Source organism: Dendropsophus ebraccatus, chromosome 1 (genome assembly GCF_027789765.1).
Source record: "Dendropsophus ebraccatus isolate aDenEbr1 chromosome 1, aDenEbr1.pat, whole genome shotgun sequence".
NCBI classification, from domain to species: Eukaryota; Metazoa; Chordata; class Amphibia; order Anura; family Hylidae; genus Dendropsophus; species Dendropsophus ebraccatus.
The window spans coordinates 109386278-109445309 of NC_091454.1; the positions used below are offsets into that span (position 1 = coordinate 109386278).

Below are 59032 nucleotides of genomic sequence, written 5' to 3' on the forward strand. Positions count from 1 at the left end.
TAATGTGTGTTAATTATATGTTCCCTTCCCATTGGCTGATGATCCCTTATATACTACATGTTGTTCCTAACCCATTATGTGACACATTTAGCGATTTTTGTTCCATCAGTATAAAAAGCGTTATAAAAAATATTCCAGTCAAGTGAGGACATTGTGTATCTAGACTTTTCAAAGGCATTTGATACTGAAGGTTGGTCTATAAAATGAGGGTGTTGGGCCTAGAAGAAAATATATGTAAATGGATAAGTAACTGGCTGAGTGTTACTGGCTGAGGCTAATAAAATTATCGGATGCATCAAAAGAGGCATAGATGCTAAGGATGAGAACATAGTTTTACCTGTTTACAGTGTACTGTGTACAGTCGTGGGCACCTCTATATAAGAAGGACACAGCTGAACTGGAACGGGTGCAGAAGACCATGGTAATTAAAGGCGGACTATCAGCAGGTTAGACAAATCTGGGGGGATGGGGCTATAGGATCACTGCCCGCCCCCATAGATGCACTGCTTCTTCACCAGCCTAAGTAATGTAATAATTCAATCTAGCACACTAGAACACTCTATTATACTTTTTGCCCCTAATCTTTAAATGTCTCTGTTTTAGTTCACAGTAATGTTTTCCTGGAAGCTGTGTACATTTTTTTTCTTTAGTGACTTGCCATTAGAGTTCTACATGACTGAGGGAAGCTTTCCTACAGTTCGTGTCACCATATGATCAGTTGCCTGACCACAAGGGGCTGGATTACTTAGTGAGTGCCAGACTTTGGCATTCGCATGAGTGGTCTTGTGTCTCTCTAGGCGTATGCAGTGTAATGTATAAAAGCAGTGCATGCCTCATAACAAGAAAATAGTAGGTCTGTTGTAATATCAAAGTTCTGTGACTAAGAAGAAAAGCAAGAAGTATTTTGTGTACTAATTGGGGCACTGTATTTTGTGGATTTCTTTTTTATCTGTGGCTGTCAGAAAACCTCTTTAAGTGTTAATTATTATTTTTATTGAAATGAACTGAAATAAATAGCCTATAGCACAAATACCAGAGCAGTGCTTTTATGTGTAATATTTTATGTGAATCCTTTTATTCAAGGAATAGAAACTCTCCACAGGCATGTGCTCCCTGTGGCATTTGTCTGTAAAGTGTTGCTCTGCATTGTAAGTCTCCAGTCTTCCACTTCATCACTTTCAATTAAGCCGCATTTTGAGCAGTGGGTTAGCTGCTTTTAGCTAGATACAAGGTTGGGAAAATACAGAATTCAACCCCTGGTAAATATTCAAGACAGCAGGGCATATTTACTAACTGCATTAAGGGGTGGAATTTTTCTACATCATAGCAACAAAATAAAAAGATATTGTGAATGAAATCTGCACATAACAATAGCTAATCCCTACAATACATTTATTTGTGTACAGTATCATTTAAGGCTACACTTCAGCAATCCAGATTGGTTAGCAATAACACTGAATGTGCATCTCTTGTATAACAATATACATAGTATTTCTGATTTTCACTATATTGTAATATTTTATCTAAATACCCCAGCAACAGCTTAAAATGTCACTGTCGTTTATTTTTTATTTTTTGCCGAAATCAATAGTACAGGTGATTTTAAGAAACTTTGTGGTTGGGTTTATTAGCCAAAAAATGCATTTTTATCTTGAAAAAGCAGTTTGAAGCTCTCCCCCTATCTTCATGGTTGTCTATAGAGAGGGGAGGGGTTAAGGGAGATGAGGCACCAAAACAGGACAACAAAGAGTTAATTTACAGCTACATCACCTGGATATCTCCTCTGATGTCAGCACTAACCTCTGTGACCTTTGAATACCGGCTTTCACACAGGTCTCGCTGTGTAATCCTTTGTTCTCTGCTGCCGACTGATCTCCCTCCTCCTTCCTCCCCCCCTTCCCTCTCCATAGGTTACACAGGGTCTGTCTGATGTATTTTAGAAAATTTGCAAAAAATAACACCCCAACCAGCCCTGTGGCTGGAAAAACAAAATCACTAGGGTTCTTAGAAGGCAGGGGAGGAAAAAACAAAAAAACAAAAATAAAAGTTATCGTGGTCCTTTACCCCTTAAGGACTCATGCTGTACTTGTACGTCATGGGAGCCTGTCACTTTAGGACCCATAATGTACCAGTATGCCAATAGGTCCGGCAGCTCTGTGAAGTGAGCCTCCTGTGTTTCTGTCACTGTCTGACCGGGACCCCCGTAGTGTGACTGTGGGAGTTCCAATCATTCTGACTGACTGACGGAGGTCTCTTACCTTCCTCTTTGCAGTCAGCTGGGCAACCAATGCATTGAGTCTTTCACAGGCCATTGCCAATGATTGCAGATTACACTGATCAATGCCATGCTAAGGCATAGCATTGACCAGTGTATGTAATGTAGTAAATAAATGTAATAGTCCCCTATTTAAAAAAAAAACGTTTAAAAAAAACATGACATGGCTCCTCCCCTATAAAAAGTTGAAATCACCCCACTTTCCAATTTCATAAATAAAACACATAAAATCAGCAATCACCTATTTGCTGCCATGACAGCCCGGACGCCAACTAAGGGCATCGGACAGAGGCAGTCCTGTACAACAATAGAAAATAAAAAAACATACTGCACGTATATTTAGCACAACTTCTGTGGGTCTGAAAAATATGTACTGTCCATAGCTTTTGTAATTACCATTGCACATGCTCCCGATCTTTTTTTTTTTTTTTTACAATTTTTTTTAGGATCACATATCCAGTTAAAAAATAACCTACACCAACCATATAATACACAGCTTGAGAAACACCGTCTATGTCAAAACGTTGCTGTTATTATATGCCTTGATGGAACAAAGCCCATTTTTTTTGCTTTGCAATTTATACCACCTGGATGCTATTACATTTTTTATGATTAAGCAATCATTAGATACACTGGTAAATGCTATGCCATTGCATAGTATTGATTTGTGTTATCTATTTTCCCCAATCTGACAGAATAGAGGTAAGTATTATACCTCAGGCAGCCAGGGAAATCGATTTGGACCCCCACAGTCACACTGAGGGGGTCCTAATTGGACAGTGACAGGAGCCACTCCTGTCACTGACACATAAATGCTACAATCGGCTGCTGACTATCATTGATGGTGAGGATCAGCAGCTGGCTCTCATCCTCTATGAAGTGAGCTCCGCTCTTGAGTCGATGGGCTTAAAGGGTTATCCAGCATTAGAAAAACATGGCTACTTTCTTCCTAAGACATCACCACTCTTCTCTTCAGTTTAGGTGGGCTTTTGCATCTCAGTTCCATTAAAGTAAATGAAGCTTAATTGCAAACCACAACTTAATTGGAGACAAGAGTTGTGTTGTCTCTGGAAGAAAGTGGCCATGTTTTTCTAATGCTGGATAACTCCTTTAATGGCGTATTGGTAAATCATGGATCCTTAAGTCCTAGGCTCCCATGATATATTAGTATGTCATGGGTCCTTTTGGCATTAAGGAACAATAAGCTGTGTTTACAGTTTGCTGCCTTGTGCTGAACAATGCGTATAGCAGACAGAGAATATACCAGCACAGGGAATATAGCCCAAGCAGACAAAGAATATAGCAGCTTTGGAAGACTGACGGTGTGGAGGGATAGTCTGTTTTGGAGAGCAATGTTCTGCAGGAGCTCTGGGTGAGGAACTGACAGGAGTGCTGTGGGAGGGGAGTGGGCAGGCTGTGAGTAATACACCAGGAAAGGAAAAGAAGTATCAGCTCACCGAATGATGGCAATCCTCAGTGTCACGGATCCACACCTGGCTGGTGTGCACTTGAGCATCCAAAAGTGACCAGTGATCCAGCACGTTGCGAGGACAAGTGAAACACCATAGTGCAGGGACCCTACAGAGATCAGACGCGTTTCGAGCACATCTTGTTCACTGATAGGTGTAAGGGGGTGTTTAAATGACTGCATACTATGTGGCTGGTTCTGCCACCGAACCTCCACACATGTATGAAATGTACACTGAAAGTAAATCAAAACAATATAATAAAAAGAAAAAGAAAATAGCATACAAATGGCGAAGGGGTAAAATAACAAGAAACAAAGATGTATATATAAATTACAAATTATATGAATAACATAAATATCTGTGCTAAATGATGTTTCCACTTGTTATAAATACGCAGAGGAATCGGTTATAAATGTCAGCATGATAGGGATTCAAAATATTTATAGGTAAATCATCACATGATAAACAAATAAATAAATGGTAAGACATATATCAGCTGATAGATGATGAAAGCCGCTGATAAAAACCGCAGGTAAACAAATAACGAAACTCCAAAGGATAAATATATTAGTGAATAAGAGTGCGCATGCGCTTGAAACGTTTTAGGGGGTTTCAGACCTGGGGCAACCATATAAGCAATTCTACATGCTTCTGCAGTATTTTACCTCATGTTGGATTAACCCCTTAAAGGGGTATTCCCAGGTGGGGTACCTTTGCTATGTCTTAGTGACACTGACTGTAACTGATGGGCCAATAACAGCACATAAGATAACCGGGGTGACAGTAAAACTTTAAATATTGTGGCTGAATGCATTCCTGGGTGTTCTCTGGTTCTATTAGCACTAACCAGCAATGTATGGCACTTATACCTTGTGTTCCTACCTGCACTTGATAAGCCATATCTTAGTGCTGTTCAGGTTTTCCATTAGATACCTTTCACCAGTGGGGTATAAGTCTTATGATAATTTTAACAAGTTGGTGTCTTAGGTTCAGAGCTGGCTATGTAAAGTAACATAACACTAAGCTTTCACAATGGTGCGCCTTATCTTTGCTAGAGAAAAATCTGTCAGACCATAAATGCGTTATTATCTCTGAGCTCCTTCTAATTACCAGAGTACCATAGCAACCTTGTCGTGTGTATTGTTTGAATCCAGCACAGAACAAGAGACCAAGCTCTAATTGATCTTTGCGTGAATTAAATCTCAAAAAGGTCATTTTTTTCTTGTTCCCACTTGATTCCCTCGAGGCATAAAATCTTGGATGAAGATTCAACACATTATTAATGTTTTTGTGTGGTTTTATGAAAGAACTTGACAGTAATTGTACAATAACGTTCTCTGGGATTGCTGAGTGTTCTTGACATATTTAGATCATTGCTTGCTCACTTAAAATTAATTGGGTTGAAATCCTGTGTGATAAAATTTTGCCATGTATGAATATTTCATTTTTTCTTAAAGGAGTTGTCCCAAAAAGGGAAGAAATGCCAAAAAACCCCAGGGTGCTTTAAAAACAAACAACAAAAAACATACTCACCTGTCCAATTTTCTGTCACTCCCCTTCCAATTCTGCTTGGTCTCTGCTGCAAATGGCTTCCCGTGACATTGCCACTACACAGGAAATACCCACTCAGCCAATCACGAGGTGTAAGTTCTTTTCCATATAGCTTGTATGTGATCTAAAAACAGTGAATAGATTAAAATATACACATACTGTGAAGCATTGGGATTGTTATGAAAGGTACATTGCAAATTACATTGGCATCTTTCCATAGGTCAGTCTGGGCTTCTGTCTCTACTTAAATTGTGTTTGGGACACTGAAGTGCTCTTGGCTTTAATGTCTTTCCCCGTTCCCTTACACCACCTAAAGTACCCAGATGAAACCAAATAAACATGGGGAGAGCATCAAAGCAACTTGCAGGTGTTGTTCTTAATGAATTTAAACTGCAGAGCTACAAGTCAATCGTGTAAACCACTGTACCACCATGCTGTGCTATGTAGAGGTACAGTGTCTAGAATGTGAAGTTATCCTCCTCCACACACTAGGAAGGGTTTACTCTAATGGGGCGACATATTATAGTATTCTATACTTCTATTCAATATGTGGTTTCTATGGTGAAGTGTCAGGGATATTTTTTTTCTGCCAATCCACATCTACACCTGTTAGTAGAAAATCAGTGGTATAAATAAGCACATGGCTAGACAGGGCTAGTTTGAATCCTAGGCATACTCTTTTTTTTTATCTCCTTTTTGTTAATATGTAACTGTGGATCAATAGCACAAGGACATTGCCAACAGTCCCCAAGTACAGTCCATGTTCTCTTTATCACTTGGTCTTGTTTACCATTTGCTTCCACCTACCCCATTTGGCTGTCTATACCTAAATAAAAAGGACATGGGGTGGACTTACCTGGGCTCTTGCTGTGGTGGAGAATGCCTCCTTGGCTCTTTTTTATCCTCATTTACATATTAACAAAAAGGGCTGGAAAGGGCTATAGAGATTAAAATCTGAACCTTTTCCATGGCAGACATCGGGGTGCTCATTGATAAATCTCCCGCTCTTTTTTTCACAAAAAGAAAACTTGTTTAGGTATTTATTTGATGTTATGGTTCATCTTTATCCATATCACTACAGTCTTTATAAAGTTGTTCACCATTCCTCTGCTGAAACTGTAAGGCCAGGTTCCACAAATGCAAATTTGGAATAACATAATCCTGGCAACATCATGTGGCTCTTTGAATGCATATGTGGAAACATGGCCTAATGCAGTGATTTACTAACAGCAATATTCCAGTGCCCTGTTATTTTGTGTTTCTCAAACTGATTTAAGCCAATAGGACTTTACTTTAGGCAGGGCAAATAGGGATGGATATGGTAAAGTGTGAGGACTATTAGCCTAGTGGGATAGCTGTAAATGGTTATTTTAACTTGGATGTGCAGAATTATTCTAGAAGTCTTTGTTTCAGTTTAGTGGATTCATACAAGTTTTGTCCTGTATTTAATTAAAGTTGTGTTTTGTGCCCAGTCAGAAGCCTCACCAGGCTTAATATGACCTCTCGATCATGACTAAAGCTCATAAAATAAGGTAGACCGAAAAGTTAGTCTAATTTCCTGTCTCATATGTTTTGAAATGGTATTTTACAGGTTTGTGAAATAAAAATGAATAGAGTACTTTATAAGCCAAAGAAGAAGACACAGTAACAATCCAGTTAAACAGTTCAGCATCTGTCACTGCTGTATATTAACTTCTCACTGCTCATAGATAAGTTTACTCTCATGTGTCATGTTAAATATTAAATGTTGATGCAAAAAGTGAAAAGATAAAGGAGAAAAACAAGGTAATGTGTGATACCGTAGCCAAGTAAAGTACAGTAGAATGTATAACCAGATATACAGCTCACCTTTTAGCCACTTGGACTTGTAGCATATCACCCCACTTGGGGTTAAAATGATGTCATGTTTAGAGGTCAACTGGCTGTTGAAATTGATAGGATCACAATGAGACTGTCAAAGCTAGACGTACCAAAAACAGGATTCTCCCACAAGGGGCCTGTGACAAGGATCAGACAAAAAGCTGCAAAAGGAGGTACTACAATTACCACTGCTGTCTTGGAGTTCCAACTCACAAAGAACTTTATTCATTGTAAGCACAGGCTTAACACATTTCAGGAGAAAATCTCCCTTCCTCAGAACATAGTGCATAATCATCATTGGGTTTATGAGGGGTCGGTCCTGTCAGGCTAATCCGATCGGCTTTTATGAGGAGGTCAGTTATAGACCGGACCTAGGGGAGGCCGTGGACGTTGTGTATCTGGACTTTTCAAAGACATTTGATACTGTGCCGCATGAAAGGTTGGTCTATAAAATGAGGATGCTTAAACTAGGGGAAAATATATGTAAATGGGTAAGTGGGTGAGTTATAGGAAACAGATGGTGGTCATTGATGGAACATATTCAGATTGGGTCACAGTTACCAGTGGGGTACCGCAGGGGTCAGTGTTGGGTCCACTTCTTTTTAATATGTTTATTAATGACCTTGAATAGGGGCTACAGAGTAGAATCTCCAGTTTTGCAGATGATACTAAACTGAATAAAGTAATCACCACAGAGGAGGATAATATTATATTACAGAGAGATTTGGAGAAGCTGGAGGATTGGGCAGATAAATGGCAAATGAAGTTTAATGTGGATAAATGTAAGGTTTTGCACTTGGGCCATAGAAATAAGTACAGTTATGGGCTAAATAATAAAACACTGGGTAAAACTGCTTCTTAAAAGGGCCTGGGGGTGTTGGTGGACAAAAAACTTTAATTTAATGGTTTGTGCCAGGCAGTGGCTGACAAGGCTAATAAAATCATGGGATGCATCAAAAGAGGCATAGATGCTAATGATGATAACATAGTTTTGTCTCTTCATAAATGACTGGTCACACCACACATGGAATACTGTGTACAGCTTTGGGCAACAGTATATAAGAAGGACACAGCTGAACTGGAGTGGGTGCAGAGGAGGGTGACAAAGGTCATTAAGGGAATGGAAGGGTTACAGTACCAAGACATTTTTTGGCAAACAAATATATAAACTTTGTATATGTGGATCTTCTTAGAGGATAACTGCCATTTGTTTTATAAAATATAGATTAGATTGATATTAATTAGATTGATATTATATGCGCTGTACTTGGCTACACGGCCATCTCTTTCTCCTAAATCGTGTTAACCCTGTGCTTACACTGAATAAAGTACATCTTTTGTTTTACACCTTTTGTGAGTTGGATCTCCTTTGGGACAGGGCTAGTAATTGCAGTACCTCCTTTTGCAATTTTTGCAAAAAAGTGGGAAACCACAAATAAAAAAGATGTTCTTACTACCAAATTTTCCTTTGGTAGTATCCCATTTAAAGGGGTAATTTAGGATTAAGGAAAAACAGCTATATTGTTTCAAAAACAGCACATATCCTGCCTACATGTTGTGTTGGGCATTTCATTTAAAGTAGAAGTCTGGCCACAGAAAGGGAAACATTTTTAAAACAGCAGGGGTGGGGGACATAAAAAACTATACCAACTCACCTCTTCCCGTGCGTAGTGTTCTGTTCTGACGTCAAAACACAACTCGGGGGGGCTTTGGAGATGCCTTCCAGCGGGGGGTTTCGGGGCCGGTCAGGGGAGTCATCGCGTCACATTTTTAAAAAGACTGGACTTCTCCTTTAGGCTCTATTCACTTCTACGGAACTGAGCTGCAAAACTACAGGACTGCAAACTGGAGACAAGAGTCATAATGTTTCTGGAAGAAAACAGCCATGTTTATTCAAGCCTAGATAACCCATCGATGCTATTAAAGTGATACTGTCATCCCTCTAACTCTACATGCAGTTCTCTGCACCATCCACAAGCATAAAAGCTGCACATTCAATAATACCTGTATAAAATGTGTCTGTGTCTTCTTTTTGCTCTAAACGTGCTTTATTTTATCAGTGGATAGTAGGAAGTAGGCTGGGCTTCATGACAGTTGGGACCTCTCCCCAGCCAGGAGATTGGGCCGAACTGCCCTGAAGTCCAGCCTAGGCAAGATTCTTAACCAATGAAATTAAGCGACAGTAAAGGGGGTTACAGTATCACTTAAGGAGTCAAGGTGTCAGTCAGTGATAGCAACAACAATATGAGGCCGGAAGAAGCGCACCCATTCAAAACAATAGTTGCCTCCCACTATACATTGGTGTTTGCAGACCTGAGCATACTCAAGTTACACTCATCTCTATTGTATACCAATCTACTAGATGAAGCTGCCTCTGTCAATGTGGTAGGGAAGAAACATCAATTAATCCTTGGTAGTAATGTTCTGCTGATGCTAAATTCATCTATATATAATCTTATATACTCTATCACACATTTCACTTCCCATTGATTTAGTTGATGTACTGCTTAATGGACCTCCATGTTTTATAGCAAAACACTCTACCTTTTATTTCTCGCAACTAAACCTGCCAGATCATAAAGAACAGCTTTGATTTCAATATGAGGTTGATAAATGGTTCAGTGTTATTTGAAATGGGTTCCCTCTATTTGATGCCTATTAGATTAGGGTGGCTAACATATTTGTAAATCAATTTACCAAAAATTTACCAAATTTACCAATTTACCAAAAACAGCCCCAGAAAAAAAGCTACAAACTTTCTCAATGGGTTGGATTATTGTTTCTTATTCATTGAAAACTAGTGTCTGCCCATATATAGTAAACATATATTGATATGATATGTAAATGTGTGTCATTTATAATAAGACACTGCACCTGAGCTTCTATTTCATTTGTTTATTGTTCCATGTCTGTCATTTTTTTTGTTTGTTTTGTTGACACTGGGAAATTACAGTAAATACCAAGTGAAATATAGCATAGAGGTTTTAAGAGATTATACTTTAAGAAAATGAGGTTATGCAGCAATGTGGGTAGACTTACAATATTGCATTTACATAATTATTACACTGAGCAGGTGGCAGAGCCAAGGAGTCATAATAATGGAGATATGAGGAGGCTAGGTTACAATATACAGAAATACCTCCTCTGATATATGTGCTATAAAAGTGAAAATGAACTCATTAACAACTGGTGAAAACACCTAAAATGATCTTGCCCATTCTTGTGTCTGTGTCTTGTTTGATTGTGTCTTGTTGTATTGATAGTATAATTGTTTATATCTACTTGACATACAACTAGCCATAGGGAGTCAACATGATTGTCCATAGCCTTTTAGGAACAGACCCAATGATGTTCAAATACAAACAAGTGTTAAAGGGGTTACCCATAAAAAATAAAAAAGGCCCCAAGCATGATAAAAAGAAAACTTGACTATCCATTCCTGCAGTGATCCACTGCACAAGCTCCAGTCAACACCCTGGTCTTTCTTCACAAGCAGCCGACATGTCACTGAGCTCTTTTATACATATTCCGTTCCATCTATATCATAAAAATGAAAGTCCGTCTGTCTGTCTGTCCCATATAGACTTCCAAACGCCTGAACTGTTTGACCCCAAATTTTGCCAGATGTACAGGAGAGGAGGGGGATGTGGAAGACCGTCCCATAGAAATGAATGGGAAAATCTCCACACTGCACACACAGGTGACATAATTAGCTGCAGCTCTGCCCAGCAGTAAATGGCAGTTGGAAGCCTTAGCAACCAATAGGATTACTACTTTCATTTTCACAGGGAGCTGTGGTTGCTAGGGTCAGCTGCCTCACAACATCCACAGAAATAACTGGTAGACCCCCTACTTCATCTATACAGTACATGTATACATACATGTATATATGCTGTATTACCAGCTGCTGCTGCCCTAAGCACTAAACCTGAGGACGCCCCATCTTTACTCACCAATTAGCATCATGATGATTGGTAGGTAATAGCTCCAGAGGTCACATTTAACACCATTATATCAGACCTGACCAATACCGCCACACTGTGACTGGATAACACTCCCATACCAGACCTGACCAATACCGCCACACTGTGACTGGATAACACTGCCATACGGGACCTGACCAATACCGCCATACTGTGAATGGATAACACTGCCATACCAGACCTGACCAATACCGCCATTTAACACCACCATATCAGACCTGACCAATACCGCTACACTGTGACTGGATAACACTGCCATACCAGACCTGACCAATACCGCTACACTGTGACTGGATAACACTGCCATACCAGACCTGACCAATACCGCCATACTGTGAATGAATAACACTGCCATACCAGACCTGACCAATACCGCCATACTGTGACTGGATAACACCGCCATACCAGACCTGACCAATACCGACACACTGTGACTGGATAACACCGCCATACCAGACCTGACCAATACCACCACACTGTGACTGGATGACACCGCCATACCAGACCTGACCAATACCGCCATACTGTGACTGGATAACACCGCCATACCAGACCTGACCAATACCGCCATACCAGACCTGACCAATACTACCATACCCCCCTTTGAAAAGAGACTAGATTTTCTGGCAAGTCTGAACAGGAGGTGGAAGACTAGAAAAACAAAAAAATTAAAAAGTTGTTTCCTTCCCCCTGCTCCCTGGTGCTGCCCCCATGCAAGGTGCTGCCCTAGGCAGACCACGAGTGCCTAATGGTAAATACGACCCTGCAGGTATACAGGACACTACAGGTATACAGGACCCCAAAACTATACACTACAGGTGCACGGGACCTCCACCAACTATATACTACAGGTATAGAGGAATCCAAAACTATATACTACAGGTATACAGCACCCCCAGCAACTCTATACTAAAGGTATACAGGACCCAAAACTATACACTACAGGTATACAGGAACTCCACCAACTATATACTACAGGTATACAGGACCCCAAAACTATATACTACAGGTATACAGGACCTCCACCAACTCTATACTACACTAACCCGCCGGGCCGTCCGATAGTGTCCGGTATAGATGGATTATGTGATCCAGTGTGTAGATTTATAGATTTCTATCTCAAACCATTAGTAAGTACTTTACCTTCCTATACCAAGGACACCTCGGACGCCCTGGCGAGGATTGACGGGATCTTTGTGGACCCTGACATGCTTTTAGTTGCCGCAGATGTTGAGTCTTTATATACGTGTATCCGGCACGATGATGGTTTACGGGCTGTGAAATTCTTCCTGGATATGAGCCACTGGGACTCCGACACCTGCCATTTAATTTTGGAATTATTACGGTTTGTGTTAACACATAATTTTTTTGTGTTTAAAGATAATTTCTATTTACAAATGCGCGGCACGGCCATGGGGGCGGCCTGTGCGCCTTCATACGCCAACCTCTTCCTGGGATTTTGGGAGAGGGGGGTTTTTCAGTGTGGGGGCGCCCAGGCTACACCCCATGTCCAGTGCTGGTTACGCTATATAGATGATGTTCTTTTTGTTTGGCAGGGGTCGGAGTCCGAGTTAAAGGGCTTTATGGAAGAATTAAACACAAATGATGTCAACATAAAACTTACATACAAGAGTGATCGGAAAAAAATAGAATTTTTGGACATCCAAATTGAGTGTGGTGAGGATGGCATGCTGCAGACCGATGTCTTCCGGAAATCCACGGCGACTAACTCTCTGTTGCATGCCACATCTGCACACACTCCAGCCACCATCAGAGCTGTACCTACCGGTCAGTTTCTGCGTATGAGACGGATATGTTCCTCTGAAAACAAGTTTAAAGCCCAGGCAGAGGATCTTAAGGATCGGTTTAGAGAAAGGGGCTATAGTAACCGAATGATAGAGAGGGGCTTTAGACGAGCTAAAAACACTAAACGTGAGGACATACTACAGACGGGAAGAAAGATAATAAAAAATAAAAATGATGGTATGATTAGATTTGTCTCTACATTTAATTGTAAATGGGAAACAATGAGGGGAATTTTTAAAAAGCACTGGCCGGTCTTATGTACAGACCCAGTGCTAGCAGCAAAGTTGCCAAAGGTTCCAGCTATGACGGCGAGAAGGGGTAAGAACCTAAAAGACATTCTCGTAAAAAGCCACTATGTGGCAAAACCAGATAATCCGTTTGGACGGACACATGTGAGAACTGGATGTTACCCTTGTGGTAACTGCGTAGCCTGCCCCAATATACTGAGAACAAACTCCTTCTCCTCGGCTGATGGAGAACGGGAATTTAAAATTAGGGACTATGTGTCTTGCAGCAGTACACACGTGGTATATTATGCCACGTGTGGGTGTGGCAAGATATATGTGGATTCGTGGATATGTGGATATGTATATTCTCGAGAATTGAAGATCAGAGTGAGGGAGCATGTAAGGGGAATTATGGCGGCAAAAAATATTGATGAAATAGAAACCTTAAAAACAATACCTAAACACTTTAAACTTTATCATGACAGTGATCCAAAAAGTTTTCTGGTGAGAGGGATCGAGAAAGTCAAGGTTGGAATCAGAGGGGGCAATGTGCGAAAGATTTTAGCTCAAAAGGAATGTCGTTGGATTACTATTTTAGGTACCCTGGCCCCTATGGGCATGAATGAGAATTGTAGCTTTGTTTCATTTTTGTAAATCCATGTATTAATTTTCTGTTTTTTATTTCTTTTTCCTTTCTTCTGTCTCCTTTTCTTTTCTGTGCTTCTTTATCTGCAGAATTATATTCTTGCAGATTTTTCTCACTATTTTAGGTTTTTATTATTTTTTGTATACTACTGAGACTTTGGAGAAAATTTCGTCTGGTGGACATCTTTGGAGCTTCTAGTGTGTTGGGAGATTGGGGCTTATGATGTTTTGTGAGATATCTCTCTACATGGGAAATGTTACTATTCTCTTTTTTTGTATATAATGAATAATTTATTGCCTTTTATATATATTACATATGTATTCTATTTCTTATATATATTTACATATTTATAATATAATTATTACACTATTTATGCTTATTTTCACAAACTTTGGGATATAACTCCCTATCACTATTCACATTTGGTTTTTTGTGTTGCACTATGGAATTGAGCACTTTTAATCATGATTTTTTTGATATAATCATGTTTCACCATTACTTATTTTATCACTACATATTATTCATACTTATATTTTTTTATTTTATTATATAATATATTTTTTTACATGTATACATAATTATGTCTTACGATTTTCACTTTTTTATACACCTATATACATATCATATATATATATATACATAATTAATTCTTTTTGTTTTTTGTATTTTTTTTCTTTTTAAAGGCAATGATTTTCTTAGGTATTGTTATAATCATGTATTCATGATGTTATTGTAAAAGCGAGGAGATGGGCTCGCGTATGTAGAGAGTGTATTTTGCCAATGCTCCTCAGCATAATAGAAAAGCGAATCCATGATTGGTTAAATAGAGTCATGTGATCTTACATTTCCGGGCGTGCGCTCTGGAGCGGTTGCTGACGCCGCTGTCGCATCCTGTCGGCCTCAGTACCTGGTGTGCGCATGTCCGTGACGTTCATCGTTGCGGACATGCGCACTCAGGGTGAGCTGCCGGACCGGATGTGACGCGGCCTCCGCTTCCGGTCTAGCGCGCCGGAGTCCCGGAAGGAGTAGGGCTATCAATCAGTACTGAAGCATATTTAAGGGGGGTAAGACTAGAAGTAGGCAGTTCCCCGAGGAAGCGTGCAACAGCGAAACGTACGTAGGAACGGCTTGTGCGGTGTCAGACAAACATGGGTATGTGCAATATGTTTTGAACGCTATAGTGACCACTTGGTTTTCTTTGTTCACATACGTAATGGCAATACTAGAATAGTATATAACTTAATGCACCTTATATCTATATTCCCACATTAGGAAAGTGTTGTGGGTATAATACCATATTGCTGACACCTATTTTATATGTGTTTTTACTGGGGTAATATTTTTTAATACTTCATTTTATATTGGTAAAAATTATCTGTGTATTGGTACCTATTATATACAATAAAAATTCTTTACAATTTTTATGAATTAAGCCCATTGTGTTTTTCTATTTGTATACAACTCTATACTACAGGTATACAGGACCCCGAACTATATACTACAGAACACAACAGGTATACAGGACCTCCACCAACTATACACTACAGGTATACAGGACCCCAAAAGTATACACTACAGGTATACAGGACCTCCATCAACTATATACTACAGGTATACAGGAACCCCAAACTATACACTACAGGTATACAGCACCCCCAACTCTATACTAGATATACAGGACCCCAAAACTATACACTACAGGTATACAGGACCCCAAAACTATACACTACAGGTATACAGGAGCTCCACCAACTATATACTACAGGTATACAGGACCCTTAAGCTATACACTACAGGTATACAGGACCCCCGAACTATATACTTCAGGTATACAAGATCTTCACCAACTCTATAGTACAGGTATACAGCACCAACTTCACCAACTATATGTTACAGGTATACGGGACCCTCAACTATACACTACAGGTATACAGGATCTCTACCAGCTATACACTGCAGGTATACAGTACTTCCCAAACTATACAGTACAGGTATACAGCCCCCAATTACTCCCCCCAATTATACACTACTGGTATACAGGACCTCCCTCAACTATACACTACAGACATACAGCCCCCCAACTACACACTACAGGTATACAGGACCCCCTAAACTATACACTACAGGTATACAGCCCCCCCCCACCTATACACTACAGGTATACAGGACGGATGTTTGAAGTTTTTAGTTTATTTCTAATGTGCATAAGCTACAATTTACATAAACAGTGCAGAACTGTCGGGTATATAGGGGCTTATAGGGCTAATGGCGATTTCCCCTTAAAAAAAACAACCAAGGACATAGATTGGCCTCCTGGGCACCTTAGAATAAATCTAATTAACACACTGACACTTTATACCCGGGCAGCGCCGGGCACATTTTCTAGTGTTCCATAATATCAATATTTTTCTATAGAGATTGCACATCAAAGAGCAAGGAAAAAAGGCTCCTGTGGATGACTCTATCCTTATTATATCTATATATTTGGGATATCTATCAGCCTTGGTCTTTGTTTACTTCTTGTTGGACAATAACACTTTGTTGCGCTTGTTTAGTTTGTACTGTTTACTATCTGTGTAGTTTACTTACCCTAAGCACTTTAATTGCTTATTTGCACATTATCTTGTATAGTGGCTGCTTTATTATATTTGGGATAGTTTGACATTATTGCATTGGGTTACTGTCCTTGGTTACGCCACACCTGGTGTTCCGTAGAGGTTGGTATTTTAAATACTTTTATTATTCTAATATTGGTGTGCCAGTTTGCCTATATAGCACAATCTTTTTCTTTGCTCATTACTGTATATGGTAGTACTGTGCACCCATTTTTGATCTTTTCTGTGCATACCACGCTTAGAAGTCACATGATTGCATGCACATGATTACAATAGATGCGGCTGAAACACCTGAAGTGAATAACTAGACGTTTTTAGCCACATAGGGGGGAACTTATCAAGACTGGCAAGAGTTGAATTTTGAAATTCCCCAGTCTCTGCTAATTGAGATTTATTAATAGACGTACACCTAATAGTAACATAGTAACATAGTAAATAAGGTTGAAAGAAGACAAGAGTCCATCAGGTTCAACCTAGGGAAATCCTACCGACATCGCCCCATCACAGGGAGAAAACTCCCTTCCGACTCCAATGGCAACAAGAACAATCCCTGGATCAACGTATCACTGGAAATCTAATGCCCATAACTTGTAATATTATATTGTTCAAGAAAAGCATCCAGGCCTCCCTTGAACTTATTTAATGAATCGGCCATGACAACATCATGTGGCAGAGAGTTCCACAGTCTTACCGCTCGTATAGTAAAGAACCCGCGTTGATGAAATCTTCTTTCCTCTAGACGTAGAGGATGCCCCCTCGTCATGGTTACAGACCTAGGAGTAAAAAGACCACTACAAAGATCTCTGTATTGTCCATTCATATATTTGTACATTGTGATCAGATCGCCCCTAAGATTTCTTTTTTCTAGCGTAAATAACCCCAAGCTTGATAACCTGTCCTGGTACTGTAACCCACCCATTCCCTTAATGACCTTTGTTGCCCTCCTCTGCACCCGCTCCAGTTCAGCTGTGTCCTTCTTATATACCGGTGCCCAAAACTGTAAACAGTATTCCTCAGAATAAATCCTTTGCATGTATGCTCTAAGATGGCAAAGATTTTAACTGTAATTTTCACCAGGGTGCAGGCATTAATAAATCTTGTGCATGCCACCCCTCACTCGGTGCTCACCCTTTAAAGTGTGTAGCATAATTGTTGGGCAAGCCTGGGCCTTTGTAGCATAATTGTTGGGCCTCTGCACAAATATGCCACTTTTTAACAGTCTGCACTGTATGTAAAGGTCCTATTAGATGAAGCGATTTTTAACGATTTAACGACTAAATTGTTTGCTGCAAATTCCAACCTTATGTGCTTCCTACTTTTTGTCATGATCTACTATTTTCTCATAATTAGTCTTGCTACACATATTTCAATCATTCTATCCAACCTTTGAATGTTAAAGCCCAGCTATGAAATTTTAGAAAAAACATACCAGTTAATTTTCTAACATTTCCTTTTTTTTCGACAACTGTGTTCTTCTATAACTAATCTATGCTTTATTGTAGTTGTATACCAATAAATACTAGGAATTTTAAATATGAAGTAACACCAAGATGTTTGAACACTTCGGTATTTGAACCACATTTCCCCCTAAAGTTTTGTTCGGTAGACGAACATTGCTCGGTATCCAAACAAAATCAGGGGTTATAACTGTCGGCAGACAGTTACTGAAGGTGTTCGGACACCAAGGTTTACAGGAGCTGGGATTCCCATCCTAATGACAGGAATACCCTCTCTAAAAGGGTCGGTGGCAGCCAGAGAGAGACTCTCCATCGGCATTTCTGGATGCCCTCAGTGAATGGTGACCCATTCCATAGGAGACACGCCGGCCGTCTCGGGAGGGAGGATATCACTATGCACAAAGCTCCAGGTAACCCTTGGTACAATGGCCAGCAGTATCTCCCAATATACCTAGCAGATAGATGTTCATACTACCGGCAGTCCAGCAGTCCATTCCTGTGCAGGAGGAGAAGGAGAGCAGCCCTGGAGCTCCCGCACAATGACGTCCTCTCTCTCCAGGTAACTGGTGCGCTCAGCTGCATAAGACATGCCAGCCACCTGGAGATGGAGAATGTCACCCTGCAGGAGCTCTGGGGCTGATCTTCTTCTCTTACTGCACATAAATGGATTGCTGGTGGTATAAAAGATCTGCTATGTGTATTGGGGGATGCTGCTGGCTATTGTATTGTGGGTGACCTGGAGCTCTGTGCACAGTGACATACTCCCTTGCCAGGCCTCCCTTGCCTATGTAGGCGAGCGTTCCTATTATTATACTTTGAACAGTAAAAATTTTAAAACCACTGAAATGAGACATGAATAAAATTGAGTATCTCATTACAAAAACACCTACCATATGAATCACTGCTTGCTGCATATCAGGCTGCATAGTCAGAGACTGAACAGAGTGCTTATACTCACTCCAGTTCACTGCCAAAAGAGCCCGCAATCAACCGAATGGATGGCCTGATGCACTTGCGTTGCCTAAGTAAGGACATATGGCACCTAAATGCACTATGGGAAATAGGTAAGCCAGCTTAGGCAGTGTGATGTTTGGTCAAGTCACGTGGATGTTACATTGATATGTATCACCTACATAAATATTAGTGCAAATGAAGCATAGCCCATTCATTGCAACTTTATTGCCTAACGTTTGGTGCCAATTTGTGCAGCATAGTGTGCTCTGCCTCCCTACAAAAAATGTTCAGGAATGATTTCGGGAATATGACAATAAATTCAAATTATTGACTTGGCCTCCAAATTCCACAGAAAAAAAGGTTTAGTTGATCATCTGTGGAAAGTCTGATGAAGGCTCTACTCTGCAACGTACAGACCTAAAAAGACCTTCTGCTGACATCTTGATGCCAGATACCACAAGACCTGTTTAGAGGTTTTGTAAAGTTCATGATTCCGTGCCGCGCATCATAGAGGGGCGGGGTCCCCCCCCGCAGTGCTTAACTCCCGGACACTGCCCATAAGTAGAACGGTGCTGTACACGGGAACAGGGCCACGGGTAAAAAAAAAAAAGACTGCGGCATTGGCTTCCCGACGCTTTTCTATCCATGATGGTACATTCACCTTAATGTAATGTCTGATTGGTATATGCGGCAAATTTATCTGGCAGAATAACACAGCCTAGAGCAACACTCAAGACATCATTGTTCAGTGTTCAATGACCTAATCATACATTGGTATACAAGCATATGTGTTGTGCAAACGATGCTACTGATACATGGTCCACACAATAGTGGATCACATGCCCTATGTTTTTAAGTTTACAAAAATAAAACAGACAGTATATTTCATAAAAACAAAATAAAATTTATTCAACAGCTAATTTTGGAAATGTTAAAATAAACAAAACATTACAATATTTCATTTCAGTGCAAACCACCTTGGAGTATAATAATTTTACCTACTTTAATATATAATGTTTTAAAAAGTCACCAGTTGTGATTATCAAAAAGGCTAACAACTACCTAATTAAGGTGCAGAAACATGTTAATAGTTTCTTGGAAACATACCCTGTTAGGAGACCTAGAACATAATAAATATACAGAAGATACCAAAATTGTTCTTAACATGTCAAATGTTTCATTAAAAAATCATGAACTAAAAATCTTTTAAAATGTATATCACAGAGTATTTACAAATAACGTGAAAAACTGACTATGTTCAGCAGTGAGTTCCAACTGAAGCAAATGTGGACATTTCACGACGTATAGTACTGAAAGGGGAAAGTTCTAGCTCTGTCGTATATTCATTGTCATTATCATCGCTGGTTGCAGTTGAGGACTTCTGAATGCATTCATCACAACAACAACAACAGCATTCCATGAAAGCTCGACTAAATGGCTTGCAAAGGCAAAACAGAAGGACAGGGGTTACACATGATTTAAAGAACAAAAGAAACTGACTGATCAGATGAAGAAGATCCAAGGTCTGCCTGGAGACACCAGTGGACATATAAGCTGTTACAATGTTACAGATATTTTCAGGAATTATACAAAAACCATACAAAATTGTAAGGGCAACTACAGTACAGTTCATTTGGCTCTCAAGTTGAATCTGACGTTTGTTACCTCTAGTACAGGCTTTCTCGGCTCTTCTGATTTTTCTTGCTGTCACCAAAGAACACGTTATAGTGAAGAGAGTTGGCAGACAGAAATAACAGCCAAAGTACCACCACAGTCTAGCGCCATCATAGGTGAGGGCCAAGACATAGATGGTATCAGGAAGATCTGTGGAAATCTTGACAACACAGCGCTCACTCAGTGTGTTAGCACTCAGTGCCGATTCATCCTTGGTTAACTGCCGTAGGACAACCTCAGGCAATGCTAAAAGAAGGGCACCCACCCATATGACAGCCAACTTGGCAGTTGTCGACGTGCAATTCTCAATCATTTCATAGTACATCTGTACATTGGTGGCAGCACGGAAACGGTCAATGCAAAGGGCACACAAAGTAAAGGTAGTAACTCCAAGCGAGGCCACCTGAAAAACAAGCAGACATAAATGTCAATTTACACCCATTGTTTAAATAAAATATAAATATATTCAAGTAGAACACAATTTAGTTTCTTAATTGTTTATATGGAATTAAGTAAATATTTGTTCATAATTATGCTTATAATGCACATAAAGACAAAAGTAATTATAATGCTGAAATATCAGGAAACATTTGTCAACCTACAGTTCGGCTAATGTTAAATGAAAGACATTCCAAAAATATATCTATATAATTTGTCCCAGAGGAGCTCTATAGCTGATGTGTGTGAATCAAGTATCAATGGATTGGACTTGACTAAGACTAATGAATAACAAGATGAAAGCAGAAAGATCCGCTGTACTGTATGTTTACTATGCAAGTCAGGCTCTGAAAACATGATAGAATAAGGGGAAGTGATGCTAACACTAAAACAGGCAGAGAAGGGACAATTACAATGTTATTACTGTACACCAGTGTTAAAATTGTTTGCGGAATAAGTTGGCACTATACAAATAAAAGCATTAAAAAGCATTTAAAACCCAACAATTCATTATGTTTCATAAACTGTGATATGTGCTGAAAATCGTGTCTCCTGTAACAATACAGTAGAAGGCTATGTTGACACATCTTTTTTGGCCGTTTCGCTGCCTTATTTTACAGCCGTCATTTTTGTGCCAAATGATGGGCAAAAAAAGAAGTTGTGTGAACATGGCCTAAAAGAAGAGAATCCAAAAAACATTCATTCAGGAATGTTATATCAAAGTTTTCTCTATTTACTTAACTATGTAAAAAACATTTATACATTAAAGCAGTGGAGGGGAAACTGTGACTCAACTGTTGAAAAACTACAATTCTCCTTTTTTTTTGTAGCCAAAAAATACACTGACACTTGGTTTTTTGGTAACACTTTTTAGTATTCATTTCATTCTCAACACATGTAGGATTACAATGAATGGTGGCACGTAAATATAGAAAACACAGAACAAGTCTTCATAAATGGTCACGGGACTTGTCTAGAACACTCTTCCAGGTCAAAGAGTCATCTTCAGAGTACTGTTACCTATGGTCCACGTGGTTGCTATAAAGCATATTTTAAACTGTTGTTAAAGTGGTAATCCAGCATTAAGAAATTTTGTTATGTAATGCTGCCCTGCTTGTCCTCTATGCGCTCCCCTGGTGTCCTATTGCAATCTCTCCAGTGTCCCCACTGGCTGCCGCTACTTTCGAGACAAACTCATCTTGGGAGTGACAGCTGCATTACTGACTGAGGGTGTGTTCACACTCAGGAGTCCGCGCAGAGAACATCCAGTGGATTACGCTGTCCCCCCGAGAATTGACAAGTCAATTCTTTGGGCGGACGGCGGAATCCGCCTGACCATAGAATGGGGTCTATGGGACGGGCGGAGATGCGAGTGTGAGCACGCGGGGGCAAGAGGCAGAATCCGCAGGAACTTCTTCAGTGTGAACACGCCCTTAGACAGGGCAGCCCCATGGCCAATGTTTGGCTGAGCAAGCTGCCACTGCCCAAGACACGTTTATTTCAAAAGTGGCGGTGGCTCCCCTTAGCTGGGGACGCTGGAGACCCTGGAATAGGATGCTGGGGGCGCGCAGAGAGGTAAATATTAAGATGTTTATTATGTTCTCCAGCAGGGCAGCATTATATAAAAATTTTCTAATGCTAAATAACCCATCTAAAAGCAGCTCAGGCAAGATGGCAGTCCCATAATCATGTACAGCAAATACAATAAAAATATAATATGAAAATAAAGAGAGACTAGAAAAAAAGATTAACTATCAATATTTGGTTTTAGGCCATGTTCTGACGCCGTATAACCACGGCTGCCTGTGAAGTTCACCCCGGCCGGTACTGTATTTTGGTGTGCCCGCATTCCAATTAACCATAGCAGACAATGTAAAGTATGGCCGGAGCCACACTTCACATTGTCTACACAGTTTAGACATGTGAGTAGAGATGAGCGAACCGGGTTCAGGTTCAAGTCCATCCGAACCCGAACGTTCGGCATTTGAATAGCGGTGGCTGCTGAACTTGGATAAAACTCTAAGGTTGCCTAGAAAACATGGATACAGCCAATGACTATATCCATGTTTTCTACATAGCCTTAGGGCTTTATCCAACTTCATCAGCCACCGCTAATCAAATGCCGAAAGTTCGGGTTCGGATGGACTCGAGCATGCTCGAGGTTCGCTCATCTCTACACGTAAGTCGTCTGTGTGGCCGAATGTAATCTTGTATGTGTAATGTGTATACACTCCAGCCAGGATTCTATAGTAGTGAATGCAAAAAAATACAGTGTGTAAACAAGGCCTTAATCAGTAAAAAAAACAAAAAAAAACAACAACAATTAGGCGGTACAGTCCATTTAAAGAGAATCTGTGGCCTCTCCTGACATGTCTGTTTTAGTATTACCCTTGAAATAATAATTCTGGAGCATCTTTTTGATACCTGTGTATAGCGCCATTCTTGACTTGGTAGAAATTAAATGGGTACTTCATAAAAAAAATTTCTTCTGGTGCCACTGTTGATTACTGTTATAAAATCTGGTGCCACTGTTGATTACTGTTATAAAATCTCCAGTCTTCCAATACTTTTCTGCTGCTGTATGTCCTGCAAAAAGTGGTGTATTCTTTCCAGTCTGACACAGTGCTCTCTGATGCTCTGGAAAGTCCCACAGGAACTGTCCAGAGCGGTAGCTAGTCCCTCTAGAAAACCTCTCCTGGTCTCCAGACGGGAAAGAATAGCACTTCCTACAAGACATACATCAGCTGATAAGTACTGGAAGATTTTAGATTTTTTTTTTACAGACGTAAATTACAAATCTCTGGTACATTTTGGTACCAACTGATTTGAAAGAAAACATTTTTGCTTTTAAGAATCAAATTTGTTTAGAATTTTGCCCAAAATGTGTTTTAATCTGAATCAACTCACTTCGAGGGAATTGAGTCCAGAAGTGGAGTCTCTTGTAAGGGGCATGTTTTCTCCTATCCATATTCCCTTGTAAAACATGTGGACATATTAAAGGAGAAGTCCCACCAAAGTTAAAATTTCAGGCAGCAAGGGTGTGTGGGAACATAATAAAGAAAGCCCATCTATGAACCCCTGCAACACTGATTCCTGCCAGCTGCAATATTACATACCTTGTTGATGGACTGCCTGCTTAGCCAATCAGTGACTGGGATGGTACACTGCTGCAGTCACTGAGTGGCTGAGCGAGCAATCCCTCTGCCAGGCCATGATGTTGCAGATGGTGGATCTTTGTATGCGACCTGGCGCGACAGGTGCATGTGGACAGGTATGTACTGTATGCTTTTTTTTTTTAATAATTTCCCTGCACCCCATTGCCTGCCTACAATTTTTAACTTTGGTGAGATTTCTCCTTTGACTGAAGATCCCAGCCAGACAGGAGAACCACCACAAGCAGCAAATCTAATTCTCCTGAATTTGAGCCAAACATGAATTACAAAGAGAGCCATTCACCTGAATGTCCATAATCTAATACTACATATTGCCACCAGCTACTGTAGGGGAAATCTGTAAATGCCCACAGTTGTTTCACAGGAATAAGTTGTTGGCAAGTGTTTTTGGAGCTGCATCTACATCAATGTGATGGCTCCTATAATTAAACAAAAAAATTAGAAAAGAATAATCCAACAAGGATGCACTTTGATATCCTATAAATGAATCCTTTTCCTTTAAGTAAAAATGCTGATCATTAAATAACCTACTAAAGTGGACAAAGAAATAAACAAATCATACAAATGTATCAACACTATTATCTTATGGTATGTGTACCAGTGCATTAACACATTGTTCTAATGAGAATGCTTCCATTGTAACAAGTTTTTCTGTCCCTCCACACTTTGTCTGGCATAACGCTTCCTGTCCTAATTAATGTTCATATTCAATTAACGCTGTAAATATTAACATGGTAATGAATGCACAGTAAATTATTCTGCTACTATTGTGTGAGATGGTGAGCTTGTATTTTTGAAGTGTTACCAATGTTATCAGCTTTTTGAAAAGATATCTAAAGTTTTTTTTTTTGTTTTTTTTTTTGGGGGGGGGGGGAGTGGGGGCTACAGTAAACACGCCACAATTCTTGAGCGTGATTGTTTATGAAAATACATAAACATATACAAAGGTAACACTATTAAGAATTCACAAGAAGCTTCTTTTTTTTTTTTTACAATAAAGAACCACAGTTAAAGGGCAACTCTGGCAAGACTTTGTCAAGTACTGAAGGACTTGAGATTTTTTACAAATTACAAAATGACACAAGATGATTTGATAGAATAAAACATTGCGCTGGAGTCGCCCTTTAATATCACTGATAGTAAAGGCAAAGAAGCCTATAACCACATGTCGAGAAACAGCTGCCCCAATTTTAACACCTTCACATTACAGTATCTTGGATTAGAATTAGTGTATTATCCTGACTACTGTAACATAAAACCATGTTCAACTTGCAAAGTATACAAGGAACAGCCTGCCATTTACAGTGGCCCAGATTATTATTATAATAAACAGCCAATCAGACATCAATCATACTAATTACTCAAAAAGTGCATTGAGGGCCCGGCTCACAAGAGCTTATTATCTATGAATTGATCTGTCTAAGACAAAAGCTTAAATTGCTCTAAAACAACGAAAGGTGAGCTGTCATTAGTTGCAGACAAGTTATAGACTAATCACTTTTCGTCTCAGACATGTTGATACATTTGGGCCAAATAAGTAGCCAACAAGGCATTTTATATTAAATGGTCAGTTTTTTGTATTTTTCAGACATAAAGGGTAAGCACAAAAACACTTTTGACTTATGGTGACATGATACGTTATCTTAAATAAATAAAATGTTATTCTGCAGAATCTCAGTGCATTCTGCCCCCCACCAGGAAGTTACATTCTTTAAAGGAGAAGTGCGGCCAAAATTATTTTTTTATATGTTATTACTTATGGAAAGTTATACAATTTTCTAATGTACATTAATTATGGGAAATGCTCATATACTGCTATTTCCCTTAATTTAGTGTATCAGGAAGTGTTAGAATTCTCTCAGAACCAGTGACGTCACGACGAAGGGTGTAATTCCTATGGAGTGTCCAGCAGGGGGCACTCTTTATATAGAAGTCAATGAGTACCATTGACTTCTATATATAGTGCGCCCCTGCTGAACACTCCATAGGAATTACAGTGTATGTAATGTAATGTTATGCACTGTACTTTTGTGACTTCATGAATACATTTATGGAATACTTTGGGGAGCAAGTGTCCTTGCTCCCCAAAGTATCCCAAAAAATTTATTCAATGAATACATTTGCAGGGCACCGAGCAGGGAGGGAGAGGGGTGCCATCTACCTCCCCCCTCCCTGCTCCCCCCCTTGAATTTTTCACTGTTGTCCAGATTTTTTTGTATTATTTTAGATCCTTCATAATCAGTATTGCCAAATGTTCAATAAAAAAAAAGCTAATGGTAAGGAAGAAAGGAGGCACCTTTGCCTAGAGGAATCCCTTTACCCAGTCAAAAGAGGGTGGTCCCTATACCCATTTAAATATTGGCAGATAGTCTACTAACATTAACCCCTTGCCTCTGCAGCCTGTTTTGGCCTTAATGACCAGGGCCTATTTTTCAAATCTGACCTGTCTCTCTTTATGTAGTGATAACTCTGCGATACATTTAACTATCACAGTTATTCTGAGATAGTTTTTTCGTGACATATTCCTCTTTATGTTGGTATACTTTGGTTGATACACTCAGTAGTTTTTTGTAAAAAAAAAAAAATACATTTGCGCAAAAATTTGAAAAATTTACAATCCTTTTGTCAGGGCCCCTTATTCCAATGTTTCTAGAAATCCCCCATATGTGGCCGCAGTGCGTCACCTGACTCAACCACAGGCCGCAGACCTGACAGATTTGATCTGGAAAAGGTCGGCACTCCGATGAGAAGCGGTGCCTGGGCCAAATAGGGAACATCAAAAAGAAAAAATCCCGACACTCGCCAACTTCTGCAAAGTGATTTATTTACACGTGCATATACAGACATATACCCGCCTGTCTGTATATGCACGTGTAAATAAATCACTTTGCAGAAGTTGGCGAGTGCCGGGATTTTTTCTTTTTGCAGACCTGACAGAGGCCTGGTGAATTTTGGGGCCTTTTTTTATTTTAGTTTTTTTTAGCCATTATACCATGTCACAGAGGCCTTGCAGTGCCAAACTATTTGCGTAAGACAAGTTGACGTTTCCATCGGCACCATTCTGGGGGACATGTGACACCCTGATCCATATTTATAAAATTTTTTATGAGGTGGTATGAATAAAAAAACAAAATCTAGCAGCTGTTTTTCACCATTTTTTTGTACGCCGTTTACTAAACGTCACATGTGACATGTTATCGTCATTCGTTGGGCCGGTGTGATTACAGCGATATCCAACGGAGGGTACCGGATCAGAGAAGGGAGGAGGGGCGGGGGGAGCAGGGGGGGAGAACTGGTTCGGGGCAGAGGGGAGCACTGAGGGAAGGACCTGGATCGGGGAGGGGGCAGCACAGCCGGACAGGGTGAAGGAAGGGGGGCTTGGGGGAAGCATCACGGCAGTGACGGCAGGAGGAGGCAATGTGCTGCAGCCTCCTCTCGCTGCCCAATCAACAGGGGAAGAGGCAGCAGATCTTCCCCCCCGCGACTATCGGGTTAACTGCTCGGGGTGGGGAGCACGGCTCCCCTCCGGGTATTGGCAGCGGGAGGAGGCTGTGTGAAACAGCCTCCTCCCGCTGCCAGATCTCAGCTAGGGACAGCGGGGGGAGGCAGGGAAATCATGACGTCCAGGGACGTCATGATGCAGAATGGAACTGCGTTTCATGACGTCCCTGGATGTCATTTTGGGGGAAGGGGTTAAATAGAATATTTGGTAATGCAGTCAACTCACAGTGTTTGTATACACTGTGTATTGATATGCTCACTAGCGCTGTATAAAAAAAATATAAATGCTACTAGGTGTGTGGGGGACACCCTATATTCCCCCAATTATACAGATCATAGACTAAACATATAGATACACCCAGCGCAGACTATTAGTGGGTCAGTCAGAATAAGGAGGGTCAAAATTATATAGGTGACAAGTACCTGTATAGAAATCCAGCTGGAAAGGTGAATAACACTTGCATGGATGCCGATATAAATGGAGATCAGACGAAGTCCACATCCAGCTTTTATGCAGTATAGAGGAGTTTATCGACAGGGAGAAATCTTCTGAACTAGGCAGATACTCCGGCTGGTAGCACTGCACATAAGTGTGTGAACTTATGTGCAGTGCTACCGCCCGGAGCATCTGCCTAGTTCAGAAGATTTCTCTCCTCGTAGCGGCAGCAAGGTAGTGAGTGTGGGAGGGGCCGCGGGGAGCTGCCTGGGTGATCGCTAGATCGTCTGGGCAGCCCATAGAGGATAGTGGTGATCTGCTGCCGCTGCTCCTGTTCCACGGAGCGACGGCAGCAGATCGCTGCTATCCTGGTTGTTTGTTTTTCAACATGTTTGAAAAACAAACGACTCCACGTCTTCTATTCCATGGGACGATTATTGGCCGTAACAGCCGAATACAGCCGATAAGCGTTCCGAGGAATAGGGCCTTTAGACAAATAGTCACACTTATAGTATTCCTTTAACACCTCTAAAAAGGGAACTCAGCTCAGGGGGCATTACTACTGGCTGGCAGTGGCTGTTCACAAAACAAAACTTGGGTCTCAACCCACTGTAACTATGAAAGCATTTATGTGATGTTTACAGTAAAGGATAAATTACAGCTCTGTGCACAATGGTCATTTTTCTAAATTACTTCCATCATGAATTTGGTGCCTAAAAACCTAAACTGTCACTGTTGTTAATTTTTTTTTTGCAGAAATCAATAGTACAGGCGAGTTTAAGAAACTTTCTAATTGTGTTTATTAGCCGAAAAATGCATTTTTATAATGAAAAAGTGGTTTGAAGCTCTCCCCCCTGTCTTCATGATTGTCTATTGAGAGGGGAGTGGTTGAGGTAGATGAGGCACCAAAACAGGACAACAAAGAGTTAATTTACAGCTACATCACCAGGCTATCTCCTCTGACTCTGCACTGACCTCTCTGACCTCTGAATAACAGGTCCCCACTGTGAAATTCTTTGTTCTCTGCTCTCTGCTGCCCACTAATCTCCCTCCTCCCCTCTTCATAGAACAGACAATACCCGACTCACGTAAAAAAGTCGAGATTTCCTGATAATGAGCAGTGGATGAGAGAGAGGAGGGGGGGGGGGACATGGGGAAAGGCTTTTTGAATGCAGATAATGGCATATTTGCCAAATAAACCCAAAGTTTCTTAAAATCACCTGGACTATTGATTTCTGCAAAAAAAAAAAAAAAAAAAATGAAACGACAGTGACACTTTAACCCCTAGACGACTTAGGACATACTGGTACGTCCTGGAAGTCTGTGCCCAGACGACCAAGGACGTACCGGTACGTCCTGAGCTATGAAGCGCGCTTCATAGCAGGTGGGGGTCGGCTGCAATCAGCAGCCGGCACCTCACCGTTAATGATGCGTTGCAGCGTGACATTAACTCCTCAAACGCCGCGGCCGCGGCGTTTAAGTGTAAGTGACAGGGGGAGTGACAGTAGACAAAATAACTACATAACTATATGTACATGTACTACATAACTATAACATCTTTACTATTGAAGACATATAATAAAAAATATTCTAAAAAATAATCTGATCATTTTGGCTTGTAGGTTTGTTTCCTAGCCCTTAGATGGGGGATGAGTAACATGGTGGATGAATAACCTAATTTGGTTCATTGTCACAGCAGGACTACTAGTTGCTGCACAAACAAACTTTTCATGTATGAACATTTAACTAAGACTGGTGTATATATAAATGCCAGTGCAGTTGGCTAGAAATCCTTCCCTATCAGGGCCGGACTGGGACAGAAAATCGGCTCTGGCACTAAAATTCCACCAGCCCACATATATGTCTGTCTATTGTATGCAGAGAAAGCAGCACAACTTGCCACTAATACAACATGTGTAGTCATACCTCCCAACTGTCCCGGATTCCGTGGGACAGTCCCATTTCCGGGGTGCTGTCCCGCGGTCCCGGAACGGCACCCAGTGTCCCGCATTATATGTGGCCCCACCAAAAAAAAACATAAACCAGTAACTCACCTGTCCGCCGGTCCCAGCAGCTCCTCTTCCGGCACAGCGCGCACTCCCGTCATCCTCCGGGGCGGGCAGCGGGGTACAGAGACACTGACTGTGCCGGAAGTGACCTGCAGCCTCTGTCATGAATTACTTCCGGCACAGTCAGTGTCTGTATACCCCGCTGCCCGCCCGGAGGATGACGGGAGTGCACGCTGTATCGGCAGAGGAGCTGCTGCGACCGGCGGACAGGTGAGTTACTGGTTTATTGTTTTTTTGGGGGGGATTGGCTACTATGTGGGGCCCTATATGGGGGCATTGGCTACTTTGTGGGGCACTATATGGGGGATTGGATACTATCTGGGGCACTATATGGGGGCATTGGCTATTATGTGGGGCACTATATGGGGGCATTGGCTTCTATGTGGGGCACTATATGGGGGATTGGATAATATGTGGGGCACTATATGGGGGCATTGGCTACTATGTGTGGCACTATATGGGGGCATTGGCTACTATGTGGGGCACTATATGGGGGCATTGGCTACTATGTGGGGCACTATATGGGGGATTTGATACTATCAGGGGCATATATGGGGGCATTGGCTACTATGTGGGCACTATATGGGGGCTTGGCTACTATGTGGGGCATATATGGGGGCATTGGCTACTATGTGGGCACTATATGGGGCATTGGCTACTATGTGGGGCACTCTATGGGGGATTGGCTACTATGTGGGGCACTATATGGAGGGATTGGCTACTATGTGGGCACTATATGGGGCATTGGCTATTATGTGGGGCACTCTATGGGGGATTGGCTACTATGTGGGGCACTATATGGAGGGATTGGCTACTATGTGGGGCACTATATGGGGATTGGCTACTATGTGGGGCACTATATGGGGATTGGCTACTATGTGGGGCACTATGTGGGGTGCTTGGCTACTATGTGGGGCACTATGTGGGGGGCTTGGCTACTATGTGGGGCACTATGTGGGGGGATTGACTACTATGTGGGGCACTATATGGGGGCACTGGCTACTATGTGGGGCACTATATGGGGGCATTGGATACTATGTGGGGCACTATGTGGGGGATTGGATACTATGTGTGGCACTATTGAGGGGATTGGATACTATGTGGGGCACTATAATGGGGGATTGGATACTATATAGGGCATTTTTGGGGGGATTGGATACTGTAGGGCACTATTCAGTCAGCAGCATGTGGTGACTGTAGGGGAGTGGCTATGGAGGGTTGCTATGGGGGCATGGCTATGGAGGGTCGCTATGGGGCGTGGCTATGGAGGGTCACTATGGGGGTGTGGCTATGGGGACCGCAGCGCACATGTCCCTCTTTGCAAAAGTTGGGAGGTATGTGTGTGGTGTTGGGCAAACCTGTCAAAATCTTCAGTTTCGGCAACGTTAACTAACCCCAAATGTTGGGAGTTTTATTCCTTCTGGCTGCAGAAGTTGGAGTTCAAGCCCAAGGAAGTCCTGGAAAACATAAATACAGCCATAGGTCTATAGCTGTATTTGTGTTTTTCTGGCAGCCCTAGGGCTACATCCAATTTCTGCAGCTACGAGAAATCAAACATCCAATGTCTGAGGACCAGAGGTTGGTATAGCTATTGTTACACCTATATGCACAGAAGATATTTTGTTTACATTATGTTCAGGACAGGGATAGGGAACTCATGACCTTCTCATATCAACTCACGCATCACATCTATCTGGACTTGGAGGAGGAGGAGGAAAGGCCAACACTTCAGAAATTACAGGATAGAGTGGACCGGGCGGAAACAGACTGTACAAAGAATGTGTCTGGACCGCCATAGTATTTAATTATTGCCACATCTATAGGAGACAAAAGGAACATTTATCAATGTGTCTAGGATAAAACTAGCTCCATTCTATGCTCAGGTGGATTCAATCGTCTGCCCAAAGAATTGACATGTGACTTTTCTGGGCAGACGACGGAATCCGCCTGATCAGAGAATGGAGCACTTGTGCACCAGCAGCCTTTTTTTCATTGGCTGGAGTGCATCACATGGCTTTTAGCTTGCTTAGCTCTGACTGGCTAAGTGAGCTGGAAGCCATGTGAAAGGATCCAGACAATGAAAAGGCTACCAATGCACATGCGCACCAGTGGTCTTTTCTCTCCCATTCACTTCACTGGAACCCGGCAGTGAGGGACATTTGAAGATGCCGACCGGAGCTGACGGGGACTGCGGCAGTCAGGACATTCAAGCATCGATTGTCATCAGAGGGATGCTAAGTATGAAATGTATGTGTGCCTGTTTTTTTTCTTTTCTTTTTGAAACGCCAGAGTTGTCCTTTAACTAGTTCCAGCAACATATAAAAGAAAAATAAGGATCCTAGAATACTAATTTAAATAGGCCTGAGATTGCTTCTTAAGTGTAGCTTCACACATACCATGATGCAAAAACACAGTAATGAGTGTAGAAAAACAGGCTGCACCTCAATATATAATGAGCAAAAACATAGATAAAGTTTATTGTACACAACCAATTGGGTTTCACTGGTGTAAATGCAATGTAAGAATTCCTTTTTGCTAATTTTGTTGTTGTAAACAAAAAAGTAATTTCAAGCCATCACATTTTAGTATTGGAAATACATTGGAAGAGTTAAAACTAGCATTCTAAAATTCTCAAAATGGCCAAATCATGGAAAACAGCACTTTTTTAAGTTTGGGGTGAACTATCAATGAACAGAACTCACAATATGCAACATATGCTCTTTGATCCTGAAAGTTTATGTAAGATTTCTGGTTTCCACTCTACCTTGTGCATTAGCAATGCAACCTGTCTGATTTCTCAATACTTAATTCACCTGTCTCATATGCCTCACTGGGGTCTGCTATAAAGACCAGCTACTTTTTCTCTGAAGTTGCTTAAAGGGTTATTAACACAGTTATGTCAGTTCAGTAGTATAAAGGTTCAGCTATTTTGGCGATCACTGCATCATAATGAATTATGATGCAGGCAGTCCTGAAAGAGGTGAAGAGTTCAGTCCGTGATATACATATGGCATATGTATGGCGCCCCCCAGCGTGACAATATCCCCTCTCCCTGTCATTTCGTAACACTGACAGGTGCTGGGTACGTTGTCCAGTACATAGAGCCGGGCCGGTGCTTGGGAAGAGAACGGCACCGAGCACGGGAATCAGGCAGCGATTTGAAAAAGGACCATGCCACCAGGATCTGTGCACTCTCCTTAAGTTTCCATCCATTTGCCCTATGTCCCATTTTGGTCTGTTTTTACTTTGTTGTAAAATAATATATTTCATTATGTTCGGACATTCCGTTTGGATGGGATAGTGGCGGATATTCAGTTTCTATAGTAATAGAGCATTTTCCTGGGCATTTTCTTGCCATGGGTATAGTGCTTTAAGATATCTATAATGCTGCTGATTCCCCCTCAGAGCTTTTCTCTGGCAGATTAATTTCCTAATGAATTATAATGAATATGCTCAGCAAAGCTTCTTATCCCAAAGGTTTATCATGATTTCCATAAACCACAGGTTCAGAATTAGCTTTTAACTCAATTGTAGTGCCAAGGTCCTCAATGAGGCTGCAATGGTAACCATGAAGTATGGATTTACATTAGGGTGCCCCAAATCGACAACTTTTTAGTTGTGGCTTTATAGTTGGTCTGTAATAGGTGGATTTATAGTTTGTCTGACAATTCAGGAAACTGCCAGATGGGTGTGACCTTAATTTTAATAATAGGAGTGAATATGATGTCCTGATTATAGTCACATGGTGTAAATGTTACATTGAGGGGAGTATACTAGCCCTAATACACACATCCCTGTACTGTATAATCACAACCATCACCTGATATTCTGTCCCATTAATAAAACTGACAATTAACTATGAACCCGCTTATCATGGAAAAGTGATAGTGTATACCCCCCCCCCCCCCCATAAAATTCTCTTTACTCTGAAGTGGTACAGATATTTAGAATTTTTCTTACTAATAATAATTTACTATTGCAAATGCACCAAAAACATCTTGTATAATTTCAGGCACATTTACTATGCATTTTTTTTATACTTTCAACACTTTTTAGATGGATAAGAAAAAGGGACACTGCCTAGGTAACATTGCTGTTGCCTTAGGAAACTAGGGTGTGGCATTAGTAAAAAGGAGAATGGCTTTAGTATTGCCTAAAATTGCACTAATTCCTGGTTCAAATTCTAATGCACGCTTAAAGAGGACCTGTCACCCCCGTGCCGGGGTGACAGGCTCCCGACCACTGTTAGACCCCCCTATACTTACGTGATCCCGCCGGGTCCCGCTTCCTGAGCCGGCCGGGTCCCGGAGATATCAGCTCCCGAAGCCCGGCGTGCGCGCTGAGAGTCCGATGCACATAGAGAATGACGGAGCATCGCACTCCCCATTCATTCTCTATGGGTGTCTGACTCGTGTGCGCCGGGCTTCGGGAGCTGATATCTCCGGGACCCGGCCGAGACACCACTAACATACACAAGCACACATTACTGACTTAGACATTACTGACACACACTTCCCTTACAGCTCAGTCTTCTTACTCTCTGTTGGGTCTATCACCACACGGAGGTTGAGGACCTGCAAGTCATTTGATCAGGTCCTTCACCACTCTCCCTCTTTGTGCAGCACGCTGACAGGTCCTGCTTGTTCTCTGTCTTCTGATGTTCAACCTGCTCACCCTGCACTACAGTAAGTGGGGATGGGGCATACCTTACACCCTGATGTAGGATATGGGGAAAGAGAAGGAGAGAAAGCCTGGGCTGTAAGTCTCACTATTGTTCTTTCTTTGGTCAATATATTACCACTAGAGGTTTCATGTTTCTTGTAGTGCATCCTCTTTTTGTGCTCATGTTTCCTGCAGTGCATCCTCTTTTTGTGCTGTTGGATTTTTTTATCATTGCAGGTAGAGATGAGTGAATCACCCATCTAAACAAAAAAAATCCCTTTGTTTGATCGGCAAGTGGCTTATCAGCTGCTGGCCTTTCAACTATGTTCCCCTCCCTGACGCTCCACCCCGAGTTTCGGGAAAAGCTAGATCCAGTCCTGGGAAACTGGGAGATGTTTCCCAGGACTGGATCAAGGTTTTGCCGACACCCGAGGAGGAGCAGCAGGGAGCAAACAATGTTGAAAGGCAGGAGGCTGATGAGCCGCTAGCTAATCAGACTAAGCGATTTGCTTCATTTAGATGGGTGATTTGCTCATCTCGAATTGCAGGATAAAGGATGTGCTAAAAACTGTTAATTGGTACCTGTCATAATGGAGAGCAATTCAAAACAGTGTGCAGCCACAGATGACGCTGAAAGAATGTGTTTCCCTGAATGTATATTATGGCAGCTGAGATAAGTGCATTATTATGCTTTAAATAATAGGGCTTGTGCACAGAACTTGGCCGACGTGGGACACGTTCAAGAAATTGTGATGTCCCAGCGTGAGTTGCAGTTGCACTGCTCTTCATCGTAACAGCTTCCATTAAATCGGTTTATCTTAGGCTGATATGACATGCTTTTATTCTAGCTTAAGCTGGGTTCACACTATGTATATTTGAGGCTGTATTTGGTCCTCATGTCAGGTCCTCATAGCAACCAAAACCAGGAGTGGATTGAAACCACAGAAAGGATCTGTTCACACAATGTTGAAATTGAGTGGATGGCCGCCATATAACAGTAAATAACGGCCATTATTTCAATACCACGGCCGTTGTTTTAAAATAACAGCAAATATTTGCCATTAAATGACGGCCATCCACTCAATTACAACATTATGTAAACAGATCCTTTCTGTGTTTTCAATCCACTCCTGGTTTTGGTTGCTATACAGCCTCACAAATACAGCCTCAGGCTGGGTTCACACTATGTATATTTGAGGCTGTATTTGTGAGGCTGTATAGCAACCAAAACCAGGAGTGGATTGAAAACACAGAAAGGCTCTGTTCACATAATGTTGTAATTGAGTGGATGGCCATCATTTAATGGCAAATATTTGCTGTTATTTTAAAACAACGGCTGTGGTATTGAACTAATGGCAGTTATTTACTGTTATATGGCGGCCATCCACTCAATTTCAACATTGTGTGAACAGATCCTTTCTGTGTTTTCAATCCACTCCTGGTTTTGGTTGCTATGAGGACCTGACATGAGGACCAAATACAGCCTCAAATATACATAGTGTGAACCCAGCCCCCAATATACATAGTGTGAACCCAGCCTTATACTGTAAAATATATTTAAATAGAATTATATTTTCTAATTCCTCTTTATCTGACCCATATCTATAGACAATTCTGAAATACATTTATGATGTGTGACCCTGAAAGATGTACTTCATGACAATAATAAGAGAATGAAGGAACAACATCCTCCTCATGCAATTAGTTTTTGGATGGTTTCTAAAAGATTAATGGTTTGACAAAGCTTGTGTACTTTCCCACCAGTTCTGTAACACAGGCCATTGTATCTTGACAAAGTGCTGTGAAACAGAGGACTCTTGTTAAGCCATTCATTATAACAATTCATTAATAAATGCACATCTTGACCACAAGCAAAATAGTTCATTCTGCATTATTTATGAAGTTCGTTAAACTAATTCTTATACAGCATTTCTGCCCAAGCATAAATAGGCATAGTAAAGAATAATGCATAACACAGTGCTATTTTCCACATTCATTTTAATGTGTTGTAGTCTCAAAACTAGCATTTAAACACTTACAGATTAACTATTAACTAGCCTGCATACTAAAACGTACAACACAGACAAAACACTGCACAATATGGTATTGTCCAGTATATTTTGTCATTTTAACACTAACCGAGTTTGAGCTCTTATGCCTTATAAAACATTTTTACTGTCATGACATTTAGAAAGTACCTTTCTGCATCAATGAGTTATTCATGCCAAATGTCAAGGGAAGAGTATCTCTTATTTATTACTACATACATGTATACATGTGCATTGACCTTAATAGGTGCTGATATATAAAGATATATTAGGGAAGGGAGGTGGAGTGAGACATTTATATGCATCTCAACAGACAGGACCTGTTCAATTGTCAACCAGTTTCAGACAGGCATAATATGTCCATACTGTCCATACATAATACAAATTCTTCCGCCATGTCACTTTCTGCATTTATGTTTATTCACTTGTTAGCAGTTATTTTAGTTTTAATTCCTTGCTTGAGGTGATCACGCAGTCTATATAATGGATCCATTTGCTGGTGTTCGTAGCAGGACATATTACCTAAATGGTTGCTGCTATCAGCTTTCTGGTGTCTGTCTTGTCCAGTCTGTTTCTATTGTTTTATATGAATTGATATAGTAACATAGTTAATAAGGCTGTAAGAAGACAAGAGTCCATAAGGTTCAAACTAAGGAAAACCTACTGTGTTGATCCAGGGGCAGGCAAAAACTCCTATGAGGCAGATGACAAATGCCCCGCCACAGGGAGAGAATTCCTTAACGACTTCAGAATCAGAATAATCCCTGGATCAATGTATTACACGAAATCTAATGCCCATAACTTGTATTATTATATTTTTCAAGAAAAGCATCCAGGCTTCCCTTTAACTTATTTAATGAGTCGGCTACGACAACATCATTTGGCAGAGAGTTCCACAGTCTCACTGCTCGTACAGTAAAGAATCTGCATCGATGCTGATGGTGAAATATTCTTTCTTCTAGACAAAGAAGATGCCCCCTTGTCATGGTTACAGACCTAGGAGTAAAAAGACCACTACAAAGATCTCTGTACTGTCCATTCATACATTGTAATCAGATCGCCCCTAAGACGTCTTTTTTCTAGTATAAATAACCCCAAGCTTGATAACCTGTCCTGGTACTGTAACCCACCCATTCCCTTGATGACCTTTGTCGTCCTCCTCTGCACCAGCTCCAGTTCAGCTGTGTCCTTCTTATATACCGCAGCCCAAAACTGTGCTGTCCACCAATACCCCCAGGTCCTTTTAAGAAGCAGTTTTACCCAGTGTTTTATTATTTAGCACATAACTGTACTTTTTATTTCTACGGTCCAAATGCATAACCTTACATTTACCCACATTAAACTTAATTTGCCATTTCACCGCCCAAGCTTCCAGCTTCTCCAAATCCCTCTGTAATATATTATCATCCTCCTCTGTGATAATTACTTTACCCAGTTTAGTATCATCTGCAAAAATGGAGATTCTACTCTGTAGCCCCTCTACAAGGTCATTAATAAAAATATATATAAAAAAGTGGACCCAACACTGACCCCTGTGGTACCCCACTAGTAACTTAAACCCAATCTGAATATGTTCCATCAATGACCACCCTCTGTTTTCTATCACTCAACCAGTTACTTACCCATTTGCATATGTTTTCCTCTAGTCCCAGCATCCTCATTTTATAGACTAACCTTTCATGCGGCACAGTATTAAATGCCTTTGAAAAGTCCAGATACACAACATCCACAGCCTCCCCCAGGTCCAGTCTATAACTGACCTCTTCATAGAAGCAGATCAGATTAGTCTGACAGGACCGACCCCTCATAAATCCATGCTGGTGCTGCCTTATAAGATTATTTTCATTAGGATACTCCAGTATAGCATCTCTTACAAATCCCTCAAATACTTTACCTACTATAGATGTTAGACTTACGGGCCTGTAGTTTCCAGGATCACTCTTTGACCCCTTCTTGAATATTCGTACCACATTAGCTATGGGCCAGTTCTGTGTAACAATCCCTGTCAATATAGAATCTTTAAATATTAGGAATAACCGTCTGTTTAAAGCAGTATTTAATTCCTGCAAAACTCTAGGATAGATACCTTGTGAGCTCAGTTACTTATGGAATTTAATGTTTTTAAGGTGTCGCCCCACTTCTTGTTGTGTTAGGCAGGTGAGATTTATGGGAGGATTTATATTATCCCGTGTCATGTCGTCTGTTTATGGGATTCTCCTCTGTGAATAGTAGAGAAGAATGTGAAGTACATTGGTCTTTTCCTCACCCCCCCCCCCCCTCCACCATTACACCCAGATTATTTTTGACGGGACCAAAATTTTCAGTTTTAAGGCTTTTGTTATTTATATAGGTGAAGAACATTTTGGGATTCGTTTTACTTTCTGTGGCTATCCTTCTTTCTGTTGCAAGTTTTGCTTCTTTTATTTGTTTTGTTTTTTAAACATTTAATTCTTCTGTCTATAGTTGCACAATGCTTCCCCACTACCCTCTTGTTTTAGAAGTCTGAATGCTTGTTTCTTATAATTTATTGAACCCCTAACAGCTCTAGTTAACCACATTGGTTTTCTCCTATATCTACTACTTTTATTCCCATATGGAATGTGTTGTTCACACGATATGTCCCATTTCTCTTGTGTACTTTTAATTCTGAAGGCATTGTCTCAGTCTATGTCCCCAATGTCCTCTCTTATTTTTTGGAAATTAGCCTTCCTAAAATTTAATGTTTTTGTAGCCCCCCTACTAAAGATTTTATCGAAGGATAATTGAAAACTTACTATGTTATGGTCACTATTGCCTAGGTGACCCCCCACCTCTATTTTTGATATTCTGTCTGGCCTATTGGTAAAGATCAGGTCCAGCAGTTCCCCTCCCCTCTCTTGTTGGTTCCTGTACTAGTTGGGAAAGGTAATTATCTTTTACTATTTCCAAAACCTACTCCCTTTGCTGGAGCTGCAGGTTTCTGCTTTGCAGTTTATATTTGGGTGGTTAAAGTCCCCCATAATAATGTCTTATAAGAAGATTTCATAAGCTTTTTCCACTATACTTGGAGATTTATAACTCACTCCTATAAGAATTTTATTATTCTTTGTCCCTCCCCTTGTTTCTACCCAAAGAGACTCCACATTATCATCACACATTCTCCCGCAGAATGGGCTTAAGGCAGGATTTAACATATAGGCAGACCTCTCCTCCGTTCTTATTTTTACGGTCATTTCTGAATAGACTATAACCCTGGGTATTAACGGCCCAGTCATAGCTCTCATCCAGCCATGTCTCGCTTATCCCCACTACATCGTATTTCTCTTCCACCATTATGAGTTCTAATTCCTGAGCTTTATTGGTGAGGCTTTGTGCATTTGTATACATACATTTAATATGTTTGTCCATATTTCCTTTCCTGTTATCGCTAGTGACTGTTCTTTCCCTTCCTGCCAATCCACCCCCAGTTCCATAATCTAGCCCCAGTTCTCCATCTACTGTCTTCACTTACTGTATTGTAGTTGCCCCCCCCCCGCCCCGGTCCCTAATTTAAACACTCCACAACCTCTTAGGGTCCATTTACACAGAAAGATTATTTGACAGATTATCTGACAAAGATTTGAAGCCAAAGCCAGGAACAGGCTATAAACAGAGATCAGGTCATAAAGTAAACATTGAGATTTCTCCTCTTTTCAAATCCATTCCTGGCTTTGGCTTCAAATCTTTGGCAGATAATCTGTCAGATAATTTGTCTGTGTAAATGGACCCTTATGCATCTTCTCCCCCAGCACAGCTGCACCCTCCCTATTGAGATGCAGCCCGTCCCTACCGTAGAGCCTGCAACCGACAGAGAAGTCGGCCCAGCTCTCCATGAACCCAAACCCCTACATCCTACACCATCTTGAGCCACTTATTTACCTCCCTAATCTCCCGCTGTCTCTTAGGTGTGTCTCACGGTACCGGTAATATTTTGGAAAAATGAAGATCCTAGTCTTAAAGAAGTCCGGCAAAACTTTTTATTAAGGTATTGTATTGTCCCCAAAAATCCCCAATATACACTTATTACGGGAAATGCTTAAAACTGCTTTTTTCCCAGCACTTACTACTGCATCAAGGCTTCACTTCCTGGATAAAATGGTGATGTCACAACCCTACTCCCAGAGCTGTGCGGGCTGTGGCTGATGGAGAGGATGATGGTAGGGGGATGCTCAGTGTCCTTCCAGTGCCCTGTGTCCCTCAGTGTCCCCCTGCCATCATCCTCTCCAGCAGCCACAGCCCGCACAGCTCTGGGAGTCGGGTCTTGACATCACCATTTTATCCAGGAAGTGACATCACCATTTTATCCAGGAAGTGAAGCTTTGATGCAGTAGTAAGTGCAGGGAAAAAGCACTTTATGTGCATTTCCCAAAATAAGTGTTTATAATAGGCGATTTGTATAAATTTTGGGGGGCAATACTTTAATAAAAATTTTCATTGGACTTCTCCTTTAAGGTTCCTAAGTCCCTGAAATCGTTTTTTAAGACCCTCCACCTACCTCTAACTTTATCATTGGTGCCAATGTGCTGGGTCATCGCCAGCCCTTTCCAGTAATCAATTATCACTTGAAGTAGGGCATTATGGCTGGCTACAGGGGGAAAAACTCTGCTCTATACATCCTGATGCCCATGAAAAGCAATCGTCTAACAGGCTCATAGCACCTGCCCCTATTCTCAGGTCTAAGGCATTTCAGAAAGGAATGAAAAATAAACTTATTTTTATCTATTAAAGTGTACCTATCATTTTTACAAACTTCTGACAAGTCATAGCAACATGTCAGAGGTTGTATCGGTCAAGGTCAGGATGCTGAGAACCCCGCTGATCGTTAGAATGAAGGTGCAGACGTTTGCTGCAGTGCATGCTCTGCCTCTTCATCGCCACCTTACCGCTAATATAGCGGTGGACGGAATTATAACGGAGCCCTATGGAACTTCCAATACAACAATTACTGGAAGTTCCATATAATTCCATCCACCGCTACATTAACAGTGAGATGGAGAAGAAGAGGCAGCACACCTGCCCCTTCATTCTAACAATTTGTGGGGGTCTGAGCACCAGGAGCCTGACTGATACAAACCCCTCATATGGGGCTATGACATGTCAGAAGTTTGTTTAAATAATAGGTACCCTTTAAGGGCAATATCCTATTTATTCAAGTTGTAACAACTACAAATGAAGTGCTTTCTCACACTGCTTGATCTGATAAACTATTTTGCCTTTGGGTTTTTATTACCTCTTTGTTAAAATACATAAAGCCAAATGTTTGTAATATGATACACCTGGTTAGGATATTCCCATAGTATAGTTAGAGATGAGCGTATTTCCATTACAAAGCGCTTACTTTGCTTGGCGGTCGACTTATACTCTGGCTGCCTTTGATCTCTGTGCCGCTTCACCCTGGGTGCCTGGAAAAGCTCTATCCAGTCCTGGGAAACTAGAAGTTTCCATGGACTGGATCTTGCTTTTCCAGAAATGCAATGAACCTAAAAAGGGTGGTGGTGGGGAGTGTTATAATAGCCTGTGCGGGCCCTTTCTTTGCACAAGCACCACAGTATTAGTATATAGGATTTTTCTGACAAGCTGGTGCTAATGCTATACGTAAATATATCTCTTTGTCCTAGATGGTAGAAGGCCAAACCTCATTGGTTTTAAACCTTTAAAGTAATAAATGGAGTGCTGCTCATGGACACGTTAAATTGTGGTTGAAATGTATGACTTGAGCGCCTTTCCAACATGATGATTGAAAGGGGTCCTATAATTTTCGACTTTTTTTTCTATAAAAAAAAGTTTCTTTTTCTACACAATTTCATGAAAGAGCATGAATCTGTAGAATCCATTACACTGCTCACTCGAATGAGAAACTAGAGTGAAAAATGGTGCATCATGGTCAGCTGTTATACAGTACTATTACTAAATGTTTAGCTGCTGAATGACCTGTGACTTTCTGCTTATCTGTGCTGCTGCCCTTGGGCGGTGTGATGGTATCTGGGCAGACTTGATGCAATAACAGAGCTAGCCTAGAGGGGGTGTGTGTGTGAAAATTTCAATCAATCTATATAATTAGAGATCTATCTATCTATCTATCTATCTATCTATTTTTGGTCCTTATAATGTGTGATGGAATCTTTTGAGTACTTTGCTATATTAAAAATTGTTGAGAACTACCTTAGGTGGAGTTCAATCTTCAAATTTTGATGCAGTTTATAGCTGTACCCAAACTACAGGGTGAAAATGACAATAAAGGAAGAGCTAATATGGCACAGAGGCACAGCATGCACGCCTCTTCACTCCCACATCCTTCCTGTCTTTATTAACTGACATACAGGGCTGGAGGCTCAGTTCTTTACAACAATCAGTGAAGACAGAGAGTTTATGGGAGGGAAAAGGCGTGCATGCTGTGGCTCAGCATCATTCTGTGGCACTTCAGCCTTTGAGGAAAAATGCAATTTTATATTTGTGCAAAAAGCCATCAGGAAAGACAAAAAAAAACAACGGACGTATTTGCACAAACGGCCGTTATTTGCAAAACAACGGTCGTTGTTTGCGCAAATATGGACGTTGTTATGAAATACGGCCGTGTTTTTTTACGTAGTGTGAACATAGCCTAAGGGTTAAAGATAATCCAATAGTTAAAATGCATAAAATTTTGGGTCTCTTAGCATACACTTCTATATCTAGCAAAACGGCACACTGTAAATGCTTGGATTCCATGAATAGTGCAGCCACAAATACTGTTACTGTTAATAATATAAACCTTAGTAATGATAAAAGACCTTGATTATGGTCATTCACTTGTGAGCTGTTACAATTTCAATCGTACAGTAGTTTCATTCAAAACTTTGGAAAATAAGCATTTTATACCATGCCAATTTTGCAAGTTTTCGCATCTACAAAGAATGGGGCCTGTCATTTTTATTGTTGGTACACTTTAACTGAGAGGCAGTATCTATATAAAATTACTACTGTTTAGGACCCTATAGGATGTGAAAAAAGGAAAGTAGGTTTCTGGAAAATGCAGAGATGAATTGTATCTGAAAGAAATCATCATGGTGACCTGGGTCATATGGAAATAAGAAAGTGAACCTCAGAAAGATGACGTCACCTGTGAGTCACTGAAAGCTGTTTTTTGTATTTTGTAGAACATAATTTGGTAGGGGTACCCTTGGGTATTTCTTCCCCAAGGGGTGCCCCCAGATGTAAAAAGGTTTGGGGAACATTGCCTTATTTAGAGTCTGTGATAGTCAGGGATCTGGGTGCTGAAACCATCAATTATTGCTTCCAGTGCCTTTGTGTGGGCACAAATATGGGCACAGCATCTAGCCAAGTGCTTCTGCCTCCTTGTCCTAGTAATTAGTGAGTGCTCCAACATAGGCTTTTCCACTGGTCAAAACTTCTGTCACGTCACTATGACATGTTAGAAGTTAGTGGAAAGTTTAGATATGCTGTAAAGAGAATGTGTCAGCTCTGTATCTCTTATGCAGCTGAAGAGACCCGTAGTTAGTTCATACTGAGCTAAAACTAACTGTACCTATCTTTTTGTGAGGTCCATTTTTTTAAGTTACTAAAGCATAGTTTTTCTGTAAAACAATGCGTTAGTCATTTGTAGTAATATCTAGCTTACCATCAGACATAGATATAAGATACAGCCGTTGAGAACGGCAGCACGCAGTAGTGTACTTTACTCTCCGGTTGGCCAAACGTCCAACATTTTCGCTTCATGGCTGCCGTGCTCTCCCCCTGGATGTATCTTGGGACTGCAGTACTAAAAAAATACTACAAAAGACAGCTTTAAGAGCCAGAGGGGCAGTACTGAGTTGCAGCAGTAGGCCTTCTCCAAGCTGTGTTCATTGATTTTATGCAGGGCAGTGCTAGGGATGTCAAGGAGGAAAGCTGCTGCAGCCTGGCACTGCTTCTCAGACTCTGATGCAAAGTGTGCTTTATCAGTAACTTTTGAAATGTCTGATGATTTTTCAAAAGTTACTACAGATGACAGCAACGCTTTAAGTTTTACAGGAAAACTGCACTTTTGTAACTTAATAAATGTCTGGCACAGGAATAACAGGAACAGTTAGTTTATCCGATTAAGAGCTATTTGTGGGTGTCTGCAGCTCTGTATGAGGTCAGGAGCTGACAAATCTACTTTATGAATGTCTACACCATGCCTAGCAAACCATATTTATTTTTACCAGGGGCTACTGATATGGTAAAATAAATAACTGGCCTTACTCACTGTTGCCAAAAAGTTAAAGGAAAAATATCTCTAGAATATATACTGTGTGCTGTAGCCTAAGGGCTACCTGAAAAGAAAAATCACTGTGCTGGTCGGCATGCAGCGGCAGCTGATGCCGAAAGATCAGGCTGCTGTGTATATGTCTCACAGCTGCTGAGTTCTGTGCAGAAGCCCTATTGACTAGAATAGATTGTGAGCATGGAACATGGCCGGCATGGGACGTATCCACTGAAATGCTATCCTGCCATCAGCCGCTCAGCGATTCTTTGTGACAGGTGCCATTGCTTTCAATGGACACAATAAATTCAGTGCAGACCATGAAAGAATCCAAAGACCATTCATTTATGTACGATAGTACGTTAGAGATAGCTTATAGCATGACAGTGTGCCCTTGGCACTCAACAAAACCATAATTATCCATCCAATTTCCATTTCCACTTTCTATTAAATGTGGTGATTTATGGCTTTTGTTAGTCAAAATGACAGTATTCTTGTTTTATCAAATATTTGGCATTTATGTGATCAGGAGGAGAAAAAAAATCACATGGTATTATGTTGATCAAAACAGAAAGAATTGCTTGACCTTTGAATTACATAGAAGGCACTGGCTCCTATATGGAAAAAAAAGCCACCACAAAACATTTTAGCTGCCAAATTTAAATACATAAATATTACATATTAACACTACAGTAAAAGGGCTGCATTAATTTCTAATTTTCTGCTTCTTACGGCTGTCAACTTTGAACCTTAAAACCTCTTCTGTACTATTACTCCATGCCAGCTTTCTATCAACCCTCCACCTACTACTACCCTGCGTTCCTACTTCCCACAGGATTTTCTTGACACCGGCAGATTAATGAAAGACCATCACAGGACCTAACACTATAAGGGTTGTATGGCAGTAACTTTCTTTTTTTTAAATAAAGGGACAGACTGGCTTAAAAAAACAAAACAAAAACAAAAAAAATTACTGCCCTGATCTTCTCCCACTGCAATTCCAAGACTCACCTGATACCCACTGATCTCCACTTCCTGATCCTGTCTTGACACACAAGAAATGACCAGATGGTTGTAGACATACAGGAAGACAATGTTTCCCCTTAAAGGGAGCCAATCAAGACAATTGTGCCAACATGGTTCTCAGCAGCACAAATTTACTGTGCAGCTCATGGAGAATACCAGCTACGGCTGCAGCAGTAGCCTTGCGGCTCTCTGCCTCCATGAGAGGCAGACAAATAGGTCTTTTTGCCTATCAATCATTCCTGCAGAGCATACTGACGGGTAGAGAGTCGTGACTTGTCACAGGTAGCTTCCCGCCCAGAACAATAGTTGCCGACGCTCTCCTGGCCTAACTGATTGGTTCCCTTTAAAGTTACAATGCAGCAGGAAGGCTAGTTGCGAAAGTCAACAACACAAAGAAATATTTCAGTGCTCATCTGGAGCATTAGTAAGCCTTTTCTTTCTTTTTTTTTTTAATACCCTGTGTGCAACCCTTAAGAAATAAATGCCCAACAACACTTTTAGTGCTTAAAGCTAACCTGTGATTATATGGGTTTCCCACGCAAAAAGAAATGATCGGCTGGTTACCAACACCTGACATCCCCATGGATCAGCTGTTTAGAGCCTGCAGTACACCGTTAAGGGAGTTTGTCTCCGTTCATTGTGTAGTGGTGGTGACCTGTAACTGCAGCTCAGCTCTTTTTCACTTCAACAGGACCTGAGCTTCAGTTCTGTTTGCCACTACTACACAGTGAATAGGGACAAACTCTGTTTTCTGAGCAGTGTGGACTCTGAAAAGCTGATCAGTATGGGTGTTGGCACCCCGCAAATCAGTGCTTTTTGCCAAAAAGACCCTTTAAATTTTATTTTTTTTATATGTCATAGAGACATATCAAAAGGTTTTTTAGGTCAGGGCCTCAGTGTTCTTAAACTGGAAGGAGTACACGCTTAGAGCAATTTCTTATCGGTTGGAACCAATAAAAACATTTAACTGGTACCTAAAACATGTCAAAAGTCTTTTTTTTTAGTGGCAGGTATGCAATCTATTCATTTACAAAATATTTTCTATGTACTAATATAAACAGTTTTGGTTTAACTAGTAAGTTAACTCACACAGTAGTAAACCACAAAGGATTTATGTGGGTCAGCTCTCCTCACATTATTAAAACCAACATAATAAATTATTCAATCTTTTTTCATAACCTGTATACATTATAAGAATTACTTCGATAATACTGCTACAATTGCAAGTGTTGGCCTTTGTGCAAAGACATGATTGAAGGGACAAGTTGAAGCAAGTTATAAAAATGTGCATTCCATCACATTATGGTTCAGTGCAATGCACTGCTTAAGCCAGAAAAGAATATTTAACAAAAAAAATCTTTAATATACAGTATACTCTTCTAAATAAGAAAATGTAATGTTGGCAGCCTAATGGATCATTGGATCTTTTTATCTTCCAATCATGCATAATGTGCGTGATGGTGGACTATAGCCAGTTAGCTGCGAGGTTGGCACAGACACAGGCTGAATGGCACAAAACTGGCACAGATATAAAGCTGGTCACTTATAAATAAGGAACAAAATATGCATGGCAACTGGAGACAGGCAAAACAGCTTTAGGAATCCATATTTTATTCCAAAGAAGAAACAAAAACTTGGCATAACCTCCACTCTGCTCATCTATTGCTAGAAAATGTACCAGTTATTACTAGTTAAGTGAAAATCAACTTTTTAAGCCTACATAGGAAAGTATCACATGCTGCAAACATGGTAAACTACAGAAATATATTCGTTTTTTGGATACCACCATCTGTCTACTTGCTAAGTTTAGTTTTGTAGGTTATCCCAATCCAAGCAAATAAAACTGAACTGCAGAACTATATACAGCCTATGGACTGGTATGATGCTGTTTTAGGGAAAAACAGACCTTTCACTTTAAAGCAGGATATTACTAGTCTTAAAATGACAAGTAAAGGTTATATAAGTACTGCACTACTACTTTTAATCAACTGTAAAACAGATGCCTAACCCAGAAAGGTAAGTTTAATAGCACTAACAGTCCTATGCCAATGGCCTTCCGATTGATGGAAGTAAGATGCAACAGGAAGCACATGCTGTATGGATAACCTTATTTCCTTGCTGCTAAATGAGAGGGAAGGCCTGACTGACTGGCAAAGTGCTGTTACGTCCACAAAAATATCACTATACATGCATTACATAACAGCTCTAGCACAAAGAGACCTTGCAACAGATTCTTTGAACTTCAAATATAAAATAAATAAAACATACACATTGCTATAAGTTTTAAATATGCTTAGTGCACTGTAAACTATAACCAGCTATTTGTAGACAAAAGACATACAGTTTAAACACATTTAGGAAACATTACCTCAATATATGGAACGATTTTGCAAGAGAAATCCTCCAGTAGCCACTTCTTTGTCAGTTCATGAAATATTACCAACGGAAGGCAGAAGAAAATGATCAGAAAATCCCAGAAGGCCAAATTTGCCAAAAGTGAGTTGGAAATGCTTCTCATATAATAGTTATGGCAAACTATGCACATTACAGCCATATTACCCATAATTCCAATAACAAATATAATGATGGATAAGCACATGACTGCATATGCACCATATGAATCCTCTGTTAAAGGGTAAAATGGGTTCTTTATGTGGAGCTTTTTATTTGTTGTGTTTTTTGGTACTAAAGCTTGGTTAAATTCCATATTATCGGTTAACAATTTCAAATCATTAGTAGCAAAAGGTACCGATCCATTTAAGGACAAAGCATGAGGTTCTGTCCCTTTGCCAACAATGGAACTCTGCAAAGTTTCATTCAAATCCACTAAGAATTTCTTGTCACTGCTGGTTTTGTTTGAGCTGTCATTCCCCTTCTTCCACTGATGTTCATACGTTTCCCTTTTCCTTCTAGCACTGATGTATACCATGGCATTATTATGCTGCTCAGGTGTTTCATCGGTATACCTGGTTTCCATGGCTGTGTTGCTCAGCTTTCCATGCTCCCCAGGAAAGGGTTCAGACTGCATGTTTGGTGCAGGTGTACTCTGGTCTTGTTTGGCATTTTGCTGATGGGAATTCTCTTCATTTAATGCAGAGTCAACAGGCTTGCTTGAGCTTAGATGTAAAAATTTACAAATAATGGTCCTTAAAACACCATTTGGGGTAGACTTGTCATCAACACTTTGACTCCTTGTCCTTTTAGAATAAACTTCGTCCTGAAAAGGAGGCCGATCATGGCACCAGGTTACATCATCGTCATATTCCACCTTGCTTAAACCATCATGCAATTTAAGATTACTTACTATTGATGCTCCAGAAAATACAAAAAATATTGTGTAAAACAGCAACTGCATGTTTAAGAGAAAACATTCAGTTAAAAAACAAGAAATAAATAGCTGGTTCTGGGCATGTCACTTGATCCCAGAGTGGCAGACAAAAGCGACGAGGACAGAAATGATGTGGTGTAAATAAATTACAAACTCCTTGGAGTAAAGTTTCACCTTTGAAACATAACGTAAATGACAATGCAGTTCAATGGATGGCAGTCATTCCAGCATCACTACACAAGCTCTTAGTAGAAAAAGTTCAGGTTGCCAATGCTGCACATTCATACAAATACCAGGACTCCACCCTTTTTGTGCCACTGTCTTTGTAAGAACTGTTAGCTTTACCCTGGCTGCTCATTTAAATGTTCTTTCAGCGCTTCATTGCAAAGACATCAAGGGATGGCCCTTCCTCCTAATAATCACAAATGAAAATAATCCCTCCTAGGCTCAGAGTAAACAGGTTGCAGAGATGTCATCAGATCAGATTAAAGGCTGGACATAAAAAGACAGACAACAGGCTTTCACGGACGTTTAAAAGAAAGAAAAAAAAAAAAGACCAGACTTGGCAATATCCTTGAATTTTCCTTTGTCTGAGTTCTAGATGGAGTGAAGGTGAGGAGAAGGTAAAGAAGCCCTGTTGGTTGTCAAGGTGCAGAAGAAGAATCTGTTTCTGAAGGTTTCTCCCTGGCTGTAGTGCTGCTGTCACTGAAGAGAGCCCCGCCTGCAGGCTTTACAAGCCTATTCTCTGCGCCTGTGTGTGGCTGTAAACGAGACAGCCTCTCTCCTCCCTTCTATACGCTATCTCTCCATCTAATGTCACTCAACAATTATCACACCTTGCTGTGTGCCCTCACATGTATCTACTTGCATCTCCAACAAGATGGGTGGCTGCTTAAAGCCAAGGCTGGCATTTTATAGGCAGTATTACATGCCCTATCGGATTTTTCAAACAAAGAAAAGATAATCCTTTACCTCAGTGCATTGTAGTAGTACTTGCGGCAGCGGTGCCATTCTCTGTCTGGGCAGAGCATAGCTAGTTCTCTTAGCAGTGAAGCTGACACAAAGGCTGTGCAGGAGGGGGAGTGGGGAACAGAAGCTGGTAATGCTGCAAGTAAGATCTAGAAGCAGCTGGATGAATTATTTCCTAGTAATACAGAATCTTTGCAGTAAAAACAAAATGGTGATACCTTGAATTATATAAAATATTGCTTGTCATTTACAAACATTTGTAACTGGGTTACAATTGTGTTAGTTCCATGTTTGCGCTGTAGGATTGGGGGGGGGATATCATATTTTTAACATTTGTGTTCATATAAAATACCACATATATAAGTGAAATAGCAATACTGTAAAAAATGTTTTCTTGGAAAGGATTAGTGTGGACAGTAAAGACAAACACCAAATACTAGAGGAGGAGCTAGAACCCAAAGTTCACATAGCCTACAGGCAAACGCATTCATTTCTTTCTCTGGTCTGGAGAGGTGAGAATACAATGTGCACGTCATATCTATTTTAGTATAGGATCTTGGATAAATAAGCAAAATTGAACTAAAAAAAAAAAGGATAAAAATGTGCCAATCAAATACTGTACATCTTTTTAAAAGATTATATCCATACACACACACACACCGTATTTTCCGACGTATAAGACTACTTTTTAAAATCTTCTTAGAAGTTGGGGGTCGTCTTATACGCCGGGTATGGTCACCTCATACGGTGGGGTGGGGGGCTAAAAAATGGCCCCATCCCCACCGTATGGGAAACCACTATTAAAAAAACAAACAAACATTTAACTCACCTGGGGCTCACCTCAGGTGAGAGGCTTCAGGAACTTTTGACGCCTCTCTCATTCTTCCGAAGTTCGCCTGACAGCAGGACTGCGGTCAGGCAGGGGTTAACATTTTCCGGCGTATAAGGCGAACCCGACAATCTGGTGGCTCATTCGCCCACCGTGTACTGGGCTTTAATGATTGCTCACAGTTAAATGATGTGGCGCTTTGATTGGTACAGCAAGGAACCATTGGCTTCCCACCCTGCCAACCTCTCTTGTGGCAGCAGGCAGCATTATGTCTCTCCAGTCACTCTCTCCCTGATAGCAAAAATAGTGGTCATGGTGCGATGGTATTATTTGTCTCTTGTATACTGGTATTATTGGTAAATACTGTTTTTTGGTATACAGTAGCAGCGTGATGAAATTATACCAAATCTCATCTACATGCTGAAACAAAAATCACAGTAAAAGTTAATATACAGTACACTGCAGAAGACCTGAAGCTACTGCAGCGGGTGTCCAGCAATTACATTAGGTGTCAGTAGTTGCTCTGAAAAAGGAGCCCCCTAGGACTCTATTGCCCAAGGGTCTGCTAAATACTGAAGCTGGCCCTGTGTACAGTTACCTTTATATATAAACACACACATACACCAATCCACAATAACATTAAATCTACCTGCATAATTGTTTCTCCCCTTGCCCAGTGCCATCACTGAATTTTTGTGACCAGCTGTCTTATTCCTAAAAACAGTGTCTGCTTGGTACGCATCTTGGCCCCTGTCTCATGTCTTCTCCTGTGGCCTGTAACCTCTTTGTCTGGTTGTACAGCAGTGATAGGTTGCTAAGATTACTGGCGCCAATAAAAGCATGATGCCTAATGGCCTGCTGGATTTTTATAGAGGCACCTGTCGGAGCAGGCATAGTTTTCAGCTACAAATCACACCTGTGTGCAGATGTAAATTGCAATAAACACAGTCAGGGTATGTTCACATTGAGGAATAGGCGAATAATTTCAAGCGGAATCCGTGCTTATTTGTATGCATATTCTGCTTGAAATTCCACTTGTAAAATATGTACAGAGCAATGTCCCATTGTGCTCAATAGGATTTCCTCTCTGTTGTTCACATGGCAAAATTTACGTGCGGAATGTTCTGCCACAAATCCACTTTCCGTCCAAAGAATTTACATGGATTCTGCTAGAGAAATCCCATAAAAGTCATTTGGGCTTTGAATTTCCGCTATTCTGCCAAAGATAAAAAGGGGGAAATAACAAGCAGCAAACTTTCCTGTTCAATTCTTGAGCGTGAACATGCTGTAAGAGAAGATGCCACACCACCCTATGCACAGTTGCATCTACTGTTCTGTCTACTTGATGTGAGCAATGCAGAAGGCAAAAATTTTGACTTTCTGCTATCTGCACCTGATGCACAGCATATTAACCCCCCCCCCCCCCCCAAGCTTTCATTCTAATGCACTTTTTATTCTGGCCTGTCATTTATTGACTGATCATCCAGTCATTGACCCAGATTTTATCTTCACCTCGAACCTGTGTCTTTTCTGAGAAACCACAATGGAAACCATCCTCTGCGCCTGCCGGCAGTGGCCTTGTTCAGCATAATCTAGTTATGAAATTTGTTGGTGGATTTCATGATGAAATTGCTTCCTGCCCATTTTGGGTTACATCTTTTGAATCTTTAGGGTGCCTTCACACGTAACAGATTCACAGTGGATTTCACGCTGCGGGTTTGCAGCGGAATATGTAACCCGGCCCCTTTTAAGCCCGCAGCATACATCACCTGCTCCAGGCTCCTGCTTGCTTTGGGGCCTCCCAGCATCTCCTGGTGGTCAGCCAATCAGTGCGCTGCCCCGCCACACCGCACTGATTGGCTGACTGCCGGGAGATGCTGGGAGGCCCCAAAGCAAGCAGGAGCCTGGAGCAGGTGATGTATGCTGAAGGGCTGCCCCCGGCCCGGAGCATACATTACCTGCTTGGCGCCGCGGCTGTATGGGGCTTTCAGCACCCCTCGCTCCTCATCAGCCAATCAGTGCACAGCAGCACTGATTCGCTGATGAGGAGCGAGGGGAGCCGGGAGCTTCACACAGCCGTGGTGCCGAGCAGGTAATATATGCTTCGGGCCGGCGTTGCGGGCAGCCTAGGGTTAAAGGGGCCAGGTCACATATCTGCAGTGGAATAAAAATTCTGCTGCGGGTATGTGACCCCATAGGCCTTCACTATACCAGGATTCGCAGTGGATTTCGCTGCAAACTCGCAGCGTGAAATCTGCTGCTGATCTGGTACGTGTGGAGCTACCCTTAGGGTGGGTTCACACGTAACGGATTCACAGCGGATTTCGCTGCGAATCCCTTGCTGTCATTCTGATTGGCTGAGTGGGACGTTAGGATGCCGAGAGCCGCCGGAGCCACTAAGCGGGTTTCATTGCGAACTCGCAGCGTGAGATCTGCTGTGGATCACTTACATGTGAACCCACCCTAAGGCAATATTACATGGCCCACGGTCTTGCTTACAGAGCCTTTTATTACACAGCTCGACAATCATGCAGCAAGGGCTGCATGGACATTGTTAGTGATGTTCGTGCAGCCTTGTTCTGTATATATAGTACAATAAAGCAATACTTTACCTCTCCATGCAAGTTCTCTTTGTGTCCTTCTGGCTCCTCCCTACCACTGTCATGTTTCAGAAGTGACAGGGCACTCAGCCAATACCTGACCGAAATGGGACAGCGCCACAGCCAGTGACTGACTGAACCACCTGTCACTTTAACGACGGCTTTAGAGGTGTCAGTGGCCGCTGCAGTGAGAAGCCCGGAAGGCACAACTTCTAGGGATGCGCGGCTGTAATGTTTAGTCTGCTCACTGCAGTGTGAGCAGGCTGAACATTAGAAACAAAATAGCGCAGTGGGACCTGTCAGCGTCTTGCTATTCTATCCACTACCATAGGCTGTGGGCCTGCAGCCGATGAGCAGCTGGAAGGTAATCTCTCCAGTAGGAACAATGATATGACGTCATTGCATCTGCTGGAGTATCTGTCCCACTGCTCACAGACTGGAAGACAGAAGATAAAGAAAAACTGCTCCCTGCCTGGAATAGGTGAGTATAATGTGTTTGTTATTTTATGCTTGAGTACAACAGAGGGTCATTACTATGGGTGTGTGTGTGGGGGGGGGGGGCTGTATACAGCAGGGGGCATTATTACTATAAGTGGTTGGGGGCTCTTCACAATAGTGGGCAATATTACTATGGGTGGGGTGCATAGCAGAGGGCAGGTGATGCAGTTATTGTGCTAAAAACTACTTTTAAACTGGCAGCCCCATGCCCTACGTGCCTACATTGTGTATGCATTAGGCTGGCACAACCTCTCTGTCCCTCCTCCCCGCCCTCCTCATCATTAGGAATGCTCCAGGCAGATTGCCTACTAATCGTCAGCTGTGTAAGAACGCCACATGGGCTGGATCGTTAAGCACCTGTGCAGTGTTCAGCATGGAGAAAATGTTCCAGTGGCATTCCTAATGATGAAGAGGGTGGGGAGGAGGGACGGAGGGGTGGTGCAAAGTTAGGGCACAGATATTCTAAGCCACACCCGTAGGGCACGGGGCTGTAAGTTTAAAAGTTGTTTTTTAGCACAATAACTGCATCACCTGCCAAACGGACCGCATGACAGATCTTGGATTAAAAGCAGCTATCGGAAGGTACAAGTGGTTTGGGGGGATCAGATTGTGGGTACAGAGTCGCTTTAAAGAGGATGTACCACCCGGTACATCCTCTTTAACCTGAACCCACGGATCGATTGGCGCCGGCATGGGGAAGCCGGTGCCGCGGTCCGTTTTTTGGACCGCCGCCCGATTCCCGTGCACGGCGCCATTCGATCCAGCGGGAAACGGGTGGCGGTCCGAAAAACGGACCGGGTGGTACATCCTCTTTAAGTTTTATTACACAGATAAGCTATTGATCAGTGGGCAATTTGTACACTATGCTACGTAGTTTGCATTTTTGAGTATAATTTTCTCCCTGATGAATTGCATGTGATGCATGGGCATGTAATGAAATACATCTCAAAGCTGAACATTGCTGAATATTACTGGTCACATGTCATTTTGTTTCATGCCAATGATTCTTTAAATTGACATCTCAAATTGGTATCTTGCCTAAGTTGCATAATTATACTACATAACCACATTGGTTAGCAGGGTTGCCTAGCAGCATTGGGTTTAACTCCAACTTTGGGAAATATCTGCATGGAGTTTGTATGGGTTTCCGCTCTAGTTTCCTTTTAAAAGGTACATTTTGAAAGGATCAAGTGAGTGATGACAAGCTCTGAACATCACTACAGAATACATTGGCACTATAAAAATTATTAAAATATTTATCATAAGGAGTAGCACAAAGCGGACCAACCAAATTTTTGTCTATCTAAATGTCCATCAAATCTAAATGTCCATCAGGATATCCTGTCCAAACTGTTAACCTGAGCAGAACTTGCCCGGAACAATCATATGTCCAAGTCTTCTGGAAAGGTAATCTTTTACACAGTCTATGGATAAAGAAAAAATATTGCTCCATATACTGTAGCTCTGTACATCCTCTAGTGCTTGCTGTTGTTGATGTCTATGAAAATATTTAGAACATCTGCACAAGAATTTGAAGACTCTTGCTGCTAAGGACACATGGACTGCTGGTAGGCTTAGTTCCCAGTGGGAAAAGTCTGGCTGTTTAAAAAAAAAAAAAATTTGTCAAGACTGCCCTATTACATGAAGCAATTATCTGCCAAAACAGACTGATTTAAACCCGTGTAACAAGGACAACGATTAGCCAAGGAGAGAGCATACGTATCCCTTAATGTAAACATTAACATCCCTCAATGATACTCATTATTGAAATTAAGTTCATGCCCATTGGACTATTAACCGAATAAACCCAAATATCTGAGCAACAAGAGGTGTGGAAACAGGGGCCATAAGAGGTGTGTCACCGTTATTCCTTTCACTTGTTTCTTGTGCGGCATCCTGTCCACCTATGTATTGTCTTCTCCTGTGGATCAGATGATATAAGACTCGGCAGACTACTTAAAGAGCACTCATTCTCCCTACTCACTAAGGTTCAATACTTTCTTGGCTCTAGTTACTGAGCATGTCTTGGGTTTTATGATGACCTGAGCCTTTTTTCTAACCACATTCCCCTTTTGCACCCCTGTCTGAAATAATACCTGTTGTCCAACTCCTAGCTATATCCAGTCTACATTCCTGGGTTATCCTTTGGCCTGTTGCATTCAGATTGATCACTTGATGATGCACCTGTCCTGTTCCTGATCACATCACTGTTGCTACTCTAATATCTAGGAATATTCTGAGGACCATGACCCAAAAATCCTGCAACAAAGTTCAATCAGTGCATTCCTTAGACCCCTAACTTTTCTGAGTCCTGTCTGCATCAGTTGGATTACAAAGCAGAAAATTAAAATCCCAGTATATGGTCACATGTGGCCATATGAGCAGGGCAGTTTCTAGATCATTTTGGCAACAGGGCGAATCTTGATAAAAGCGCCCTGGAGAAGGAAGGGGGGCTTTTATCAGGATTCGGGTTATTAGGAAGAAGCAGTGTGTGTATTATGGCATAGAGCAGTGTTGCACCCCTAAGAGATAGTGTTCAACCGAATACAAAATCATCATACAGGGACTCACAGGTGACGTTTTCTTTGAGGCGTCACTTTCCTTTTCCTCTCCATCTGGCCCAGACCACCATGATTATTTCTTGCAGCTACAATTCGTCTCTTCAGAACCTGCCAGACAAACATCTCAGGCTCCGCACTTATCCAGCAACTTCCTTGCCTTTTCCCTCCTATAAGCTCCTAAACTATAGTAATTCTGCTGCTTGGTGCAGGAAAGTCTGCAAGGTGTGACCTCCATTATACTGACATACAGGATGCTGGGAAAGCTGTGTGACCTCCATTATACTGACATACAGTATGCTGGGAAAGCTGTGTGACCTCCATTATACTGACATACAGGATACTGGGAAAGCTGTGTGACCTCCATTATACTGACATACAGGATGCTGGGAAAGCTGTGTGACCTCCATTATACTGACATACAGGATGCTGGGAAAGCTGTGTGACCTCCATTATACTGACATACAGAATACTGAGAATGTGTGGGCGGTGTATATTATAGACACAGTGTATATTATACAGAATTTCAACACACACACACACACACACACACACACACACACACGAACCTCCTGTGTCTGTCTCCTTACTTGTATCAGACTTTCAGCCAGGACAGCAGTGAAGAGGTCTGGTCCTCAGATGCAGCAGATGAAGGTATACAGGAGGGGACACAGCACACACAGCTCTGCAGATACAGCTCCCCACTGATCACATGCTGTGTCACCTCTGCAGGCTGCTGTGCTGTGTTTTCTCCCCCTCCTCTGTGACCCGACATTTGCAGAGAGCTACACACAGCCCAGGACCTCGGGAAGAAGACTGTAAGATCCTGTGTGGTTTCTCCCATCCTCCTGCGGCAGGGTCCTGCACTGTAAGCAGAGGGGGCGGGGCCTAGAGAGACGGGACTTATTGCTGCAGGAGAGACACATAGAGCAAGTACAGCTCACTGTGTCTGTGTAACTAAACTATACACAGCAGATGAGTAGCCCTGCAGCAGGGATTCTGACACCTGGGGCAGAGGGGAGCACACTGGAGGTTTCTCTCTAGTCTGAGCCTGGCGCCCCCTGCCTTGGACCACTTGAGGGCGCCCTAGGCCATCGCCTATTCCAGCCTATGCTTTGTCATGGTCCAGGCGCGGAGCTACGGGCGGGCGGAGGGCAGTCTTACCAGGTGATGGGGCAGAGGGGGAGGTGATGGGGCGAGCGAGCTGGGCGGGCGGCCGGCCAGGGGTGCATGCAGCTAAGTAGAGTCCGGGGGGTGCCACCAGCGCCCCCTGGCTGTCGGCGCCCCGTGCGGTCGCCCGGCCCGCCCGCCTCTAGAAACGGCCCTGCATATGAGTAATATTTTGTAGATACCTCTCATACCAAACAAAGAGCTGTGGAATGTTAAAGCATAGATCTACAAGATCTCTGAAGGTATCCTGTGGTAACTGGTACCAAGATGATGGCAGCAGATTATTTAAAGTGTCACTGTTGTTATAACTTTCAAAATCTAAAACAACAGTAGATGTGATATAAAGCAAGTTTGCGATTTACATATATCTTTTTTTTAGTTATCATGGAGAACACAGCACTTCCTGTCTTCTGACTTTTTTCTCAGAGTCAGAAAACAGGAAGTCTTGTGTATCCCAGGCCATCTGAGTGCTCACAGAGAAGGAAGTCATGTGACTGATGGACACATTGAGCCGTGACTCTCTGTACTGCCTGGAATTCCTTTTAGTCTGTTTTTTTTTTTTTTTTCAACCAGCACAAGTCAGAAAATCTGCCTCCAGGAGACTGGACCTAGATTTCTGTTAAGTTCAGCTTTGTTTTACAGCATGATAACAAAAAAAATAAAAATAATGTATATTGCAAACTTGCTTTATATCACATCTACTGTTGATTTAGATTTTGAAAGTTATAATGACAGTGACACTAAGTCTTGTAATTTGCAAAGTGGAGCGTCCATGACACAGACTTGTTTTATCAGCACACCCCCAATAGGGATGCACGATGCACCGAAATATCGATACTACTATCGATATTTCGGACTAAAAAACGGTTCGGTACCAGGATTTCATGGAATCGATACTTTATGTTAAGCTGCACTATTAGGCAGCTTAACATAAAGTATAACGCAGAGAACACCGCCGGCGGCTAGCT

The 59032-nt window shown here is 41.5% G+C and overlaps 1 protein-coding gene across 1 annotated transcript; it reads right to left on the bottom strand.

Annotated features, from left to right (window-relative positions):
• Positions 1-19764: 19764 nt before the first annotated feature.
• GPR37 (G protein-coupled receptor 37) lies at positions 19765-50189 on the bottom strand. The gene is made up of 2 exons (XM_069976701.1): positions 48481-50189; positions 19765-20920 (listed from the first exon to the last, which is right to left on the bottom strand). Exons 1-2 carry the CDS (start codon positions 49465-49467, stop codon positions 20102-20104), a joined length of 1806 nt encoding a protein of 601 aa, XP_069832802.1. The 5' UTR covers positions 49468-50189; the 3' UTR covers positions 19765-20101.
• Positions 50190-59032: the final 8843 nt, after the last annotated feature.

Excerpts from the sequence above, each read along its gene's own strand:
- GPR37 (XM_069976701.1), bottom strand. The coding sequence starts at position 49,467 with ATGCAGTTGCTGTTTTACACAATATTTTTTGTATTTTCTGGAGCATCA. Across the intron at positions 20,921-48,480 it reads AAATCGTTCCATATATTGAG|GTGGCCTCGCTTGGAGTTAC; the intron begins GTAATGTTTCCT and ends CTTGTTTTTCAG.